Raw genomic sequence first — 72089 nt, 5'->3', positions numbered from 1 at the left:
AAACAGATCTGAGACACCATCGCATTCTACAGGAGCCTAAGGAGACAGGACGAATAAACGTAACAAGGTTTCGTGGACGGGATCCTGGAACAGAAAAAGGACATGAGGTGAAAACTAAGGAAATGTGAATATAGTATAGACTTTAATTAATAATGAGGTATTAATATAGGTTCATTAATTATAACAAATGTGTCACATGAATATAAGATATTAATAACAGGGAAACTTGGTGTGGGAAATATGGGAACTCTGTGCTATCTTTGCAATTCTTCTGTAAAACTGTTCTAAAAAATAAAGTTCAGTTAGAAATTTTCAGTAGATTTCAATATCTTTGATGTTAGTTTGAAAACGAGTATGCATCCCTTTAGGGAACAAAAGCAGAAGATTTTTAAAAAAGACATGTGATTCTGAAATGATTTCAAAGTATTCCTGGGCTTTGGAGGTTGGTTTCATTATTATCACTCGCAGTCCAGACTCAGCTGCTATAATGTAAACCCACAATCCTAGTGCCCTAAACAAGAGAGACACTGATTTCTCTCTCATGTGACAGTTCAGGATTAGCTGCCCAGGATGAGCATGGCATCTCCATGGTGGCAGGCGCACAGGATCCTTCCATATTATTGGTCTGTTGTCTCTAGATGTGACCTCATCCATATAGTTCGAACAGGTCATCACTGCCTTTGCTGCATAGTAGCCAGCAGGAAGGGGGAAAGGAGTCAGAGAAGACCTTCCCCTCTCCTCTTATAATGGGACCTTGAAGTTATACACATCACTTTTGTTCACATCCAGAATTTATTCATGTGACCACAGCTGGCTACAAAGGAGGCTGATAAATAGGGTCTTTATTCTGGGAAATCATGTATCCAGCTAGAACTCAGAGTTTCTCTTGTTACAGAAACTTTGCTTTCCACTGCTAGAGTCTATTGGACTCTTGTTTCCTGTAGTACCATGGTCTTGCCAAACTTCTCTTGTTTCTTTTATTCTCTTTCTTTTGTTTTCATGGTTTCCATATATCTTATGCTACAGGTAATGCTGAATGGCTTGAGTTCTTATGCAGAGACTGAGGGTCCAGCCTGGCAGTGACCTCTCTGCTCCCTAAGGGAGCCCAGATGACAGACCCAAATTCCAGAGTGCCTTTTTCTGGACTAAAAGCTTCAGCACAAGATTGAGACTTGACACAACATAGCCTTCCATCTGGCCAACTTTGGTCTGACCCATGTGATAAGTTCATGAATAATTTTGGCCCAAGCCCAGGGTCCAAATCTCCCAACCCTTCAGTTGTACTCCACTGGAATCCAAGGCAGGGTGGGGGAAATCCAGACTAAAAAATTTATGACCCCAGAGTGGGGCCACTATGAGTAGAGAAAAGGAGTTACCCTCATTCTTCCATGTTCTAACCCTCCTAAAGACCGGAAAGGAAGAGGACTTGGTGAAGGCCATGGATCTGGAGGGGAAGGGCAGCCCCACAGCAAACCAGCTGGTCATCCCATCTTGCTAGCCCAAGCGGTGACAGCCATAGATGACTAGGAAGAAAGAAGTCACTGGAAAAGAAAATCAAAGGAGAGGTGTGTCTATTACCCGCAGAGGTCACTTATGTAAAAAAGGTATGCAAAATACAAACATTATACTCAAAAGATAAATTAGGGCACTGAGTACTCATTTTAAAAAATGACCAACCATTTAATGTCCTTAAATAAAAAAAGACACCAGTGTATTTTCAAATGTTTGGATTTGCCAAAGGCTATTTGCACACTACTTTTCAGAAGCACATCAACTTCCCAACAACCCTAGCGTAGACCATGTATGGTGAAAACACAGGGCTAGGAATGCTGAAGATATAGAGATAAGAACTGCTTGACATCAAGTTGATATTACTTTTATTAATACTTCTAGAACAAAGAACATAAGAAAAAATGTCAGTTTATATCTTTTAGATCAGGACAAGAAGCAAATTTCAGACTCCGATTTTTGCAAAGAGACTGCCATCATTTAAAAAGCAGCCTGAAAACATTAAATCTAATGAAAGATCAAAGCTGCATATTATTGGTCCCTGTTCCTTGTGGGGACGACACTATGTCTCCCTGCCTGGACCTCAGTGATCCACATTCCCACCACAGACTCCTGTAATTCTAGCCACAGGAGAGCCCCTCATTAACATTCGGAGCTGCCTGGAGACTGTGCGAAGGCATTGCTCCAGAAAGGGAGCCTACACGGGGTCCCACTGACAGCCTGCATCCTGCCTGGGGCCCAGCAGGCCCTGCATCTCCACATCCCTGGAGCCTCCCTCATTGACATTCCCCACCGTGGTTACCACCACGGCTCACTGCTGCTGCCAGGGATGAAACACAAGCCATTGGCAATGACCCTGCTGCCCACAGCAGAGAAGCTGCAGTGTGTTTTTTTGCACCCTGAGGACAAACCCCCTACCTGCAGCCACTGCCTCCTGCATACAGCTGCTGCCACTGAAAGCAACCCCACCCTTCCCAGTAGCAGAGCTACAGTGCAGCCACTGCCGCCCCATTCAAGAATTCTACCGGAGGTCTGGGGATCACCCTGACCCTGCCTACCACAGCCAGAGCCTGCAGGTACCACTTGGGGGCCTGAGGACAGGTCCACTTGGCCCAGCTCCACCCACCCCCCCAGTTCCTCAGCATACTGTCATGGACCTGGGGGCCACCCAGCCCAGTCTAGCACCCTTAGCACCTTAGCACACTTCCCAGGGGCCTGAGGTCAGGCCCACCCAACCTGCTGCTACTGCCACAGCTGTCACATACCCACACATGACACCTGCAGACTTGGGGACTGGTTAAAACAGCATATCATAGTCACTGCCAACACCAATGTGGACCACTTGGGAGCTGGAGGATTGTCCAACCACTGCTACTGCCATCCTCCATGCCACCCCTGCTGCCCAGGAGCCCAAGAACTCACCCACCTATCCAGCCCATCATTGCCTACCAGCACCCAAGCAAGCCACCTGGAGGCCCAATTACCACCTGGACCTACTAACACTGGTGCCAGTATATGCTACCCTGGGGCCTAAGGAGAGACAGGGTCAGCCTGCCACTGCCATCACTGGGGCCTGAGGACAGATGTACATGGCATCCCCGTCCCCAGAAAAACTTCACTACAGACTCCACTAATAAACACACCCTTAGGCACTAAGAAAATCACAGACACCACTGACACTGTTTATAGCCAATGAAAATCATATGGAGACTACACTACTGATGCACCCAGAATTAAAACCATAGTGCTTTACCCAACCAACACCATAGATATATCTTCAGAAAAGAGTCCTCCCCTACAAAAGCAAATTCAAAAAATTTGAAGTGACTATTACAACAGAGGTACAGATGCCAATGAAGGGAAACAAGAAACATGAAAGAGCAGGGAAATATGACACCTCCAAATGAACACAACAATTCTCCAGCAACATATTCCAATGAAAAAGAAATCTATGAAATCCTGAGAAAAGAATTCAAAGTAATAATATTAAAGGAGCTCAGTGAGATACAAGAAATCACAGAAAAACAATACAAAGAAATCAGAAAAATAATTCAGGCTATGAATGAGAAATTTACCAAAGAGATGGATATCATAAAAAAGAATCAAACAGAAATTCTGTAACTAAAGAATTCATTAAAAAGAAATACAAAATGCATTCAAAATCTACAACAATAGACTAGATAAGCAGAAGAAAGAATTTCAGAACGTGAAGACAAATGTTTTAAAATAACCCAGTCAGACAAAAATAAAAAAAAAAGAATAAAAAAGAATAATCAAAGCCTATGTGACATATGGAACACCAGAAATCAGCTAAATATTTGCATTTTTAGTGTCCCAGAGGCAAAGTGCAAACAAAAGGGTAGAAAACCTATTTAACTAAATAGTAGCTGAAAAATTCCCCAGTCCAGAAAGAGATTTAGATATCCAGATGCAGGAGGTTCAGAGATTCCCAAACAGATACAATTCAGAAAAGTCTTCTCCATGGCACATTAAACTGTCAAAAGTCAAAGACAGAAAGAGAATTCTAAAAACAGCAAGAGAAAAATGTCTAGTCATTTATAGGAAACCCCCATCAGACTTCTCACCAGAAACCTTACAGGCCAGGAAAGAATGGAATGATATATTCAAAGTGCAAAACTGCAAGCCAAGGATACTATGTCCAGCAAAATTATCATTCATAATGAAGGAGAAATGAAGTCTTTTTCAGACAAGTGAAAACTAAGGGAATTCCTCACCACAAGACTGACCCTATAAGAAATGCATATACAGGAGTCCTGCACCTGGAAGTGAAAAGATGATATCTATAATCATGAAAACACATGAAAGTCTAAAACCCACTGGTAGAGCCAACACACAAATAAGGAAGAGAAAGGACTCAAAATGTTACCACTACAGAAAACAACCAAACCACAATGATAAACAATAAAAGAGAAAGACAGGAACAAAGGATATATAAAATAACCAGAAATCAATTAACAAAATGTCAGGAATAAGCCCTTACATATCAATAATAACCTTGAACATAAACAGATCAAACTTTCCACTTAAAAGATATAGACTGGCTGAAGGGATAAAATAAAAAACATGACCCAACTATAAGCCACCAACAAGAAACTCATCTCATCTAAAAAGACACACATAGACTTAAAGTAAAAGGCTAGGAAAAGATATTCCATGCAAATGGAAACCAGACTTTAGTCAAAAACAGTAAAAAGAGGCAAAGAAAGTCATTATATAATGATAAAGGGGTTAATTCAGCAAGAGGATATAAAAATTCTAAACATATATGCACCTAATACTAGAGCGCCAAGATATATAAAGCAAATATTATCCCATCTAAAGAAAGAGAGAAATTCCAATACAAGACAGCAGGGTACTGGTATAGAAGTAGAGACATAAACCAATAGAACAGAATAGAGAACGCAGAAATAAAACCATATAGCTATGACCAACTGATCTTGCAACCAAGCAGACAAAAACATACACTAGGGAAAGTGTATGTATTTAATAATTTAGTAATTAGTGTTGGAAGACTTGGATAGCCACATTCAGAAGAATGAAACAGGACCCCTATTTCTCACGATATACAAAAATTAATTCGAGATGGATTAAAGACTTAAATGTAAGGCATGAAACTGTAAAATTTCTAGAAGAAAATGTAGGAAAAACTCTTCTGGACATAGGCCTAAGCAAAGAATTTATGACTAAGACTGCAAAGGCAAATATAGCAACAACAAAAATAAATAAATGGGACTTAATTAAATTAAAAAGCTTCTACAGAGCAAAGAAAATAATCAAAAGAGTAAACAGGCAACCTATAGAATGGGAGAAAGTATTCACAAACTATACACCCAACAAAGGACTAATGCTCAGAATATATAAAGAGCTCAAACAAATCAGCAAGAGAAAAAACAAACAACCCCATCAAAAAGTAGACAAAAGACATGAACAGAATATTTCAAAGGAAGATAGAAAAATGGCTACCAAACATATGAGAAAATGTTCAACATCACTAATAATCAGGTAATTGCAAATTAAAATCACCATGAGATACCACCTTACCCCTGTAAGAATGTCCATTATTAAAAAGTCAAAAAACAATAGATGCTGGTATGGATGCAGAGAGAAAGGAACACTTATACACTGTTAGTGGGACTGCAAATTAGTACAACCTTTATGGAAAACAGTACGGAGATTCCCCAAAGAACTAAAAGTAGACCTACCATTTGATCCAGCAATCCCATTCCTGGGTATCTACCCAAAGGAAAACGAGTCATTTTATCAAAAAGACACCTGCACTCAAATGTTTATCACAGCACAATTCACAGTTGCAAAGATATGAAATCACCCTAAGTGCCCATCAACAGATGAATAGATAAAGAAAATGTGGTGTGTGTGTGTACACACACACACACACACACACACACCATGGAGTACTATTCAGCCATAAAAAGGAATGAAATAATGTCTTTTGCAGCAACTTGGATGGAACTGGAGACCATTTTCCTAAGTGAAGTATCTCAGGAATGGAAAAACAAATACCAAATGTACTCATAATAAGTGGGAGCTAAACGATGGGGACACATGGGCACTAAGAGATGTAAAGGATATTGGAAACCAAGAACCCTTCTTGGGGAGGGTAGCAGGGGAGTGAGGGATAAAAACTTACCTGTTGGGAAGTGCTACGGGAAAATGGCAGATTAGTGGTGACCTCCTGGCTCTCAGCTCCCAGAGTAGGAGGTGAAGAATGCGGACAGCTACACACGAGTGGATTGCTCTCCCACAGGCACAGCATCGTGAATCTGCAGAGAAGCAGCGCGGGACAAGCAGCACTGGAAAAAAAAAAAAAGGTGAATTGGAGAATCGCAAAGCCTGAAGAGTGTGAGATATACAATAGGGAAGAGAGCATGGGAGGGCCGCGCCCGTCCGCCGGATGGGGCAGTGTGATCTGACCCACAGGAGGATGACTCTTCCTCCATCGACCTCCACATCCACTCAGGCAGGGAAGCCCCTGAAGTCAGTGCGAAGTTATGGCACGGGATGACAGGTTGAGTGGAGAAGAGACAAAAGCAGGAAACATTTAGAACTCTCCAGTGCTCTGTGCTAGGTTTGCACTGGGCGGAGGAGGGACTGGTCTGACACTTCCCAGGTCCGCAGGAGGGAGTTTGGAGACGGGCACCTCACCTCTGGTGGTTGCCAAGACCAGAACAAGGGAGGTGAACACGGATAGGGAGATTCTGCCCTTGGAAACCGCCCGAGTTTCGGCTGGCGCAGGGTGGGACAGAGAGTACGGGACCCCCTACTGGACTGACGTGAGACAGTGTGTCAGGAATGCGGTGGGGACAACCTGCAGCTCGTTGAGACAGCCTGCCAAACCCAGCATCCACTCCCCACCCCCTCCCCGCCCCCAGCAATCGTTTCGCGTGCTGGCTCTCTGTGGGTGGGCAGCCACCATTTTGGGGGTCCATAGCCAAAAACGCTGTAGTGCGTTGCTGATCTGGGCACAGCCCCCTCTCCAGCCCAGCAGGGCAGGCCCAGGCAAGACTCAGACAGCGCTCCTGCCTCGCAAAGCAGGCCCCGCCCTTAGAGGAGGGGAGTAATGAGAGAAGCCGCTTTCTAAACATTCCTCCCCCAACCCAGCCGCTTGCCTTTTCATGCCGGCAGGACAAACCCTGCCCTCGGAGCAGCAGAGTAAGGAGAGAGGCTGCTTTCTGGGCTGAGTAGCCTGGCAGCCTTGGGTGGCACTTCTCCCCCGGCCGAGCCGCTTGTATTTCCCGCCGGCTAGACAAACCCCGCCCTTGGAGGGGCGGAGTAAGGAGAGAAGCCGCTTTCTGGGCTGAGATGCCCGGCGGCTTCAGGCAGTGCCCTTCCCCCAGCCCAGTGGCTTGGCTTCCCCTCAGCAGGGCAGACCCCGCCCTTGCAGGCAGGGAGAAAGGAGAAAAGTCACTGTCTCTGTGCGACTGGAGTGAATCTGTGGGACCTTGGAACTAAGCAAAAGGGGACAGACTGTTGATTCAGTCCAGTGGATTGGTTTTGATCATCTGATAAGAACATAACGCTAGGGCTCGCCCTTGGACCCCAGACCACTGCCAACTTTGGGGCTTGTGGTCTGGGAAGGAAAATCCTGGGAAGGAAAATTGACACCCCCCACCTGGAGCTGCCTTACAAGTGTGGTAAAAGACCCCTGAATAACATATTAGCAGCTCTCCCCTAGCAGCAGATCAAGCAACCACAGAGTATATGCTCTCAGGCTCGCAGGTACCTGTTGCTCTTCTTACCCCACCTAAAGTGGCAACAGGGCTCAAGTAACCCTTGGGAGTGACAAGACATTTCCCAAAGACCAGGGCACTTGTACACCCCATTTGGGGGTTTAGAGCCCAACACAAAGGCATTGGAATACCTTCATGATTGACTCCTTCATGTAAACTACAAGCCACAAAAGAGAGGGTAACCCGATAGCCCAACACAGTGCCTTCCATCTCAGACTAGTGGAGTCACACACACAAGGGTGATTCACCACCTGGGAGACTGAGCAAGGGGTCTAAACTCACTAATCTCCTTTGGCAAGAGGTGAAGACAACGTGTCAGAGACAACACAACAAGCTAAAACACCTCTAAGGCAATACAGGACCAGAGCACATCTCCCCAGCACTGTCAAGGAACATCCCTTTGGGGACTTCAAGATAAGGCCATAAACCAGCCCCAGCACCCCCATTTCTTGACAAAGTAGCCTAATGAGAAATAATCAGCAAAGGAACACAGGAAACATGAAAGATCAGAGAGAAAAGTCACCCCCAAAAGAAAATATTCGATCTCCATCAATAGACACCAACTTACACGATATGATTATACTGACAGAGGAAGAATTCCCAGTATGGATTGTAAGAAAATTCAATGGAATTGAAGATAAAATAGAAGCCGAACATACAGAAGCCACAAGAACAATACAGGAAATGAATGAAAAATTCTCTAAAGAAATTGAAATACTACAGAAAAACCAAACAGAAATCTTGAAAATGAAGGAGGCATTCGAGAAACTTCAAAACACAGTGGAAAGCCTCAAGAACAGAATGGATCACACAGAGGAAAGAATTTCAGAGCTTGTAGATAACGCCTATGTGCTAAACAAATAGGATGAAGAAAAAGAACACAGAAACAAGAGACAAGACCAAAACATACAAGAAATGTCGGATTATGTAAGAAGCCAAATATAAGAATCATTTGATATCCCACAGAGAGAAGAAGAAAATACACAAGGGCTGGAAAACTTATTTCATGGAATACTGGAGGAAAATATGCCTGGCCTGGCCAGAAATCTAGATAACCAGATACAAGAAGCGCACAGAACTCCTGGGAAACTCAATGTGAAAAGGCAATCACCACATCACGTAGTTATTAGGCTGACCAAAGTAAACATGAAAGAAACAACCCTTCAAGCAGTGAGGCAAAAACAGCAGATAACCTACAATTGAAAACCTATCAGACTAACTGCAGACTTCTCAACTGAAACTTTACAAGCCAGAAGGGACCGGGTGCCTATCCTTAATCTTCTAAAACAGAATAATGGCCAGCCTAGAATTCTCTACCTGGCAAAATTAAGGTTCATCTATGAGGGAGAACTAAAGACCTTCCCAGACAAGCAATCAATGATGGAATTTGCGAAGACCAGACCAGCCCTACAGAAAGTACTCAGACCTGCATTACACACTGAACAGTGCAATACACACTCTCCAAAGTAAAATCACTCAAGAGTTAAAATCTAGAACCTGGACTCCATGATAGCTCAAGAAGTAAAACAAAACAATAGGAATTCGCCCAAAAATATGAATGGAAATCTACGTCAAATATCAATTCTCTCAATAAATGTGAATGGCTTAAATTGTCCTCTAAAGAGACATAGACTGGCAGAGTGGATAAAAATCCACAAGCCTAGTATCTGCTGTCTACAGGAAATGCATCTAATCCACAAAGATGCATTCAGACTAAAGGTCAAGGGATGGAAAAAAAATCCTCCTGGCAAATGGAAGCCAAAAGAAAGCATGGGTAGCTATATTTATTTCAGAGAACATAAGTTTTAAAATAGCAAAAGTAAGAAGAGGCAAAGACAGCCACTATATAATGGTGAAAGGGAAGATTCAACAACAAGACTTAACAATTCTTAATATTTATGCACCCAACTCAGGAGCACCCAGACACATAAAGCAAATCCCATCTGATCTAAATAGCATGATAAACAATAATCCCATAGTAGCCAGGGACTTCAACACCCTACTGAATGAATTGGACAGATCTTCAAACATAAAATAAGCAAAGAAATAACGGACTTAAACTACAGCTCTAGAACAAAAGGGTCTGACAGACCTCTACAGAACATTCCACCCAAATAAAGTCACATATACATTCTTCTCACCAGCTCATGGAACTTTCTCCAAAATTGATCACATACTAGGCCACAAATCAGACCTCAACTTCAAAAAAATAGAAATTATACCATGTATCTTCTCACATCATAGTGGCATAAAATTAGAGTTCATTTCCAACAGAAATACTCACCACTTCACAAAGTCATGGAAATTAATCTATTGTTGAATAACTATTGGATCAAGGAGGAAGCACAGAGGAAAATCAAAAGATTCTTTGAACTAAATGATAATGGGACACAAGTTATCAAAATCTGTGGGATACAGCAAAAGCATTCCTGAGAGGAAAACTAATAGCATTAAATGCTCATATCCAAAAAACAGAAAGCTCAAAAATCAACAAACTAATAAACAGTCTCAAGAAATTGGGAAATGAAGAGCAAATCCATTCCAAACCTAGCAGAAGAAAAGAAATAACTAAGATCAGAGCAGAATTAAATTAAATTGAGAACAAAAGAACCATACAGAAGATCAACAAAACCAAAAGCTGATTTTTCAAAAAGATAAACAAAATTGACAGCCCTCTTGCTAGATTGATAAGAACTCGAAGGGAAAGGACTCTAATAAACTCAATTAGAAATGAAAAAGGAGAGGTCATAACAGACACCCTGGAAATACAAAACATTATCTTTGAATACTATAAAAACCTATATGCCCAAAAACTACATAATGTGGAGGAAATGGACAAATTCCTGGAAACATACAACCTCCCTAAATTCACCCAGGAGGAAATAGAATTCCTGAACAGACCAATATCAAGCACAGAAACTGGAGCAGCAATTAAAAATCCTTCAAAAAGGAAAAGTTCCAGACCAGATGACTACACTTTCGAGTTTTACCAAACATACAAAGAAGAACTCATACCTATGCTACAGAAATTATTCCACAACACTGAGAGAGATAGTATTCTCCCTAACTCATTCTATGAAGCCAATATCACCTTGATACCAAAGCCAGGAAAGGACACAACAAAAAAAGAAAACTACAGACCAATATCCTTCATGAATATAGATGCAAAAATCCTCAACAAAATTTTAGCAAATCGAATTCAACAGCATATCAAAAAAATAATTCACCATGACCAGCTGGGCTTTATACCAGAGATGCAAGGCTGGTTCAGCATACACAAATATATAAATGCAATTTACCTCATAAATAAAAGCAAGAACAAAGACCATATGATTCTCTCAATAGATGCAGAAAAAGCATTTGACAAAGTCTAGCACACCTTTACGATAAAAACTCTTAACAAAATAGGCATAGAAGGGCCATACCTTAAAATTATCAAGGCCAACATGTACTCACCATCAAATTGGTATTAACTGACCACCACATAAGTGCACATATAAGAATAACATCTATTGGATGTTGGGCAGGGGGGAGAGGGGAGGAGGGAGGAGGGGACGAGTATATGCATACACGAAGAGTGCAATGTGCACCACCCAAAGGATGGACATATTTGAAACTCGGACTTGGGAGGGGGGTGCAAGGGCAACACATGTAACCTAAACATCTGTACCCCTATAATATGCTGAAATTAAAAAAAACATTATCAAAGCCATTTATGATAAACCCAAAGACAATATCATACTGAATGGGGAAAAACTGAAACCATTCCCACTTAGAACCAGAACCAGACAAGGTTGCCCACTATCTACACTTCTATTCAACGTAGTGCTAGAAGTCCTTGCTAGAGCAATTAGACAAGAGAGGGGAATTAAAGGCATCCAAATGGAGCAGAAGAGTTCAAACTCTCACTCTTTGCTGATGATATGATATTGTATCTAGAAAACCCCACGAATTCAACCAAGAGACTCCTGGAATTGATAAATGAATTGAGTAAAGTCTCAGGATACAAAATCAATACACACAAATCAGAGGCATTCATATATGCCGATAACGGTCAAGCCGAAATTCAAATCAAAAATGCAGTGCCTTTTACAATAGCCTCAAAGAAAATTAAATATCTAGAAGTATATTTAATGAAAGAGGTGAGAGACATATACAGGGAGAACTATGAAACACTAAGAAAAGAAATTGTAGAAGATGTAAACAGATGGAAAAATCTACCTTGCTCGTGGATTGGCAGAATCGACATTGTTAAAATGTCCACACTCCCTAAAGTGATCTACAGAATTAATGCAATCCCGATAAAAGTACCAGTATCATTCTTTACAGATCTAGAAAAAATAATTCTATGATTTGTATGGAACCAGAGAAGACCTCATACAGCTAAAGCAATCTTAAGCAAAAAGAACAAACTGGGAGGTATCAGTCTACCAGACTTCAAGCTATACTGCAAGTCTATAGTAATGGTACTAGCACAAGAACAGAAATATAGACCTTTGGAACAGGACTGAGAATCCAGAGATGAAACCATTGCATATTGTCATCTAATCTTTGACAAAGCAGACAAAAATATACACTGGGGGAAAAAATCTCTTTTCAATAAATGGTGCTGGGAAAACTGGATAACTACCTGCAGAAGATTGAAACTGGATCCCCACCTCTCACCTCTTACAAAAATCAATTCAAGATGGATAACGGACTTAAACCTAAGACATGAAACCTTAAGAATCCTAGAAGAAAATGTAGGGAAGACTCTTTCAGATATCAACCTAGGCAAAGACTTTATGAAGAATACCTCCAAAGCAATCACGGCAGCAACAAAAATAAATAAATGGGGCCTGATCAAATTAATAAGCTTTTGCACAGCCAAGAAAACTATCATTGGAGTGAATATACAGCCTACAGAATGGGAAAAAATATTTGCTCTCTACACATCTGATAAAGGGCTGATAACCAGAATCTATCTAGAACTCAAAAAAATCCACAAGAAAAAATCAAACAACCCCATCAACAAATGGGCAAGGGAAATGAACAGAAACTTTTCAAAAGAAGACAGAATAATGGCCAGCAAATATAAAAAAATGCTCAACATCTCTAATCATTAGGGAAATGCAAATCAAAACCACAATGAGATATCACCTAACCCCAGTGAGATTGGCCTTTATCAAAAAATCCCAAAACAACAAATGCTGGCGAGGATGTGGAGAGATAGGAACATTCTTACACTGCTGGTGGGACTGCAAATTAGTGCAACCTCTGTGAAAGAGAATTTGGAGATACCTCAAAGAGCTAAAAATAGAAATACCATTTGATCCAACAATGGCACTATTAAGCATCTACCCAAAGGAATAAAAGACATTCTGTAATAAAGACATCTGCACTCGAATGTTTATGGCAGCACAATTCACTATTGCGAGTATGTGGAAACAACCCAAGTACCCGTCAATCCATGAGTGGATTAAAAAAATATGGTATATGTATACAATGAAATACTACTCAATTACAAAAAACAACAGTGATCTAGCACCTCTTATATTTTCCTGGATAGAGCTTGAGCCCATCCTCAGAAGTAAGGTATCACAAGAATGGAAGAATAAGCACCACATGTACTCACCATCAAATTGGCACTAACTGATCAACACTAAGGTACTCACATGGTAGTAATATTCTTTGGGGGTTGGGGGGTGGGTAAACCCACAACTAATGGACACAGTGAGCATTGTAGGGGGGAAAGGGCATGCCTCAAATTATGGTTTGGGTGTGGCAAAGTCATAACATGTAACCAAAATGTTTGTACCTCCATAATATCCTGAAATAAATAAATAGATAGATAGATAAAACTTACCTGTTGGGTACAATGAACACTATTCTAGTGATGGGCACACTAATTCCCTGACTTCAGCATTATACAATGTACCCATGTAACAAAAACATTTGTACCCCCTTAATATTTCGAATTTTTTTTAAAAAGACCAAGTGTATTACCATATAAACAGCTCCATTAAATTCATTGCTATTAAAAGGAAAAGTAGGAATAGATATAAGAAAATTTAGTTGTCTTTGGGTGGTAAAATTATGGTGACTCTTTTCTTTCTACTAAATACTTTTCTGATTTTTTTTATAATAGCAAAACCTAATTAGACTCTATTTTGGGCATTTTATACATTTAAACCCTATGAGATAGGTATATTGTTATCCCTGCTCTGTAAAAGCAAAAACTGAAGAACAGAGACTTAGAGTAAATTTCCCATTATCACACAGCTATTAAGTAGTATAGCCAGAATTTGAATCCAGTCAATCTGGTTGTGGGGCTGTATGTCTCCCTATAATAAGTGTGTACTACTTTCTTCTGTTGGAAACCTTAAAATATTTTCTTTAAAAAAGGGAGGTACACACAATTTGCCATAGGAATTCAAAGGAAGAAAAGTCCTCCATCCTGGAATTGAGAGGTTTCAGGGGAGAGGCTGAATGGGATTTTAACATGCACTAATGGAAGGAACAACATGTCAGAGGATGGAACAGCAGGAGCTAACACAGTCAAACTTGACGTCAATGGTCTGCAAACAAAGAAGGTGCATTTTTTTACGCCTAGTGTTTATATTTTATTCAGTGTCTGACCATTCTCCATCTCCTAGGAGAGGCTTATTCTGCTTCTGCACAGAACCTGCTTTTTTCCCAAGATCCAGTATCCTTTCAGAAAATGTCAGAGCTAGAATGTATCATCTTTAGTCAACCTCCCATTCAAAGCAAGCATCCTTTCTATATTACTCTTAACAGAAATCTCACCTCTGTCCCCAAATAGGCCATGTCATTTTTAGAAAACTATAAATTGTGAGAAGATTCTTTCTTATATCTGGGCTTAAATCTAACTCTCTATAACTTATCCCCCACTGGTCTGCCCACAGACATCTTCAGAGTAACACTAAGCAATCCTCAGTTCCTGGGCCTTCTGCTGTCAGACTCCTCTTAATCTTTTCTTCCCCTGGACAAAAAGCTTCCATTCCTTCAGGAATTTTCCATGTGACTTGGTGCTCAAATCCTTTCTATCATCCCCCATTCTTTTCAGGAAACACTGCAATTGGGAATAATCCTGTTAATATGATTACTCGGATCTGAACAAGACCCTCCAGTGGAGAGAATGGTGAAGTAACTACCTACCATGACCAGGGCTCCATCTAGTAATGTGGCTTGATTTGGGAGCTTCTTTGCACTATTGCCCCATGAGAGATGTCACTAACCCATACCCTTGGAACTTTTTAACATAAATCTGTGTGACACTAGGTATTCCTAAGCCTATACTTGTATAATTAATTTTTTCAACCTAAATATAGATTTTATCATTTATTATGGCCAACAAGGAAGAATCCTTGGTGTTTGGATGAAAAAAAAATCCAGTAATGGAATCTGACAGTTTTCATTTCTCAGAATAAACCATATATTAATCATTTGGTTTTGGACATTGGAGGAAAGACAGGGAGGTTGTGTCATGACATTGCAGATCCAGAGGTTATGGGGTTTTTATTTTCTGGGGCTATGTGGGAAGACACAAATAAATCTGACTTTCCCTTGTAGAATAGAAGAAGGTCCTTAGTTTCTAATAAGGGTCTACAGAGAGCACTATAATATCTCACATTTGGTGAGGGGCAACATTGGCCCCAAGTGTTGTGTGTGGGCCATGGACAGGTGCTCATGCATGAAGACATTGCCACTGACTCGAGGCAAAGTTAGACAAAAGATAAGAGGAATGCAATGACTTTTTCATAAATTTAAATATATTCCATTTAAAGGATTATTTTTTATTCTGAGATTATATCTTTCCAATATGTTTGATATTAAGTGTCCTTTTTTGTGAAACAAATCATTGAGCTTTTTTCTCAAATCCACTTTTTAGCAAATGAAAAAGAATGCAGAGCAGAGAAATGGGTAGAAACTGAAATCTTGCTGACGTCAATGATTCGCTTTTAAGATCAGCCCCTGCCTGAACACCATCTTATAACATACACAACAACTGTATAAGCCAATAAATTTACCTATTGTTTAAACCCATCTGAGTTAGATTATTGCTATAACCCAAAACAACCTATGTCTGTAGAAGACACAGAGAAGGAGAGCTCAAATATTGGTTAAATTAATTTATAACCTCAACCAAGTTCTCCATGTGCCCTTTGAATACTGGGTCACAGTCCTCTAGCTTGTTTGGTTGGTAAAGCCTCACACTAGTCATTTTCTGCTTCCTTTTCTGTGTCTTCCTATGCCCTGGGAGTTTCAGCAGAATTTCCTTGAGATATAACAAACATCCAGTCTCACAGTACTTGGTCAGTTTGGCCCAGACTTAAATGTAAAACGTTGATCCACGTTGTCCAGGATCATTCTGTTTTACCTCACCTGCCATCAACAGGACTGTCCTCTAACTAACCACCTTGACAGGGACTCTCACATGATGTGGCAGAGACCGGCTGAACATAGCAGTTCACCAAACATCCTGTTCTTCTTTGCCTCTTGGCACATAGATAGACTCTATTTCCTAGCTCCCCTTCAGATAGGGGTGGGCATGTAGTTGAGATCTCCTAGTCTACCACTATTAATAGAAGGCTAAGACTTTTAAGAAGTGATGGTGTCCCCTGCATGCTCTTGATCTCCTTCCACTGGCCAGATACAGAAGGCAGTGAGGCCCCAGGGATCACTGAGCCACAAAATAGAAGGAGATTGGGTCCTTGAATCACCTCCTGCGAGAGAGCCACCCACCAACATGAACTAATTGCCTTGGTTTGTTGTCTGGGAGAGAAATAAACTTCTCTAATGAGAATTATATATTTTGGGTTCTAATTGTTATAGCAGCTAGTTAAATGCTAACTAATAAACCTGACTCTCATTATCTGTGTTTCTACCCACAGGCCCAGTTTAAGCTATTCTCTCTGTGTGCCATATATCCTTGGAGAGGAGCCTCTTTTATGGCCTAAGCCTCCAGTCTTTCTTGTCTCAATCTTGTGTTGACACTGTCTCTTCATTAGTCATCTCAACTCAATCTGTACACCTTGGTTAAGAATTCATCTTGGCCAGATGTTAATAACCCAAGTAAAAAATAATAATGGCTTGGCCTAAAGTGGTGACACTGAACACAGAAGAGGATAAGATTTAGGATATAGGCCGGGCGCAGTGGCTCACGCCTGTAATCCTAGCACTCTGGGAGGCCAAGGCGGGAGGATCACTCAAGGTCGGGAGTTTGAGACCAGCCTGAGCAAGAGTGAGACCCCATCTCTACTAAAAATAGAAAGAAATTATCTGGACAACCAAAAATATATATAGAAAAAATTAGCCAGGCATGGTGGCACATGCCTGTAGTCCCAGCTACTCGGGAGGCTTGAGGCAGGAGGATCACTTGAGCCCAGGCATTGAAGGCTGCAGTGAGCTACGATGATGCCACTGCACTCCAGCCTGGGCAACAGAGTGAGACCCTGTATCAAAAAAAAAAAAAAAAAAGGAATTCGTCCAGAGAAGTCCTCAACTAGTTTTTCCTCTCTCTATCCTGTGTGGGAAAGCTGAGCCATCGTGCTCAACCAGTGTACTTCCCAGGCCTGCCTCTTCACTTATGTGTATTGTTTCCTCATAAGCAAATAAAGTTACAGATATGACAAGGCTAGAAAACTTAAAAGCGCCAGAGCAATGGTTTACAGATTCCAATTCACAGACCTGAACTGAGCCATCTGTGTCAGAATTGCCTGGGATGCATTTTTGAAAATAGAGATTCATGGGCCTCATACTCAGAGATTTTGATTTGATATTTCCAAAGTGGGTGACTTCAGATTTTAAAGTATCTTTATGACCCTGATGCATAGCCAATGTACTAGACATCGGCATGTCAGGGTCAGCATCCATGTCAGCAAATGTTAACAACAAAACATCCGTGACAGGCAATAAAGCACAGTGGACAAGAGCTTGGGATTTGAAGTCAGACTTGAGTTTGAATCCAGGCACCACCACTAAAAAGCTGTGACTTTGGTAAACTTCCTTAATGTCTCTGAACCTCAGTTTTCTTAACTATTACATGGGCTTAATAATGCCACAATAATAAACAAGTGAAATAATGACTGTCAAGTCCCTAGCATAAAAAGCTAAAGAAATAGCAGGTATATGGGGGCAGGGGGAGGGATGTCAGAGAAAGATACAAGTCCATTTACAAAGAGATGACAACTGTGACAAATTCCATACTGCGGAAGAACATTGTCTGGAAAAATACTGCATGTTTAACGTCTTCTCCCTCCCATGGATCACATTCTCATAAAACATAATCTTGGGGCTGGTTTTGCTGCTGTTGCTGCCACTATTAGAAATAGCCACCAGAGGGAGCGATTTTGCCCCTGTCTGATACTTTGAATCTAACCACAATGTGGGTATTCCCCTCTTTCCTTATTTAAGTGAAACAAAGTGGAGCCAGGCCCCGTGGTCAGATCCACAAGTCCGGTCCTGGCACAGACCAGGCACAGGGCAGCCTCAGCACCCCCTCAGTGCAAAGCAGGTTCCATTAAGGGCAGTTGGCCTCCTGCTCTCTGTTGGCCCAAGGCTGGGCCCCCTGGCTTCCCAGCTGGTGGAAAAAGCCCTCTTCACATCACCCAGGACCTCCACGGCATCTCCCTCTAGCCCCTCTCCTCCAGCTCTCGGCCCCAGGCCCTTTGCAGGTGTAAGAGCTGGCGTGAGTCCTCGCTCTGCCACTTGAGTGTTGTACAATCCTGGGCTCGTCCCTTAACCTCTCAGAGCCTGTGTCCTGATCTGTAGACTCATCAGTTTCACAGGGTTACATGAGGATGAAATGAGCTAACATACATGGAAGTGCTTTGTAATTGGAAAGCACCGTGCAAGTGTAACGCATTAATGCCAGCAGTAGTTAGCGTTTAGCGGAGGGCGCAAGCCCCGCGGCCGCATGGCACCAACTATCCCGCTGTTATCCTACTGCCTGTTTCCCCAGCGGGCCTTGAGGAAGACTGAAGAATTCTTCTCCTTCAATTTAGTTTACTTTCGCACGTTCGAGTGAGGGATGTTTATAAACACGCCAAAAGCCCCATTTCGTCACATCTGTCCACCTGTCTGGTGATTCTTCACAAATCCATGCTGAGCTGGATTTTACTACAAGAATGTTCACACTCAGGGGAAGTGAGTCCTTGGGTTAGAAACGTGATCCTAGAAGACCCTACTAGGAATTTCCAAAGGATTTTTGAGAATAAAGAAAAAATATCATTTTGGTTCTGGCCAATAAAAAGAGATTAAAACAGAAGTAGAAAACTTTTACCTCCAGAGCTGCCACAAGCTTGGTAGGCGGAGGAAGGAAATCAGACTTCGCCATGCCTCTGTTTCCTTGTCTGGAAAATGGACATAACAACTTGCCTCCCTACTACTCCCTGGGGCTTTTAGGAGGATGATATAAAATAATTACAACGAGAAAAATAATGTTTAGCACTTACTATATGTCAGACACTGTTTGCAGTGTTTTGTGCTTACATCCTCAGAACAAACGCATGTGATAGGTATTATCAGCTCCATTTTATAGATGAGAGAACCAAGCATAAAGAAACAATAGCTTTTCAAAGTGCTTATTGATAATTATTATGATCAAATATAAATGACCAAGCCCCTATTGTTGCACCTTATGAAGACATGGGCTTCTACTAATCAGACAATAGAGATTTTCAAGTGAAATAAGGTTTTCTGGATTCTCCTTCGCGGTAGCACTGCTAAGTGACAAAGGAGACACACTCTTAAGTGGTTCAAATGAGTTGAGCATTTGGAGAATTCTGTTCAAAGAAGACACATATAATTTGCACATCAATAATATCGTTTAAGGTATTGACTTCCTTCCTTTACTTAATCATCCCAATCCTTTTCCTGAATTTTCTTCCGGTTCCTCTCCAATTCACTCCCAACTCCAGACCCCAAAGTCGGTGGCTCTTTGATTCCATGATACCCTCTGTTGTTTGTACAACAGCCACATGCAGTCCTCCGAGGACCACTGTGGCACTGCTGTTGCAACCACTGGGTGCTCCGCTCTAGGGGCCAACCGGCAGAAGGTAGAAACCCTGTGAGTGCTGAAACCTGGGAAGCTTCCCTTCAGCCTCCCCACTGTGTCAGGCCAAGGGTACCACCCCATAGATTTCTAGCCTTGAAAGTTTCAGAAGTGAAGCACTTATTTGTGACATTGGAAATTCTCGTAATTATCATGAGGGCAAACAGGTTTTGATTCCTTACATGTCAGGCACTGTGCTAAGTACTTAACGTGTTGGTTTTTTTTTTACTGTCCTTTAAGGTTGGTGCTATTGACATTGCCATTTTACATTGAAGGCCTAAAAAGCATAAGATTTTAGAACAGGGTCAGCAAACCCATATGCCAGGCACCTGATTCTAAAAATAAAGTTTTATTGGAACACAGCCATGCTCATTCGTCTCAGTATCGTTTATGCTGCTTTTGCACTACAATGGCAGACTTGAGTAGTTGGAACAGAGATGGCGTGTGGTGGTCTGTGATCCTAAAAGATTTGTTGTGTGACCGTTTAAGAGAAAGTTTGCCAATCCCTGCTTTGGAGCCAAACTGCCTACATTTCAGTTCTGGCTCTGCTTCTCCTCAGCTGTGTGACCTTGAACAAGTTATTTCACTTCTGTGGGCTTTGGCCTCCTCATCTGTAAGTTGGGGATAATAATAAATCTATATCAGAGGGTTGCTGTGAGGACAAAGTTGAAGTGTGGCCCCACACACAACAGCAGCATCTACGATACCTGGGAACTTGTTAGAAATGCAAATTGTGCTTTACCCCAGACCTGCTGAATCCGAAACTCTAGGGGCCAGCCCAGAAATCTGTTCTTTAACAAGCCCCCACGTGATTCTGATGCCAGCTGAAGTCTGAGAACCAGTAACACTGTGTTAAAGTAGCTTTCCCTACTAAGTACTTGATAAAGATTCTTGATGATTATTATTACTTCAGATTATATTTAATCAATCTCTGTGTGTTTTGTTGATTTGTCCTGAAAATCAGCCACAAACACTTAACCTCCTTAGTGGGAAGAATAACATTTGACTTTTCTTTGGTATCCACCAAGTACCAAGCACACGTTAGGTGCTTATTCAACACTGTTGGATTGATTGAACAATTTCTAAAGATGGGATTGTTTTCCTGAGCTCTGTTAAGCAGGAGTGGCTTGGAGTACATGAGTGGGCCTCAGAGAATCCTTGAGTCGCCTGATGTCATAAGCAAATTTTTGTTTACATGATTGTGTATTTTTTTCCTCTGTAGGTGCTCTAATGTTTTCATCACATTCTCAAAGATGCCCCAACATTCTAAACACCACTGTCCCAGAACGCAGACTCCGTAGGTTAGGGTGGAGGACGTTAAGTGCAGTGATACTAGACTGGGGTGCGAGGGATGGATCCTCACCCATCCCATGGGGCAGAGCAGGAGCCAGAACACAGGTGGCCTCCTCTGTTCTTTTCTTCATTTCCCCTTCTCTGCCTTTGCCCTGCCATGTCTGCCTTCCTCCTCCCCAATTCTCTTTTTCCCAAGAATACTGTTTCTCTTCTTCCAGATGCTGAAGAAAGAGGGGTAGACAAAACTCTGCATCACGTCATGGAGATGGCTGTTTAATTTGAGATGAGTGTTACATTACTCATTGCTCTGAGCCCCCTTTGATCCACCAACATTTGCTTCTTTTATCCCCATGTAGTGCATACATTAGTGCCCTGAATGCTTCGTGGCCTTGTTGTCTTTTAGATGCTGTCAGAGATTATTTACTCAAGAAAGCAGATGGATATCTTGTTTAATGTCAAAATAATTACTATTTGGTTGGCCTGATAGTTTATTTACGCTTTCAATATTTTATGTTTACATCAAAAGAGCATTGCTAAAATTATATTTTGTCTGTTAAAGTAAACAGGATGTGACAACCTTTTTTAACCTAATTTTTCCATTTGATGAGTTGGTTTGTTAGAATGGTTAGAAGATAACGGAACCAAGTGTATGCTTTTTGTTTGTATAAAAGCTGGAAAGAGGCAGTAAACAATGCTTTCAATGAGGGGCGTTATAATACAGTGCTTAAAAACACAGACTTTAGCCCTAGTTTCAAATCCCAGCTCTGCTGATTACTAGTTTTTCAAACTCTCTGTGCCTCAGCTTCTCCATCAGCAAAATAAATATAGTGATTGTTGTGAAAGTTAAAGGAGTTTCTAAGTTTCTATGAATAAATCTCCTGGTATATACAAATGCTGTTAAGTTTTGGCTATTATTTAAATAAACATAAGTTTTAAAGTAATTCTGAGTTTGAAATGGGGAGAAGGAGCAAGTTCTATAATTTTATGAAGGGAATTAAAGACCTAGAATGAGTCTCCTTGAGCCACGGCCTTCCCACCTGTCTGACCCAGTGGCCACATTGTCTCCATTTTTTGAAGCAGGATGTCTTCTAAATTCCAAAGCCCTGTCCTGACAGTGGACAAAGATTCCTGTTTCTCAGCTGGGCTTACCTGGAAAGGTGTTAAAAGGTGAGGTTTACTGAGACATAATGAGGCCACTGTTTCTCTTTTCAGGGAATCACCAGAAGATAGTTCATCTACCCAGCTGAGTTTCTCTAGCCACAAACCTTTATTCATTTTCATTGAGCAAGTTTCATTTCAACTCTCTGGTTTACCAAAGAAGCTCAAGGAAGGAAAAGCTCTCCTGGTAGGTTACGATCACTGCAGCACTTGAAAAGAGCCACATGAGATGGGGCTTCTACAATTTAACTTCCATGGGAGCTCTCTGGTTATTCCGATTTTGCTCTTGTGTATGTTACTTCTTTATTCTTCGTATGACTGCAGTGTTCTATTAAAATAAACATAGATTACTAGGTGCTAATTTATTAATTCAGCCAAACCAGACTGTTTCTAGTTCCTTTTCAGCTGATTGCTAAAATAAATGTGTTTCTTTAGCCTCAGGTCTGCTTTCTCAAGTTCAAGTTCCTTTCTCAAGTTTACGATGGCTTGTGGAGACTCATCTTTCTTCAAGATGTCGTTTCTTAGAGCACTTCTCTCCACCCTGGGAGGAACGAATCCAGAAATGGTTGTGTTTGTGTGTTCAGTTACCAGGTTTGGAGCTTGTTTCAAGGCTGTGGGCCTTTGGATTTCCTTCGTTGGCATGGAGAGATAGCTAGGGTGATTAGAATCAGCACTGGCAGAGAAGGCTGCAGAGCCCATTCCACTCTCAGAACGTAAGCCAGGGTAGAGCTGGCTCCTTAACTTCCCCAAATCCCCCTCACAGGAGTCCAAGGGCTCCACCAAAGACACATTCTGTCTGACACAGATTAGATGCCATACACTATTTCTCGGCCCACATGCCAGGAATTACACATTCTTGCTGTGATGTAAATTCCTTCCATGTATCTGGCATTAAAGATTTGGAATAATAATTTTTTGTTATTGCATCACCAGAAATTTCAGGATTATCAACATTCAAAAGACTGCGATAGGCCTGATACCAGGCTACAATTTAATTCTAGCACTAATGAAATAGCAATTTCATTAGAGCAAATAGAGGTGTCATAGTGGAATATAACTCTGTGTGTTGGGAATTGATTCTTAGACCTAAAAAAGGACCTGAAAAGGCTATTTAGGCCTCTTCTGATATTAAAAATCTTACAGAACCACATCAATTGACAAAGAAATTTTAAAGTGCAGGATGTGGCAAAGTGGAAATACACTGCTGGTAGAGCTATAAAATAGTCCAGATATTTTGGAGAACGATTTGACAAAAGCTAGAAAACTCAAATATGTGCATGCCTTATGATCCATATATTCCACTTCTAACAGATATACCTTAGGAAAGAATCTCACATACATACCCAAGCAGACACGCAGAAATATGTTCACTGCAGGTTGGTTTTAACAGCCTAATATTGGAAACAACCTAAATGTCCATCAATAGGGGAATGGAGAAATAAATTATGATATATTCCGACAAGATAATACCATACAGCAGTTAAAATAAGCAAACTGAGCTTCATATATCTACATGGATAAATATTGAGAAGAATGCTGAGTGAAAAAAAACAAGTTGCTGAAGGATGTGTCCAATATAATGTCATTTATATGGTGTTAAGACTATATACAAATACATACATACCCAGTAAAAGAATAAAAAACCACAAGGGAAGGATATGCCCTAATTTCACAAGAATGGTATCTCTGGAGAGGGGAACCAAATCAGGGAGGAACAAACAGAAGTTTCAACTGCATCTGTAAGAACTTATGATGTAAAAAAGTAAATCAAAAAAAATGACAAATATTACTGTGGTGAATGGGCATATGGATTTTTATTAATTCCCCAAATGTTTTGTATGTTTCGATTTTTTTTTAATTCTCTGAACTTTTTATACATATGCCCTCTTTTACCACCCTGACAACATAGCTGGCAAGGCAGCTGGACTTTTCCTCTTATAACATTTCTGTATAGACTCGTTTGTGACCATCAACATCTTTAATTCTCTAATCCTGCAGTAGCTTGGGTTCCAGGAACAGCGTTTTATTTTCGAATAAATTCTTTCTGCCCTCAAGTCCACTTGTTCAGAGAACTGAAAGTCATTTCCAAGTTAAATTAACTCATCAGTGTTGACAGAAATTACTCCTCTGCCAATAGATCTTATTCTTCTTAGGTATTTCCTCTGTTCCCCTGGGTGTCATGACACCTCTCCATCTAATTTTATTAGCTAATTTACAAAAATACTGTTTGTTCCTTCATCCAGATCATTAATAACTCTATCATGTGTTTTCATCTGATTCTGTTGCTTCCTGCCTAAGCTTAAGGACAGAATTCTCTCTCGGTAGAATCATTAACGTTGCCAGAATAGTTCCATAGGATTGTCCATTCTCTCACCTGCCTGTGTGCTATCTCAAGGTTAAAATGAAAACCTGCAGAATCTGTTGCAGAATGAAAACCCAATTTATTGCCCTGGCTTACCCCAAGTATGTACTCACATTTTCTCTGTAGTCAGCCCAAACTCTAATTTGAAGCATCAGGTCAAAGTTAGCTAAATAGAAAAACAAGCATTCAAATTTTCTTTAAAAAACTTCAAGACGCTAAATGAGAAATAAAAGAAATAGAAAAATTGCGACAAGTCTGCTAAACAGACAGAAATGAGAAAGTTTAGTGCTTGAGATAGTTACAAGTCTCTGTTCCTCAAAAAGAATTAATGGGAACACTGAAAAATGTGGAAGGAGAAAATCTGGGGTATAATGGATAACCTTAAAGACAAAAGCATAGGATGAGTTCAAAGGGGGTAAGTTCAAAATTTTTTAAATAGGGAAAAGAACCCAATTTCTGTTATATGCCTCCATAATTTTATAAGCATGCTTATTCATGATAAATTATTATTATTGTAGAGCAGATGGATGAATCTCAATCATTATACTATAATGGAAGATTAAACATTTTCTTAACTTCTATTCATCAAATTAAGTCTTTATACTCACAACAAAGGACAATGCATCAATGTTATCATTAGGGCTTTTTTAAATATAACGCTAGCGTGAAGCGTAATAAGACATGATTAATGTACTGACAGAAGTAAATACTAAACAATACACATTAGTCTAGATTAGAATCACTTTTTCAGTTCTATGTTGGGCTTCTCAGTCCACTATGAATTGTCTCAAAGAGAAACGACCATCAAAATGATTTAATCTTTACCTGTAAAATATTACTTATTCCCTAGAGCTGTGGGGTTTTTTTCCAGGGGAAGGAGGAGGAGGTAGTATCTGTTCAACCCCCAGTGAGCAGACAGGTTTCTCATTTGATTGAATTTTGTGTCACATTTAACAGACTGTGAGGTTTGGAAGGGCTATAGCGAGATCTCATGATGCACAGCCCCTCTTGTCCACCTGTCCCCAACGTGCAAGACTGTCCTGAACTACTCCAGATCCACAAAACGAAGTCATTATTTACATCTGAGAAGGCAGCTTCACAGTCTCCCTCAAGAATGCATTGCAACATTTCTCATCATCACCAAGCACTCATTTGTAGAGACAAACTTAAAGAACTGACAGCAGCAACAAGCTACATGGTGGGACAAATAACAACCTGGGACATGGGACCCAAGACAAAGTCCCCGATCTCCCACTTTTTGGACTAAACATGCTGGTTAGTCTCTTTTTTTCCTCTCTTTCTCTTTCACTTATAACATTTACTGCCTTCTCTGACTAGATGCACAGGAAACATTTTGCATATTAACATCTCAGTTTATTCATTAGAAACCCCCTGTCCCATATTATAACAATAGGTGTAAGAGGGGTAGACCCCTATTGTTATTATCCTTGCTAATTTATAAAGAATTGGAATGCAACAAAGTATGAAGGCTTCAAGAAAAAAAGTTGCAAAAAGTTAGGCCTCATGCATCGTCCAATAAAATAGCAATAGTTAAATATTTGAAAACATAGGCAAAGACTATCAAATATCAATTCTTGTGCATCAGCACAGCATTTATCAGGCATGGTGATCCCCAGCTGAAATACGTACTATGGTTTTTAACATGAAAAAGTTTCCATAACGGATTTTCCCATCAATCCAACAAAATTTTGGAGGTAAATTTCTTTCAATCAATAAAGCCTAACAAAGTAGGGTGCTACATGGGAAGAAGAAAAACAATGCTCTGCAATGCTATAGCTCTGCTATTGCATGTTTCAAAACAGTTTTACTATTTCTAGCACAAAGAAAAGACAAATATTTAAGGTGATGGATAGCCCAATTACACTGATTCTATCTTTACAAATTATTACACATGAATATATCAAATTAGCACATGTACCCTGAAAATATGTACATCTTTTATGTATCAATTAAAAATAAAATTAATTTTTAAAATTAATTTTAAAAATTATAAACAGTGCTCAAAGATGCTGTATAAAGTAGAATAATCAGCAAAACCAAGTAATGACTGTTTACTTCACCTTACAAAGAGGAGCTTGACCACACAAGAAACATCTCAAATTTTCAGGAGGTAATGAAAGAAAGTAGCAGGATGTTGTTGTTTAAATACTTGCAATACTGGAATAGTTACTCCTACTTCTTAATCATAAAATAACCCTGATATGCATCAGTCTTTTTTTGGTAATGACCCAGAAGTCATGTCAGATCCTGGGGGGCCTTGAATCATCATTTCCCACCATAATTATCACTGAACAAAACTGTAACTTCAGAACTATAAAAAGACAGAATGAATCCTGGTATCAGACCATTTATTTGCCATTTGTCTATTGCTTGTTAACATACAGTACATGCACATGCGTGCCATGCCTACACAGGCTCAGTTCGGAGTCCAGATAAAGAATTTATGGTATCTAATCTAAATCTCATCCTTGTTTACATCCCATTGCCTTCTGTGTTTAGACTTAGAATAAGAGATGAAAAATTTTGCTCAGGAATAAGACGCTATTGTGAAAAGAATGTAGCCAGACTCTGACATTATGAAGAAGAAAGCAAGTTTGGAGCCAAGGGCAGGCAGAGGCAGGAGTCTCACACACACACAGAGTTGGGTGGGGAAGGCAGCAAGCCAACGTATTGTCAAGGGAACACGAAGATGGCTAGCGTGAAGAGCCGTTACAAAGCAGTGCGTACAGTTTGATTTCATGCTGTAAAAATGTTAATACATACACACATATACATGTGTCTGTCTGGAAGTATATGAAGTGTAAATAGGAGTAATCCCTGGGCAATGGGAACATGATGTTTTCACTTTCTTGTTTTTACCTGTATTTCTAACTTTATTCAATGTATAAACACTATTTTGTTATAATTAAAGTTTTGAAATTACTTTCTCTACAGTCCTCGTAGTCTTGCTTCACTGCTCCAACTTCTGTCTTTCCATCGTAGTCTTAACCACAGGGTAAGGCTAGCACTTTCCCTTGGTTTTGGCTGTTGGAAAGGGACCAGTATTGAAGAATGTGCTGGGGGACTATGATTTCTCCTTCCCTTGCATGCCCTCCCCAACAAAAGTACATGCATACACATGCACGCACACTTGCACACACGGAGCTGTGCTTCTAACTCAGAGAACTAGGATTGATTCTAAGTTTCACTGTTTGTTAGCTCTGTGGCCCAGGCAAATGAATTAACTTCTCTCCACCTCAAATTCTTCAACTGTTAGACGTGGTTGATAACGCACCTAATCTACCGATCACCATAGCTTAGCCTAGCCTACCTTAAGTGTGCTTGAGTCAATTAACTTAATGCACATTAAAGTGTGTTGCGTGAATTAAGTGAGAAAATACATGTAAAAACATCGTAGGCACTCAGAACTGATAGAGTCCCCCAAAATGTATCGCTTATATAATTCCATTTTTCACAGACACTTTTCTGCTATATTAGTTAAGCACTTATGTGGCAATTATTTGGGGAAACAATTGCCCGTGGCTGCTGACAGGTTGAGCCCTGAGTCTCTAGGACTGTTGGAGCTGAAGTCTAATTTCTCACCTACAAGAACTACTGAAGCAGGAAAAGAAAAGGCAACCACTTTTTATGTGGAAAGTTACCCATTTTCTTATTACAGGAAACAAAAAATTACTTCCTGATAATCTGACAAGAATGGAGATAGAAAAGAAAATGAGAATAAAAAGCTGTTATCTCAGTTCACAGCTGGAGAGAAAAACACATGAAGGTCTTGGCATATGTACCATAGCATATTAACTATGTTACAGAAAATAATTGGAGAGCTCGTCCTAATTTGATGCCACTATCTACTGTTATCATAAACTGCTCCAACCCTCTTAAGTCCATCTCTAAAAGTGTTCACTAATAACTATAATAGACTTGTCAAGAATATGGCTTACATGGAGTGAAAGAGAAGACAATTTTATGGCTGGTGGCCAGATGAAGAACTGCAGAGATGAGACAGGTCTAAAGGGAATTTTTTAGTGAAATACAGATGATCTTTAAATTACAATGGGGTTATGTGCCAATAAACCCATCATAAGTTGAAAACACCATAAGTAAAAATGCATTTAATATACCTAGCCTACCGAACACTGTAGCTCAGCCTAGCCTTCCCTAAATGTACTTAGAACACTTATATTAGCCCACAGTTGGGCAAAATCATCTGACAACACAGTACACTGTAAATAATCAGTTATTTACCCTCACGATTGCAAGGCTGACTGAGAGATGTGGCTCACCCAGCATCTTGAGAGAGTATCATACCACATATTACCAGCCAAGGAAAAGATCAAAATCCAAAAAGTACACTTTCTACTGAATTCATGTAACTTTCACACCACCGTAAAGTTGAAAAATCTTAGATCAGGGACCATCTGTACTCTAACATATGCAATGTAAATCATGTCTTCAGTCTCTCCTACGAAACCTTTAGTAAAATCTGCATTGTTCACAAATGCTTTAGTGCAAATAAATACTTTATGATGAAGTTAAGGAGGTGTCACGGGGTGATCAGGGAAGCTGCCCTCGGGGCCAACTAGCATATGGGTCATCTTGCTATGGGTGAGGTTAAAGTCCTGATCAGTGTCTCAGTTAAACCAGCGTTGGAAAATCCCCACTGTCCACAATGTGATACACTTTCATCACATGACTTTAATCATTGATTTAGCCAGGCAAGGTAACATGTTCATTGATGCTACAGGAAAACTCCCAACTCCAACTATTGCCCACCCAATCTGGGGTGTCTTTGAGCCTGAAACCTCCTGGGTTCCATTCTTGCCCTTTTATACCCAAGAATAACTGACACATCATTACCTCCAGAACATACTCTTCCCAAGAGGCCTTGTGAGCATTTTATTAAATGACACTGCTTAATAATTTAGAAACTAATTCTCCCATTACCTTTTTTTAAATTTCAAGATCAAATATCACTTACTGCCCTAAACAATGCTTTTTGGGTTTTGACAAACTTCCATCCCTTTTCAAGTAAATTCTAGGAGTTCATATTACTCTTCCTCTGAACTGAATTAAATCGCTGCTATTATAAGTGGACTGACCTAGACAAGAGTCAGGATTTGATGCAACAAAAAGAACCTGCTCTAAGTTTTTCAATCCATAAGAGATTTAATACAGAGAATTGGGTTCTTTCAAATAATGGAAAGTCTCAAAGGGGGAAAGTCAATGGCCACCACTAGACTGTGTTACGTGGTCCTAAAATCATTAGCACCTTGCGTTACTCAAAATAATTTATAAATTAATTGGTAGCTTAAAATGTTTTTCCAATATAAGATTTCTCAATTTTAAGGAGAGATACATGGTAGAGCTATCAATATTATGATAAATATTTCATGCTAAAGTAGGGAACGTATTTGGGGTAGATAGGCTTATAGAGCCTAGAACCTATAAACAAGAATGTCTATGTGTCTGGAGGTCTGGTCTTAAATGAATGATGGAATTTGAGTCAATGTTAGAAAAACAGAGAGCAAGCTCCTTGAGGACAGAGATTTTGTCTTGCTCTGGGTTCTCACCCAGTAACCTGGTACAGCACCTGACATAGTAGGAATTCTATAAATGTTTAAGCAAAGGAATGAATGAGTAAACACACAGGAGGCTGCTTGGTACTTTCTCTCTCAGCATTCTCACCACATCCGCACTTCCGATTTTGTGGAACATAATGTTTTCTTTATCAGTCAACACAAAACCCATGTTTGGCCCTTGGAATCGTCTCTGTGATCTTGAGTGAGTCTCTTCCCCTCTGGGTCTCAGTGCCTTCGCTAGCAGAGAGGCCAGGATCAGAGACTGTCAACGTCTATGACTAAAACAATATTAAAATTGTTTTTTCCACATTTTTTGATTAGTGGGTTTCTTGCTTTGGTTTTATCTTGCTTATTGCTTTGGTAAACTGTGTGTTGGTTTTTGGCACAAATGTGGCATTTTGAGGCCGCACATGTTCCTAAAATATTTCTGACTTATGTTGACATTAACCACTTTTGGGGAATTCCCTGAGGCACCCTATTGATGCACAAGTTTATCTTTCAGAAAAGTTTACCAAAATGGGCATCAGAGTAGACAGGGAAAGATAGCCTGAATTAAAGACGATGTTTTTAAAAGTGAGGGATAAAGTACCTTCCTGACAAAATACTCTAACTAACTAGCATCATGGACCAGAAATAGCAATTATCAAAAATTGAGAAGCAAAGTATATTCCATGCCAATAAACATACTGCTGATACAGAACAAAAATCTAAAACCTGAGCTTTTCAGAGTAAATTGCAGTCTCTGAAAAAACAGACCAGATTTGGAAAACTATTAAAGCCTAGATTAAAATATCTCTCTTCTATCATCAATTTTGTCAGAAGTAATAAAAATCCTCAAGCATCTTTAGAAGTAAATAATCCATTCTCAAATAGTGGAGATACTCGCATGCAAACCAATGCTATTAAAGATTGGGTTAAAGAAAGCCCTAGCTCAAAATATACAGACACAGTAAAACTAAAAGAATAAAGGCCATATCCTCATAATTACTTTCTTTCTGAGCCAGAAATAATTTGTGACTGAAGGCTTGTCTAATGTATTGCATTTGGATAGTTGTGGCATCATCTAAACTTTCAAATAGTGCCCATTAACTTGGACAACATAAATATAACCACAGCTAAGCAGAGTTCTTACCTTCCTAATTTAAGAATTTATCTCATAAGTTGTTGCTGAATTGTGGCAAAATTAAGTTGAGAATATGAATGTCAGTCAAAGAAGAAAATATTCTTTTGGTATGAGGTATAAGAATTCCTTTTGGGGAGGGAGCCATTATTGTTATGAAAATTCCTACTTTGGCCAAGAGGCAGAAACAGTAATGCTCACCAAATATTCTATTGTTTCCCTGTATTTCCAAGCCTTTTAAAGTTAGTGGAGCCTTGTTGGGCATCTTCTGCCCAATGAGCTATGAGAAGCGACACCACGTGTCATTTTGAGGTAGAAGGATAGAGGAGTGTTGATATATTGAAATGGTGGAGCCCCTATCAGCCTAGGTCCCTGAGTGTCTCTGTGGAGCCACTTGATAACTCATACTGGACATCCACTAAGAGTAGGAAATAAACTTTTGCTGTGATAGCCTCTAGGAGTTTAGAGTTAGTTTGTTATGGAAGAGTCATCTCACCTATCCTGACTAATATGGATTAGAAGACCGGCCCCTGAAAAGCCTGCGTATTCACAGAACTGATATACATGGAGAATGTGGTCCTCGTTCTAAAAAAGGGAAAGAAAGGGAGTAACGTAGGAAGGAAATGAAGAGAGGTTGTGAGTTATACCATGGAATCCCCATCCCGTAACTTCCAGATCTTAAGTAAATGCTACGAAAACTAATAAAATGCTTGTTGTCAGTGAATTATCAGTAAATCAGCTAATTTTGCACCAGAAGGATGCAGGAAAGGACCAGGGTCAGTGTACTTGCCCTCAGAAGCAGGATCAAAACAATACTGGGAAGTAGTAGAAATCTAAGGCAGGCTTATGAGATCTTCAACCCATAAAATAGGGGTTTGAGGCCCTCATATGTCAAATTTAGGGTCAAGAAAGCCTAAGCTTTCTTGTTTTTTTCTGGGCTATTGAGCCACTTCTTTTAACCACAGGAAAAGGGGTTTTTTATTTCAAAAAAAAATTGCTTTCACTTGATTCAATAAAATCCAGCAGCCCATGATCACAGAATCTCAGAATTTCAGGATTAGAAAGAACATTAAAGATCACCTACTCTAACCCTTCCTACTCCTCACTTCTAGGATAATCCCACCAGGTAGCTTCTGATCTCTGCTTGGCCATCTCCAGTGGCAGAGAATTCACTCTTTCCCAAAGGAACACATTCGAACTCTGTGTGGCTTTGACCATCTGTAAATTCTCCATTACACTGAGCTGAAGTCTTTCTCTCTGTGACTTTTACTCAGTGGCCTAAGTTCTTCCTCCTGAGGCCTACAGAACAAGTCTAATCCCTCTTACACAAAATAGGCCTTCAAATATTTGAAAGCAGCAACAATCCTCCTCCCTCTGGAAGTTATTTTCAGAAAAGCATTACCCATATTCTCTTCACCAAGCCTGGGTGAGGTCTGTCCCCTTTTTTTCTAGTAATTACTCTGCCCTTCAGAAATGGGTTAGATGGCAGGGAGGGGGAATAAGAGGGAATACAGATCATGTTAATATCATGCTAATATCAACCAAAGACCTAATTAAGCAAGATTTCTTGTCTGCTCATTACTTCCTCATGAATCTCACCTCAAGGGACCCATTAAGTGGGTGAGAACCAGAGTTGCTTTTTGAGTATATCAAGTAAGGGCTGTCCTCGTGGTATAATTTGAGACTATACCAGACAGGGCCCTGTCCCTTAAAATCCCAAACCCAACACAAAACATTTGGCTAGTATCTCTTTTGGATAACTGGGGTGTCCCTGTTATACCACAACAGTAACAATTATGAAACAGCAGTTCTCTGGCTATAGCCCATTCACCAAGACAAGACCGTCCATTCTTACTTGCTAACATCACTCCAAAGAGTCCAAGTCAAAACAGATGTCACTGACCCTGTATGTTTAGATGGTAGTGAAATGAGGAAACATTTCTCCCACGTAGCTTTCTGACCTCATTTATGACACAAGCCCCCAGTATATTATATTCCCCCCGTCTTGCTGAGATTTCAAACAACTTTCAGATTTTACTCTCAGTCCCTGATTTCTACCACTCGGGCGGGGCTGCAGGAGATCTAAGAAAAAGACTTCTTTTCTGCCCTCCCCTCCAACCTCTAGGCTTGTCTTTGGACCAAATTTGGGCCCCTCTTCCTCCCTCATGCAAATGAACTCTTAGAGGTTAGTCCACCAAGTTCTCTAGAAATATGCACACAATCAGACGAATCCTAGGGTATTTGTGGCTGAGGTTTGAGTTGACAGTCAGAACTGTAGATTTCTGGTTCTTAAAGGTTGTTAGTTTGAAGAAGGTGAAATACATGAATCATACTAGGGCAGAAAGGGTTTGCATCGGTGTGCCTGGGTGACAAACCACTCAGTCTACATAGCCCAAGAGTAAATACCAATACCTATTTAAAATGGGGCAGGGAAATTAAAAATAAATTTGAACAACCTAATGTAAAGCTTCTGGTTCATATCCTTGTTCTCACCAGTTGAGTGACCTTGAGCAAATTAATTAACCTTTCTGAGCCTTCATTTCCTCACCCCTAAAATGGAGATAATATTAGTCCCATCTCCATCACTCCCAATCCCCTCGCTTTTGGTAAGAAAGACATGAGTTAAAACATGTAACTAGTACAGTGCCTGGTATAAAATAAGGAGTCAATTAATGTTAGCTCTTCTTCCCCCGTGAACTTTGCTCCTTTCCTTTTCCAGGAAATGTAGACATACATGGATTAGCTGTAGAATCTGGACCCAACACCTCAGCGACAGCAGATGGACTGGCCCACCCTGGAGCCACCCAGGGTGGGGCAGGTGTTCTCCTGAAGGGACATTGAGACTGTGAGCCTCAGAATGAAATGTAAGGACACCAGGCTCTGTGAGGACTGGCTGCAGCCACAAACCATGGGTCAGTGTTCATGGGTGCATGGAAGTGAGGAAGATTAGTGATTTTTCTTTCACTCAGATGGAAATAAACATTAATGAAACTATTTTTCCCAAAAACTGAAGGAGTCTGTGCCCGTGCATATGGTGCATCTATTTGCCTTTGATATCCAAAGAAAGCCAGTATCTCTTACAAAGGGAAGACAAATAATAAATATTCAAGAGTGGAGAGAAATGCAGTATCCGCTCAGCATGGTGTAACACAAAACAATACATCCTTAAATAAGAAGCACTTTATCTAAATGTATGTAGAAGCTGACAAGTAATTATCCAATATGGATAGGAGAGGGGCAAAAGTGTTTTAATGTCATATCTTCCTTACTTGCCATTTTCCCCGGTGTACCTCAAAAAAGGGAAGATTTTTTTTTTCAAATAAATAAAGTCAGAGTCCTTCCCCCTACCCCGTCCACCCCCAAGCATCTTGCTAGGAAACACCAAGGCATTAACTCAGAGGGGAGGCTGCCACCTACTGGGCCACCAATAACATCCCTCAACACTTCTTGGTCTTTCGAGGTTTCCCCAGAAAATCCTGATTTGACTTGAAGCTGCTTTGTTAGAGACAGTGACAACATCATAACCAAGGTACCCCTGTACAGAAACTTAAAAGCTGCAGCGTAAATTAATCATATGACAATGTTTTGCAAACTTAAGCATCAGAAACCTGAAAATTCAAAGGGAAAAAGAAACCTTTCTCTGAATTTCTCTGTTGTTTTCTGAGGACAAAGTGCTTTAATAGTCGGTAAGTGCTGCTAATTGCTCCCCAGACAGCCCTAATCTAGCCATTTCCTCCCTGCCTTTTACTCCATAAATCCTTCAGAAGACTAATACATTGGTTAGCATTCCTCAAAAGTACCCACTGGATTCGATTGGTTTACATGTTACAAATAGTTTCTCTACCCCCAGCCATTTGAAAGAGCCTATTTTTTGTAAATCTTCTATTATTGATGCTCAGAACAACTTCAGGCTTATCATAATATTGCCAAGATCAGCCACCAAACTCTCTTTCTTTTTCTTTTTTCTTTTTATAATACACTGTCTGTACACAATAGCAACCAGAAGATCTGAGATCTCTGCCTTCAACCAGTTCTGTGCCTTTGGACAAATAATCATGCCTTGGATTTTTTATTTATGACACAGGAATAAGAAACCTGCTCTATAGCAGAACTATAATAATAATAGCAGCTACACTTATTAGCCCATGAAGTTGGAATCAGCGCCCTAAAGAAGAAAGTAGAGATTAACCTAAGGTAAACTACGGGGTCGAATTCACACTCAGAACTTCCAATCTGTGCCAATTTCTGCTACCTCCTGCTGCTGCTCCTGAGCAGGAGATGGGGTGATACACGTGAATGCACTCAACAAGGATAAAGCTATATGCAAATTCACATTCCGTAAAGAGCAAATAGTATCCTTTGAAATGATTACTTGGAAAAACTGGCCCCCAACAAATACTTTCTCTGAGGTATAGAAAGATTTGCCTATGTGACCAAGCAAGGAAGACAGACAGAGACAGATAGGAAAGAGCTCTTCTTTTCTGGTTCTTTTTCATTCCAGGCTTTTTCCTTCTGCATGTTTGCAGATTGCTTAATTACTTCATTGGGCTTTGGAACTCATACATTACAGATACATGATCATCCAAGTCATTACCTGCATATTTTCCCATTAAGAATAATTATAGCTCCTACCACCACTGCCCACGTACTTATGTCCTGCAGGCCTGGGCACACAGAAGTAATCATCTTTTGAAAATGATCTTGATGGGCAAGTGTGTGCACAATCAGCCATAAACAAGATGAGGTGGGAAGATTTCCATCTCCTCCATTATTGAGCGGCTCAAAAATCACATTCCCATTATTTCATCACAGGACCAAACAGGACACTGAGATGGTTTATGGTCTCCTGAAAAGCGAGTTAGTGCTAAGTGCAGAGACGAGACCCACGGGATGCTGGATTGTATCTGCCTCTCCACGGATTACCTTTCTGAGCACGCACACATCACCCATTTCCTGGTTCAATTTTTTTTTTAATTTTTTTTTTATTTCAGCATATTATGGGGGTACAGATGTTTAGGTTACGTATGTTGCCCTTGCCCCCCCTCCCCACCAAGTCCGAATTTCAAATATGTCCATTCTTCGGGTGGTACGCATTACACTCTTTATGTATGCATATACCCATCCCCTCCTCCCTCCTCCTCCTCCCCCTTCCCCCCTCCCCCCTGCCCAACATCCAATAGATGTTATTCTTATATGTGCACTTATGTGTTGATTAGTTAATACCAATTTGATGGTGAGTACATTGTCTACAAAATGGGATTTATAAGATGCTTTAAAAATCTCCGATCATCAAATCTGAGACGGGGCAGCCTTATAGATGGCAGCATAGTATTTTAGACTGATTAAAAGCCCATGTTCTGGAATCCTGGCTCCTTCACTTTATCAAGTCTATCACCTTGGACATGTTACTTAATCTCGTGGAACCTCAGTTTCCATATCTGTAATGAGGAGATAGTTAATAGTCCATGCCTATTAGGGATTCAGTGAGATCCCACTCGTAAGGCACTTTGCCCGGTGCCCAGTACAAGGGAGCGTCCAAGCAGGCGCGAGTTATTATTATTGTCATCAAGTCTAAACTGTGAGAGTCTGGGGGCTGTTCAACAGCACTCAGGCAGCACATCTAAATTAAAAACATTAATTGCCTGCCAGATAATAATCTAAAGACATTGTGAAGGGGTTACATGTTATTTTAATCAGCAAATCATGAACGGGTTCAATTTCAAAGGTAGGAGGGAGACATGCTAGCAGATGTTTGAAAAAGTATTAGATTGTACCCAAGAAAAAACTATTTAAATAACTGCTTAGTGAATAATCTGCAACTGGTTGCTTGGAGAGTTAATCAAGTATTCTTAAGTTTAAAGAGAAATCTTTTCATTTTCAATACAGATAAAAAGTATTCACTGTTAAATTTTTTGGATTTTAAGTAAATAACTAAAAGCTTCCAAAAGTCATTAAAATTGCCTGTTTTCACCTAGAAACAAGAGTTAATATTTGTTGTAAATTATTTCACTAGCTCTCACCTAGGATCTCTTCTTATACTTTCCAAATATCATAAATAATGTTTTCTGTACACATTTTTCTCTAAATACCTCTTTTTCACTTAGTCATATATAGCAAACACCTTTCCATATCATTTAATATTCTTTGTCATCTTCTTAATGATTACATGATTTTTTATTGATAAAATGTAATTTATTTAACCAAGACTTTATTGTTGGTTATTTAGATTTGGTCCCAAATGGTTGTCATGAATATCCATGTCACTAATTCTTTGGATAAATTTCTTGAAGTGGGTTTGCTAGATCAATGAGAATACACTTTTTTTCCACAAACAGTTGATTCTTAAATTTCAGATTTTTAAATTGGTTTGTACATGTAGACACGCCGTCATATTAACTGGAATTTGGTGTCCCCACTGGTCTAATGTGTGTGTTTCTTCTGGGACAGACTGTCTTTGAAGCAGATTCTGCTGGCTCTATTTGGCAATGCTGCAAGTAGCAAACGACCAGAGGCTCCGAGCGCAGTGTCCACCTGGGCCCCAGCAGACTAAACATGTCACATTTATAACCTTCTGGCTGTACTTCCCATAGCTGGGGAAGCATAAGCTTAAGGTATCCTAGCCACTATGCCCAACTGAATATAATTATCTAAGTGTCCGGGGATCTTGGTTTTCCAGGACACATTTAGTGTCACTGATTTGAGTAGACTGGTGTTCAACTGTTTAGAAAATTTGACAATTTTTTAAAAAAGTGACTTAAAATAAAAGCTTGTATGTGCTCTATAGAGTATCTCTAGGAGCATACACAGGCAACTGGGGACAAAATTTGCCTCTGGCTAGGGGAAGTGGAAGTAATAGAAGTGGGTGAGAGACTTACTTTTCACAGTATTCTTTTGCACAGTTTTAATTTCTTACATGTGCAATTTTACTTTCTTACTTTATTCAAAAGGGAAATTTTTAAACAAGACAGATTAAACCCAAAAGAAACAATGCGTGCATGTAGATACTTTCTCATTGTCAACTACTGGATTAGTAAAACATAAGCAATAGCAAAGAGATTGAATACTTTTACAAAAAGGGTATAGTCCAATAATTAAGAATGTAAGCTGTAGGCTGGCACAGTGGCTCACGCCTGTAGTCCTAGCACTTTGGGAGGCCGAGGCGGGAGGATCACTTGAGGCCAGGAGTTTGAGACCAGCCTGAGCAAAAGCGAGACCCTGTCTCTACAAAAAATAGAAAATTCAGCCAGGCATAGTGGTGCACGCCTGTAGTTCCAGCCACTCCGGAGGCTGAGGCAAGAGGATCGCTTGAGCCCAGAAGTTTGAGGTTGCAATGAGCTATGATGATGCCGCTGCACTCTAGCCTGGACAGCAGAGTGAGTCCCAGTCTGGGTCCAGCTCTGTTACTTACCAAGTAAGTGATCTCAGACAATTACTAAACCTCTCTGTACAATAGTTTCCTCATCTATAAGATGGCACTAATAATGATAACTACTTCGCAGCTAATTGTATTAAATGAGTGAATATATAAATGCCCTCAGAACAGTAGTTACCACACAGCACATATCATTGTATATCAGCTATTATTGTTGTTGCTATTATTATCACTCGAATTTGTGCAATGCTATAATTATAATAGCAAGGAGCTATTATAGATTTATAGCATTGATTTATAGATTTTGGAAATTGAAAGAGCATATTTACTGTGTGTCTAACTGATCTTGTGATGTTATTTACAACTATGCAAATAGTTAATGGGAGGCAGGAGGAGTTGGGAAACTTCCCCTCAGTCACTAGCGATTACGAATTTGAGAATTGTTACAAGTCTTTGTGAGAGTAGGTAACTCAAACCATGTAACATTAATGTGGTCTATGAGTAGATTTTTAAAGGTATTTTATTCATGGAGTTTGGTTCTACATTTTTTGTTTTGTGTGTATTTGATGTGATTTTGTTTTTGTTTTTTTTAGTATGGCAGGGCAGTGGTTAAACAAATGGCAAAACAAAAGTTGGAGTACCCATTTAATTTGATCGCCCCTTAAACAGTTATATTTTTAAGAGGAATGTGTTTTGAAATCAGTATTTGCCTAAGGAAACCATTCACCAGATAAAAGGGCATTAAAGATTCCTGAAAACATTCTAATCCTATCTTCTGTGAATAATGTGCTCAGTCATTGGAAATGTATTGCTGGCAAAGCAGGTGATATGGTGACAGGGACAAGTAGACTCTGCTGTCACACAAGCCCAGATACATTCTTTTGCCCAACACTTTACTGTACATGATAAACAGAGTGCTGTTATGCCTGTTGTTTTGGGTGACCCCGGCTTCCCTATTTCAATGTGGCTCTTCCCAAGCTGCCAAATCATCAGAATGGGATCTCACCTCCAGGACTTTGGGTTCAAGCCATCCCAAACTCAGGTCAACATATTTAATCAGTGAGAGCACAGAAGACTTTCAACATTCATGAGGACTCTATTTGGAGGTCTTAGCAGATTCAGCCCTGTGTCTCTCACACAGTAGATGTTCAATAAGGATTTTTTGAGTGAGTCCCTAAATTCATGATGTGGATATTACATAGCATTTCCCCCATAAGCACAGGACAATCCCAAATGCCCAGGATATGCAACACCTTCAGGCATCACAAGGCTGTGCTGTTTGGACCAGAGCCTCTCCCCCACTGCCTCTCTGCTACAGAGGATTCACACAGAGCAAAAGGTAAGACTTGTGTCCAAACAATAAAGTCTATTTAGAAAACATTTTCATTATATAAACACAGATTATGTTAAGTCTAGAATTCTGATTCTCCACACTGCCTGTAACAGTTCTAAAAACAAAATGAAAATTTGTTTGTTTTATTTTATTGTATTATTAAAAATCCAAGAAGTTTGAAAGAGTAGCCTCCATGATGAATGATCTGATAAAAAGCTTAAAACCAGAGACAAATGTCTGTCCTGCCCTCCTTGGGTGACACGGGCAGCATCCTGTTTGCCTGGCCATTGTGAACGTAAGCAATGAGCAAACATCGCTCTGTGTATCACATTGTGCAGTGTTCCTCCTGTGGAACACACATTTTCTTTGAACAGTGACATAACTGCACAACATAGTTTTAAAGAAAGAACATTTAGAATGTTTTATACTTTCGAGTAAAAATTGAGAAAACTGTATTTAAACCGCCTAAATTATTATGTAATGGAATTTATCAAGACACCGGATCAAGAGCAACATGGTGCAAAACAGTAAGACACTGATGGGTGCACATTAGCTGATAGAATAATGTGATTTTCTTGTCTGTGGTCACAAACTAGATGGTATGACATTGTTAAATCCTCCCCCTACAAAGGGAATAGCTAGGTTCCTGAATGCAATCTGTCTCTATAATATTAAAGCTGATGGTCATGGCCCTTTGGGGCTTGTAGGCATTTTAATTGTAGTACATTTGCTTTGTAATTTTAATTGAGGTTATTTTATAAACATTTTTAACACATCATCATTAATAGGCTAACGAAAGAAATCTATTTATGCCAACAGATAGGAAATAAATCTTCACTATCTCCTTGGTCTACTAGTTTACATTTAGAACATCATACCTTTTCTGAAAAGTTCTTGGAGACATATACTCCCTTTATTGTCCTGCAGTGATTTATTATTTACTCTGAAAAACACGACATATCCATCTTACCCACTAACTAGTGTTATATTCCAATTATCATTAATTAACTCAAAACATGTTACTTTGATACAAAGCATCATTTTGACAGTCTTATGCTTTAAATTTCCAACAAATATTTACATATTTCTTTAGCCAATATTTATCGAAAATCTATTATGTGTTACTCAATGGTATAATGGTATTTTTTAGTTTCCCAAATACATCTGAAACTTCTAATATGAAAATTTATTCTCAAGGAGAATTTGCGAGAAGAGCCTCAGTGTCGGAGTGTAAAAATACAAGATCATGGACTTTCATACCAATTATGCCAAGAAACCACAGTGTGAGACAAAAGTCATTGTACGACTTGCTGCCTCTGTTTCTTCACCAGCAAGAGAGCAGTAAGTGATTTTCCTGAAACAGCTAATAAAAATTGTAGTGAAGTAGCATGAATATTGAAAAGTGCATGATCATCATGATTAATAATAATGTATAAAGCTCAAATATTGAAATGACTCTCTGGAATCATTCCAAATCAAGAAATAAAAGCTCTGGTCTTGCATAGTAATGAAGAGAAACAGTGTGAGGTACTCTTATTATACCAGTTTAAATGAACATAATGATGAATATCTTTAATTATGGACTGTATCCTGTAACATCATGTGAATGTGTGTGCATGCATGTGTGTGGGTGGGGGTATGTTTTAAACTGTATGTATTCCAGTCCTTTCAACAATATATTGAAGGTTCAAATAGAACCATTCCCAAACCAGGCAGACGTTTATATGCCTGTACCTAACCTTGAAATGAATGTTCATTTTGATAGAGAATGTAAGCAGCTAGGAGTCCTCAGTTAAAGAAAGCTGGCTCTGATTTCATAGATCTCAAAATCTGTCATCTTCACGTTAGCCGTCTGTCCGGCACCTAATGAGAAAAACAAATTGCTTTTACTTTCTATGTAAGACATTTGCATTTAGAATTTTTTTCAGCTCGTAAAAGGTTTTATAAAGCATCCACTCAAATCATTCTACCTGCATTTTTCACCTAAAAGGGTCTTTATGAAACCTTATAGTAAATTTAATAACCCTCTTCAATAAACATGAGCTTTTATGAGCGTGACATACCTAAATAGACTCAATGGTCTGGGAATAAAATGTGCATCAGTAATATTTTCAGTGCTGTAATATTCCACATATTAAAAAAAAAAAAAAGCCACGTACAGAGCAGACCACTGCATAAGGGGAAAAAAATCAGTCTCCAAGTTTAAGAGAGCAACTGGTCAATGAACACCTGGGTGACTCATTAAGTTAAATGCGAAATGTCCTGATGTGTACAACATCGAGCTTCATAATATGCAAACATTAGCATCTGTCATTTTCTTCCATTTTCAGCAAATGCACATTATAGAAATAACTTTAGAAATGGCCTTCAGTAATCATTCACACTGGGTTTTTCAGCAAAGGGCCTTTCTCATGAAACAGTTTCCCACTTCAATCACCTTCACAGGGACTTCTGCTTGGGCGAACCTGCTGACGTGAGCCCTATTGCTCGGGGTATCTCACAGCTTCTTTCACCGGTTAAGCTACCAAATTAGGCATGAGACTGGGACCCTCATTTCTCCTATGGCTGGTATGTTTCAGTAAGGAAGACGGGAAAATGTTAGTGACTTTTTTATGGCTGCTATATAACAAGAGAATGAAATGTCAAAGCCCTGGAAACTCCATCTTTCTTAGTTCCGTGAAAGCTCATCCAGCTACTGCTAGCACTAAGACTTGCACCTCACCTTCAACTTTGCCTTACTGGCAAGTGGCAATTTAAAATTCAGCTATGCAGAGCAGTCTGGGGAGTCAAAACATCCTGATTATGGATTCAGTACGTACCAAACACCTACTTGTGCTAAGGATTTGGGCAAGCATTCAGAGTGGCCGACCCCTACTACCTTGAGTAGCTTACTTCCCGCAATTAGACATACTCCTGAGAAGTCGCTTGCAAACTGCTTCCTTGATAATTAATTCATATTTATAACACACCAAGGGAGTATGTTTTAAAACACAATAAACTCTTTTATATAAGTTTTTGAAATTCTTAAAATTATGTTGTTTTTAAATCAAGCTTTGCATATTTAAATCAAGGCTTGCTTAAAATAGAATAGATAGGGAAATATAGATTAATTAAACCCAAATAAAACCACAAATTCTAATTTCAATCCTTATTTCTACTTTCTTTCATCCTCTCATATTTTTTCACCAGCATTTCTAGCCAGAGCCAAGTGAAGATGTCCAGCAGTCAAAAGAGCTCTATTTCCTCTGTCTTTGAGTTCAACCTTTATTTTTCAAATCATTAGATTATATTGGGCTGGGCGCGGTGGCTCACGCCTGTATTCCTAGTACTCTGGGAGGCTGAGGTGGGCTGATGGTTTGAGCTCAGGAGTTCGAGACCAGCCTGAGCAAAAGCGAGACCCCCCGTCTCTACAAAAAATAAATAAATAAATAAAAAGAAAATACTAATCATTAGATTATAAAGACTAAGAAGCAGAAAGATTATGAGAAGGATAAACAAACATGAGACCTCAGGAGGAAATGGTTCCACTGTGTTCTGGGCCTTCTACTACCCTTACCCAGATCTTCTCCTTGTCTTTAACTCTCCACAATCTGGGGCACATGAAGAGCACACAGGAACCAAAGAGGAGACTTCTGTTGCCACCATCATTTCTTCTCTAGACCCCCTCAGCCTAGACCCAGGGGAACCACCTGGCCAACCTGTGCCTCCAGCCCAGGCTCCCCATCCTCACCCCAACCTCCTCCTCTGCTCTTGTCTGCCACCTTGGTGACCTAAGGGGCTCTGGGGCAGGGAGACCTTCTGCACTCTGTAAAACCCTATGAACTGATGCTCAGACAAAGCAGAGGTACGCACTCCCAGAATGCCCAGGATTCACCTTGAAATCTTCCTTCTGGCCTGCCCTTAGGCAGCATTGCAACATAATAGCAATTGGTCCAAAGGCTGACAAAGAAAACAGAATGGTAGGGAAAGCACTCGTTAACCAACAAAATAGATCATGGTCCCTAAATAGCCAAGAATCGGCAAGTCAGTACATAAGCCTGGTTCTAAAACTTGTTTGTAGGGCCTTCAGACATGCCTGCTGCCCACAGAGAAGTGGGAGGGTATCTGTTGGGATCCTCGCCAACCTGACCAGGGGCCCCCCATCTTAGTGCCAGAGAGCCCCTCTAATCACAAAGCGTTTTCCTAAGGCCTGTATAGCCGTGCCTACTGAATGTCCTATTCCCAAGAATCAATGAAGCCTACTGCTCCAAATTAGCACATTTTGAAACGACCAAATAAAATGAACGAGGTGATGATACAGAGAAAAGAAAACATTTAAGGATAATGAGCACAGAGCACAGAGCTTCATTCTATACGGGGGGGATAAAGGTCAGTAAATTTAGCACACACATAAGAGTCCTCGAAAATCATCTCCTAATTAATCCTCAAGCAGCCAAAACATACCAGTTTAACCTTTTCATTCTGAGTTTCTCACAATATTTACGAACCACTGCCTCTCAACACGAACGGAAAATGAACCCATTCTGGAAGCTTTGGAACTAACTGGGCACTTAGACGTGTTCCTGCAGGACAGGACGAGAGGGTGCCTGGCACTGCCCTTCCTTGTGCTGGGACAATGTAGAGTTAGACTATACAGTCAGAAACCAAAATCTGATCATTTCAGGCTGTTGTCTGCATTTTCAGTGCCAGAGTAACCCACCCTTGGAAACAAAGGGTTTTTTGGTTTTGTTTGGTTTGACTTTGAAATAGCAGTAATGTGATTGTTCTCTTCCAAAACAATGGAGCTGACCTCAATGAGAAAAAAGGTCTGTCCTGGGTCCTCCCCAAGAGAATGTGATTGGTGATTTATTAGAAAACCTTGTTCAAAGGCAATTAAATCCATAAGGTAATGGGGATGCTGAAAATAAAGAATATTCAAGAAGGCGCTAGGACAGAAATTCCAAAAGAATATTTCCAAATACGTAGTGTCTCAGGATCAGTACATTGATAACCAGCATAGGGATTTGATTTGGAAGCACCGCAGGGAAGTGTAACACATGCATCACCTGCTGGATACGGATATTTTGAACCCCTGCGATGCTGAACTAGCTCCTCTGTGAACAAAATGAACAGAAAATGAAGTAGCAGCCTGAGCTTTTCCATCACCTTCTCCATAAGTCCAGGTCCACTTCAGCCAGCACACAGCCCTCTACCACAGGGGCACTCACTTTCATCACTGTCGCATGAAAAGTCAGAGAACAGTGGAAAATCAGAGCGGGGGTTGGGAGCATGGGCGAGAGGTGGGGTGTTAAGACAGCAGATTACAGTTATTCTGGTGACTGCCTGAACAGATACAATAGATAACATTCAGTAAATGTTTTCTGTGTGCCAGACACACTCTTAAGTACTTTATACTTATTAAGTCATTTAGCTTCCATAACAATCCTACAAGGTAGGTACTATTGCTATACCAGTATTACAGATGAGGAAACTGAGGCACAGAGTGATTAAAGGACTTGCCTAAGGTGACACAGCTAGGAATAGAGGAGCCACTAGATTATGAATTCCTCAAAGGCAGAGTTGATATTTTATCCAACAACACCTAATCCAGTTGTTCTCACCTGTGTAGCTTTTCAAGGGTTTGTTGAGAAGAATTCATCTGAATTGGATAGTGTGAGGAAGGTAGAAGAGATTGCCTAAGGCTGCAGAGGGAAAGCAGGACTCATGCACAGTGCTCTCTGGGAGCAAGAAGTGCGGTTTCCTGATCCTGGTCAATATTGAGTGTTTGCATACTCGTTAGACAGCCCTCTGTTGAGATGTACAGCACATGGGGCGCAGGTAAGCCTCCGCCTCACTTTGATACTGCCCTTGGTTAAACAATGGGTGCTGATTACAAATGTTAAGCCCTGCGTCCTACAGCTATGGATTTATTTAAATTTAATTTAACAAATATTTATTCAGCATTTGGCAAAATGCTATTATTCCTGCCCAGCCAGAGTTTTAAATTAAAAGGAGGAATAATGGACAGGCAGTGGACAGTATTGCTCCCACAACAATTTGCTGTGACAGGGTCTAATTCTCCAAACTATGACTGCAGCCTTGTGGACCATTAGTAGAGAAGCTCAGCCTGCTGCAGTAACCTAAGAAGCCACTGAATTCTCACTCTTGGGAAACCTAATGTGGAAGGAGGTAGAGTGGCAAGGTTATCAGCTGTCCTTGGAGAACAAATCAGAGCATCAAAACTGGAATTGCAGAACCAGGATATGGTTTGCAGAATTTTCAGTCTCCTGTGGTCAGATCCTCAAAAATCAGGGCCCCAAGAGAAAGAAATAAGTAGGCTAGGCATCGCTGGTTATGACCGTACTCTACAACACAATAGGGGCAGGTGTAGGAAAAAAACCCACCAATTTGCCTTCAGTACAGGGTCAGGCCACACATAGGATAGATGAGATTCTATGGGACCCGGCAGAATGTAGGCATACAATATAGATCAGAAGCACACAGGACTTCCCAAGACTGTGTGACGTGAAAACCTTAATTTGTTTGGAAGGCAAAGGATGTATGGTCGCAGTTCCAGTCCCTAACACCACTGTGCAGAAACCAATGATACTGGCCCAGCCCTCTGTGAACCACTAAGGACTTCTGCTGATAAAGGAAACCCAATGCCTGCATGTAGGGGTGGCTATGTGGCACCAAGTCAGTGAAAGAAAGATGACACCCTCTCCAAATACCTAAGGTAATGAGGCAGAGCCAAGAAGCAACATCCCAAAAAGGGCCTCAGATTTTAAAAAGTCCTGCCCAGTCCCTGGAATAAAGAAATGTATATGAGATATGGATGCCACAAATAAATCTCAGGTTCTATGGTACAATGGGTAATAGATTCTTGGTCTTTGTCCATGATTCCTGGCACGTAGCTCCTAAAACCTTTGGAATTTACAAAGTGCTAAGAGTGTCTTTGGTATGCTAATGAGATGACTGGTGGCTGGGGCTTTGGGATGAGGGCTGGTCACCAGAAAGACCAAGGCATGATCAGAGGGTTGGGAGTTTCAGCTCACCGCCTAACCTCCAGGGAGGGGAGAGGAGATGGAGATTGAGTTAATCACCAATGGCCAATGATTTGATCAGTCATGGTCATATAATGAAACCTCCAAAAAAACCCCTAAAACTAAGGGATTCAGAGAGCTTCTAGGTTGGCAAACACATGAAGGTGCTGGGAGGGTGGCATGCCTGGAGCAGGCACGAAGATCTGAGTACCCCACCCCCATACCTTGCCCCATGCTTCTCTTCCATTTGGCAGTTCCTCAGTTGTATCCTTTATAATAAACCAGTAATAGTATAAAGTGCTTTCCTGACTTCTGTGAGCCATTCTAGCAAATTATCAAACCTGAGGAGGGAGTCACAGGAACTCTCCCAATTTATGGCCAGTTGGTGAGAAATACAGGAAGCCCTGGACTGGCACCTGGTATTTAAATGAGGGGCAGTCTTGTGGGACTGAGTCCTTAAACTTATGGAGTCTGTTCTAAGTCCAGGTAGTTGGTTCAGAATTGAATTAAATTATAAGACACCTAGTTGGTGTCAGCAGAGAATTAGAGAATTGCTTGGTATAGAAAACCCCACACATTTGGTGTCAGAAGTGTTGTGAGTAAGAATATCTCATATTCCGTTTTCTTATGTATGCCTTAGAAAATCTGCATAGTAAATCAGCAAGGGTAGAGATATTTTTCTCATGGGAGAATGTAAAAGATGGTGAAAATGTTCTCTTAGCAATCGCTCTAAGAACTCCCGTTCTGGGAGAGAGGCGCTTATGTTGCAAACTCCCTAATAAGATTGCTTGAGGGGAAGCTGCTGGGCTCCCCTGCCCCTGTCCCTCTCCCCCTTCTGGAAACCGAGGCAGTATGTGTGTTGCTTGAGAGAGGGAGAAGGATGAGAGAGGAAGAAGAAAGAGTAGCAACAGTAGCAAGATGGACCGCAGGAGGTAAATTTGCTGAAGTCACAAAAAGCCTTGTGCAGGTGGATTCACTGTCCACACAGTGGGCTTCATGTCTACACTGACATGTGTGCGGACCTGGAGCAGTAGACGCACTCAAATGCAAGAGCCAGAGATAGAAGGACAGAGCTGGAAAGGGATGTTGGGGAAGTGCATTTTCAGAAACTCATAGAAATCGAGGGAGAGGGAAAAGGGAAGGTGGCTAAGTCAAGGATACAGGAAGGTCCCACAGCCAGAGGGGCCACAGGTGTCCCTGGTGACCCAGCTCCAGTGCTTCTCTCAAGAATGCCACCTTTGCTCATGGACTGTCCTCCCTCAGCCCTCATTCTTCCCTGTCTTCACGTTCCATCCTCCCACTGTCCTGCCCAATCAACGATACTTTGCAGACTTCTCATTCCCAAACATCCCCACCTTTTATGTGAGCCATTCATAGGCCCATCCAAACTTCCGACTCTTGTTTAGAGAACTTCTTCACAGGCATTCAAATGGTGCATGAATAAAATCGCTTTTTCCTATTCTGGCCAACTGACAAGATCACACACCACAAAATAGCCCAATCTGCAATTTACAAACCCACACTCATGGGGATGTTTGGGTTTTACAGTTAGTATACATACTGAGCAGAGTAATTTAAAATAAAGAATTGGATGAATACATATTATAATTTGTCATTGTTAAAGAATGAAGGTGATTGAATAAGTAGACAAGATAAACGCATGCGAGATAATATCGACAGTATGTTGACTAATCAAACACCCAATCATCTTACCTGCCACAAGTGAGAATTTGGTTAAACATTTTGATGATGTACAGAATGGCTTTTGGAGGGATTTATTCCCAGGTAATTGGCAGGCACTGCAGCTCATTAAATTAGCTCTCATCTGACATGCCGAATGATACTCACAGTTGATCCGTTAGATCATCAGCAAGCAATTGTTTATCTCTTCCATGAGCCAGGATGACAAATAAGCAATTTTAGCCAAAAGGGTTAAGGCCAGTGCCAATCATTATTCACACGGCAATTTAACTGATTCTCTGGCAATCAATACCATGCGTTCAAAATGCAATACAGCAGTTTCTTCCACATTGTGGGACCCTTTATGTGAATATTCTGCCAGGATATAAACAAACAAAATACTAAATAAAGACAGGTCTCAAATGTAGTATTTATCAACTGATTTTAAGGGAGTGAGGAAATCAGTAAACCTACAGGCATTCGCATCAGGCAGTTGCATAACACAGCAAGTACATTAAGAGAGCTCCTGCCCAGATTATTGGGCTCAACCAGGAAGGAATCAAGAAAGGTGGCAGAAGAGAAATGGCAGGGCTGGTTTAATGCCTACACCAAGCTTATCAGCCTCATCAGGAAATCTGAGATAATGATGGAGAAAGCAGCTCTAAATGCCTGCATTTTACACTTCACTCCCATGCACTTGGAATCAAAATATTCACATGGGATTAGACAAGGGAAGGATTTGGCCCCACCGCAATGTCTTATTCAACTTGCCTATTGACATGGCTAGCTGCCCCTTGTCCAATAATAGACTCTATTTCCTTTTTTGACTGACCTTTTCTCATCTTGCCCAAGGTTCCTGACATTATGACAAAAGGCTAAGCTGTTGGAGCAGAATTTCCCCTCATTGTACAAATGACCAAAATACAAATAGTAACAGAGAAAGCCACTATAGATAAGCGGTTTAAATCTTAGAGCCTTAGCTCAGAAACTCAGTCATCAATACGCCACTTAGCAGGATAAGTGAAATAAAAGCATGGAGACTGCTCAGTCTCAAGCCTTGATTTCTCTCTCACTGGAACACGCAGATTCTTATCTAGTTTGTAAATTATTTGGGTTTCTTACATCCTCATCTTACTTTGATTATGGGAATTGTAGTCTCTTGGATATTTCACTGCTCATTTTCTGTGGGGAATTAAAGAGGCAGAAATCCAAGCCAATAACAACCTCCTCACATGTTGTCTGTGCTGTTAAAATATTCAGAGGAAAAGAGAATTGAAGTTATTGCCTAACATGAGACTCTGGGTCATTTCATTATTCCTGTTCCTTGTGCTTTCCTTGGCCTTCTAACCAAGATCACCAAAATTTGGCCATAAATCTCCTTGGTTAAGGGCCCTTCTTATGATATGTTTCAGTAATCAGTGTGCTAATCAAAAGCCCTATGGAAAAATGAGTAATTTAGATCTTTAGAGCAATATATGTAATTAATGTGGCCATAATATCTACAATCTGTATTCATAATTAAAATAATAAATACTATGCACAAAGCTCTCCCTCTGGAATCTTGTCAGATACACAGCAATGAAGGCCCAAACGAACTACATTGGTAGTAACACGGCTACCCAAAAAAGTGTGGTGACTGGTCAGATTCTGATTGGGGGAGGAGTTAAAGAGGGTGAGAGAGAGGGAAAAATCAAAAATTATTCCCAAGTTTCTGACCTAGATAACTGAGTAGATGCAGCATCATGATGGTTTGAGACAGGTGAGGGAGAGAAGTCTAGAGCCTATTGAGGCCAGAGGGACTCTTAGGTGGAGATGCCAGAGGGACTCTTAGGTGGACAGGTCTGGTAATCTTTGGGCCTAGATTTCAGGAGCAAGATGGGAGCTAGAGATGCAGACTTGGAGGCTGACAGCACCTAAGCTGGTGCCGGAGCCATCAGGAGTGAATGAGAGCTTTCAGAGCTGTGTGAAGAGGGAGCACGGCAAAGGACAGAACACTGGACGCATCTCACGGAAGGAGCCAGCAGGGAAAAGCAGTCATCTAAGGAGGCTGAGATGGGGCGGGAGAGAGTAGTGTTGGGGAAACCTCCCAGGTCATCCAGAGTGGGTTCATAACCTTCCAAAAAGAAATGTTCAGGCCCCTCGCCATTGATAAATATGTATTTATATGCAATTTAATCAGGGTCCTGGCCACAGGTTGGGAGTGGATACTCAGAGCTCGGACCAGGAGACATCCTTTGTCCAAGGACTCTGTGCACGGAAATGGTTTGGGAAAGTGATAAGAAGCTATTTGGGAACATTGCTGATGAAAAATCCAGGAGAACATCCAATGAATAGCCAGTCTATAGATGTTAGGCAGAAAGAGAGAATCAGGTAGAAAGTAAAAGAGGCAGAATACGGGGATCTAGACAGGAAAAGGGGATAAAAGACAAAATCTAGAATATAGCCCCAACCCGATGAGTAGACAGCTTCTGGACCTTTCCTTTCAGTAAGTTACCTAGAGTTTAGGTCATGAGGAGGAAGAGCCCACATAAAGCAAAGATGCAGCCTAGATACCAGATGCCTCACTTTCATACATTATCTCCTAGCTTTACAACAACCTTAAAAGGTAAAAACTCTTACCATTCCCATCACAGAGATGATAAAATTGAGGCTCAGGGAGGCGAAATATTAGTACAGTAAGTGGCAGAGCCAAGAGTCATATTCACATCATCAGTTTACCTTCAATACCGATGTTCTTACCAAGCTGCCTATGGCTTCCTTAGAGTTCATTACACCCCCTCAGCCTGAAGAGTTCTAGATATCCTGACACAATCAAGTGTGCACACCTGCAAAGCTGAGGACCACACCCAGACACACTCTCTATGGGGCAGTCACATGCTCTTCAGGACATCTCTTTGCCATCAAGCAAACCCCAGTAGCCTTCCTACCTAAGTCACCATGTTTTGCTGATTACCATGAAGTACATAAATTCTGAAGACAACATATAAATGACATCAGAGCCAGGAGTTTAATCTCATTTAAACCATTAACTTTAATTTGATCCATAACATAGGCTGCATCCCTAATCCCAAATTCTTACCTGTATATGTGGTCAAGAAAGTATAAATCAATTAATATTATCCATCCCAAACACTAGAAAATAAGGCAAAAGAAATACCAAATTAGCAATGAGTAGATATAATCATCTTTCTGTATAGTTCTAATACCTTAGGGTGAAAAAATAATCAAAGCTCCTTGAAAAATATACCAGAGAAAAGCAAAAACAAAAATTTTGTCTTTCCTTGATATTTACTAACAACTATTTTTAGTGAAGTTAATGGTTCTTAAATGGAACAAAAAGCAGGTCTGTTAAAGTTATTCTAATTTAAAAAGTTATGAAGTTTAAAAATAATTCTGTAATCTTAAACCACCAGTCAATGTTATATGTCATTACAATACACTAGAGCATTGTTATTGACAGCCAGGAGGGAATCATTTGAGGTTTTCAAGAAGTGTAATGTAGAGATCAAAACTGATGCCTTAAGAATTTGAATTCTACAGTAGCATAAAGTATAAGTGAAAATGGAGAAAGAAATGGAGGTCAGGATATCCATTAAGAATTGAAGTGTGGAGACTTCTAGTCAAGGGGGTGGAGCAGTTCACAAAAAATCCCACAACTGCACCTCACACCCATTCTTACTACGACCCTGAAAGATCACAACAGGAGATAAAATAAGAAAGGAAAATATTTAAAAGACGCAGTTACACGCAAAATTAGGACAAATATCTCAGTGGATGAGAACAGAATTAAATTTACGAGGGGGAATGAAGACTGAACATTTCCCACAAGTGCAAGGGGACCAGGGTGTGGCTGGGGCTGCCCATCCTAGGACTGGAGACTGGAGGCTCTGGACCGATGTGCAATGATCCCTCAGGGCAAGAACTCTTAAGTTGCTCCCATAATGTAAGACCAGGCTGTGGCCTGGAGTCTCCAGGAGACAGCTACAAAATCACTAAACATGAAAGGTTGAGCTCAGGAAGAGAACAAACATAAACGAAATCAAATTTCCACTCAAATAAGTTTGCAAATGAAAATTTCAAAGCACATAAGGAAAAATTCACCCCATGAAAGCACAAAAGAAGTTCAAAGCACAAAAGAATTCACTTTTATTTTGGAAATGGAAACAATAGAGCATTCTAAAAAGAACACTTGTGAGATCCTCAGATATGTTTTATTTTAAAATAACAGTAGGTTATAAAATAAAAATAGGCATCTATGAATAAAGTACAGGGGTATTTAGAAAAGATTTAGAAACCCTGGAAATGAATATAATTGTTGCAATTTTATAAAAACCCTAAACAGATGGGTAAATTTTAACAAGTTGTAGTCAAAAAGAAAATTGGCGCATTTGAAGAAAAAACTATCGCAGTAATTGAGGTAGAGGTTACAAATGTCTGAAGTAAGATAATGGCAGTAGAAATGTAAAAACCACAAAGCATTCTAGAAACATAGAAATAACTAGGCTATGTCACTGTTAGGCAGTATTCATTAAGATTTAAATCTATCTAAATCTTGCCAAAGGTTTACTGTGACGATGACCATTTGAAATTCTGTTCATGGAGCTTTGTTATTGCCATCAGAATGCAAAAGAGGAATGAAAAGATGAGAATTAGACCCTCAGTCTGTCCATCACCAGCCAACAAAAACAAAGTGAACTTACAATGAAAATTCTTCACCACGTATGTCTATAGCAATAAGAAATCTTTATTTAAGGATCAAGTAAATTCATTAGAACTCTCTTGATTATCCAATTGTTTTCTAAGTCTACAAATAATTTTAATATAAAACATTTATTATATATTTATACATTTATTATACATTATATATTTATTAGATATTTACATATTACTATATTATTCACCCTTATTCAGTGTTTTAGAATATCCTCCATTGTATCAATAAAGTGATTACAAAATAATGAGGGTTGAGACTATAAGAATTATTTTTAAAAAAACAGAATTCCAGTTTAGTTGAAAGGTTAAAATTTTAAGTAAGGATGTTATAGAAAAATTAATTCAAAGTATTTATATTAAAACAACATTTAGAAAGAAATGAAATACCCCTTAGCATAATATCCTGAAAAAAACAAAACAACATTTAGGAATAAGTTTGAGTTACTGCAGAAAGATCATGTGACTCATGATCTTAAAAAGAAACATTTTTTCCAGGTCTACCACTAAAGATGTCCCAAGAGAAACAGGAGCACTTTTGCCCACTACCAACTGTCAAGCTTATGCACACCCAGGGCACCCAGACTTTAAGCTCCAATATTGCTCTTACTACAAAAAGCTTTAGCTACTTATAAGATAGATGATCCATGCTTCGAAACAGGGAAAAACCGGAACAGGCTTGGAACATCCTGTCATTGCCAGTCAGTAATTAGAGACTTTCTCTCAAGAATATCAGATGTCACACTGAAAAGATGAAGGAAACATCCTTGAAAGGCCCCCTGGCTGGGTCACGCCTGAGGGCCATCCACTGGGGGTACAGTCTGGGATGAGGGATGAGGGAGAAAGGAAGAGGCTAAACCTTAGGGGGTTCTCAGAGGACTTTCCAGGTGATGGCACCTGTCAGCCCTCAGAAGAACGCATCAAAGCACCCCTTAGCATCTGCGCAAGAGAACATAATTTGGACGGTTGATCCATCACCAAGAAGGAGCAAAAATGAACAGAAAAGTGTTAGACATAGGATGTGCATGGATGGGAACAGCAAGTACAATTGAAAAAGACACTTTGAGCACTGGAGTTACAAGGAAATTATTCTCTTGTTCCTTCTTGCCCCTACACCAGAGAAGAACAGGAAAGAGAAAGAGATGTGTGACAGAGCAAACTGCAACACACACACACACAACACACACACACACACAATCACTCCAAAGTGCTCGAGTCCCAAGGCTGGTTTATATGGAGGGAAGAGGAATATTTCAGATCAAGTAGGATATTAGAGTTTTAAATGTAAAGGACTAAGTTTTAATAACAAAAATGAGAGCACTTAAATAATTAAAAGTGACTGAGAAGATTGAGAATCAGAGGGAGCTATTATCAAGGCAGCTCCCTGTGCAGGTAATAGAAAGATAGAGCCCATGACAGCGACGACTGTAGTACAGAGCTGTGGGACAGCAGTTTATATCTTAATGAGTTGAAATTCTTCAATCACACTGCTTAAATAAGATATGTAATTTGAAAACTAAGAAAGTTAGTAGAGACATTCCCCTCTACACACACACACACACACACACACACACACACACACACACACACACACAACCTTTAAGCAACATATACAATACAACCTTTTTAAATACAATCATTTTTTGGCAAAGTTTTTTCCTTTAATAAGGCTAATTGTGTCCTAAACTACTTGAGGTAGGTTATTTATTGTGGCAATTGCAACTTATTTTAATAACACACACATAGGACCTTCGTCTTTATTAAAGATAATAAGCAGAGAGTAAAGTGTATACATATATGTTTAGCTTATAGAATCTACCCATAAAATCACCAGCCATTTTCTTATATATCATCCTCCCACTCCCAACTCCAAAATTGTTATGTCCAATAAATTATCTTAGGATGTTGTCTTGGACATGTCCAATTCTACCCAATGTTGTGCTGGAGCATTTTTCTTTTATGAACAACATGCTGAACAGTTTGATAACCCTCCTTCATAATGCTCCTTAACAACAGAAGAATATGGATCACAGCACCCTAGCTCTATTTCAAAATAACATAATATATAATCACATGATATTACAAATAATAATACGGTTTTTCACTTGTTCCTTCCATCCAAGGCATTTTGAGCTTCAATAAATCATAATTGATGTAAATTAATGTCATATAATTAATCCAGATTTGCTGTAGAAATTAAATGCATAATTAGAACTTCTCTACTAAATGCAGATTCACTTTGTAAGCTCTTTTGAAATGTGTTTTGAAATGCATATTGGCAGCAGGGTAAGCTTTTGAATCTTAGAAATATGAATGCATCCTCTAATTATAAGACATTACTGTAGATTTTATATATTCAATATATAATTAATAAATGCACTTAAAATACTCTTTTAGGAAAAGTTTAATGCCTTGAGGGAAAAGGGGATAAGTGATTAGGCTGTGAGTTGGTAAGAAAACCTGACGAAGAATGAAGCCTCCTGATTCATGTGCCTCCCTCTACTCTAGCAGAGTTGCTAGCAATAGAATGCTTGAAGAGTCCGGTTCTAAGTCCCCCATGTACAACAGGTAAACCTGAACAAGCCACATATCTACCCCAAACTTCAATTTCCTCATCAGTCAAGTAGCCTACTTCATAGTACTCCTGTAAGGATCAATGGAGTTGAATTTATTAATTCATCATCTGAATTCAGGTCAGAATTATAAGAAATTATCATAATAATTACTATATATTATACACTCCTTCTAATTTTTTAGCTAGCAGTCTCTCAAGGATAGAAAGTTCAGTTCGGGTAATGATAGCTACCATTTATTAAACACCACGCACAAGTATTGTGCTAAATGTTTCACATATGCCATCTCATTTGTTCTTTAGTATTATCCTCATTTTACAGTTGAGGAATCCAAAATTCAGAAAAGGGGTAACTTATCCACAGTCACATAGCTGGTAATCGATGGAGCTGGGATTGAATTGGTATCTATGTGGCTCCAGAGCTGATTAATGGTCCCCAACCTTTTTGGCACTAGGGAGTGGTTTCACGGAAGGCAATTTTTCCACAGGCAGTGCGGAGCTCTGTAGCCAGGTCCCTAACAGGCCACAGACTGATACCGGTCCAGCCCCAGCCCAGGGTTGGGGACCACAGCTCTAAATCACCTGGGTAGACTCCCTCCACATCAACATTGGTAAAGTTGTATCAGCCCTATTCATCACATGCAAACTCCATATTCCTTATTAAGAGTAAAATAACCCATGGATTCTAAACTTAGGAAGAATACAATCTATTCAGAACAAGGTCAAGCCCCTTGCTATGCTACACCCCCTAGCAATGATCATTTGCTGGAAAGAATTACTATCCCACCAGCTAGACTCTAAGCTTGAAGAGGGTGGGATCTCACTGTCTAGTTCACCACAGAATCCTCCTGCAAGAATGCAATGCTTATTTGGTAAGCATTTCATGTTATTGCTGAATTCCTAAGAACCATGTACTATTAAAGAATAACTCTTGTCAGGCTAGTCTTTTGCATCACTAATAGAGAAAGTAAAATTTGGAAGATGCGACATAACAGCATTTACTGCGTCACCTGCTGGCCCAGGAGCCTTAGAATGGAGGTATTCCTGCAAATCCTTAGTCCCAGCTGCCTGCATTTTACAAGTGAAGACACCAGGGGCAAGAAATCAATGAAGGGCTTTTACCTCTGGGAGGTGAAGACATGAGAAAAAGAAGGAGGAATTGGAGAAACCATTTTTCTTTCTCGTCCTAAGTGACCAGCGCAGCAAAAGACCCTGTGCCACAGGGCACACTGGGGAAAAATGTTCATTGTAGAACCCAGATGCCAAAGTGAAGAAGAAATAGAGCGCTTCCGGCAGCTGCATCTGGCCTTTTGGCAGGCTCTCCACGCTGTGGTACTGTTTCTCCCTGCATCTGCTCCTTAATCATTTTACTAGTTACCTGTGAACTATGTTTCACTCACTTTGACCACACACTGCTTGAACTTGGATAAAGGTGCCACTGTTATGTCTATTTTCAAGTTGTTGTAAATCTTTCCAAAGAAATCAATATCAAAAAACTTTCAGCTATAAGGATGGGGAAAAAAAAAGAAATGCTCTGTTCTGGACCACCAGCAGCTAAGCACCCTGATCACGTACACATATAACGATTTTGAAAATCGAGAGAAAACTGCCTTATCCTAAAGTAAGCACTCTCTTCCTATAAATTAGTTTAGGGTTCAAAGGGTTAATCCAGTGACTGTACAGTTAGGTAGACCCTTAGGAAATTTAATCTACAAGAAGGATTTGCTAAAACTCTCACCTTTAGCAGGGCTTTTTTACACATCAGAAAAGTGAGATATATTTCATGGCTTTCCCTCTACACGTTTTTATGCTACACCTTTCAGCAAAAGCTTTTACAATGATATTAAACATTAACTCTGTATGGGTTAATCCCAAGACACAGCAGCAGCCTTAAGGTTAATAGTCCTTTTAATTAAAGGATAAGTCAGTTATTGAACACAGAAGCTAATCACAAAAGGATTACCACTGAAAATGAACATAGTCTGTGCAATTAGTCTGATAATTAAGACTTAAGTACTGGACAGAGATCAAAGCGCTTGTAATATGCAATAAAGTTCCCAGAGTTGTAAGGATATTCAAAATGTTAGCTTGTGCTTTATTGCACCTTCCATTTATCGCGTACCCATGATAGCAGCAAACACATTTCCCCGATGGATGTCAGCATGGATAACTGCAACAGCTGTTACTACATAAGCCTGGTGTTTCTCACAATATGATTACTCTGTCAACGACGGCCGTAAAAGGTGGCATCTGCATTCATCAAACAGAGTTATCAATAAATGTAAAACCATACAACAATTAGAGATCTCAAAGGAAGAACAAATCCAACTAGAAAAAAAAAATGTCAACCATACTCTTTAATTACTAAAATTGTTAATCAATAAAATGCCTTCATAACTTTTAATTAAAATTTTATTTGAACTGGATGTTTAGAGAATCTGATTCTTTGTTTTCATTACATTTAACAGTTGCATTACAAAAATGCTGGTGGCATCTGTGAGCAGCCATCCCCTGGGGAACACTTTATATCTGTAATTGCATATTGTTACCTACAGAGGGTGTTAAGAATCCTTGTTAAAAATAAAGGAAATAGTTAGGAGACATCTCACAGTAGCCATTATTATGGAGCAAATTACTAGGTAGAGCAATCAGAAGCTGTCAAGAAAGGTTAGCAAAAAGGAGTGTGAGGAAATCAACCATTCAGCAATTCATCATGGGCCAAAACTAGCTCTAGAATAAAACCAAGGAAAAAAAGGTATTGGTTTTATGAAGTCAAGACATTGCCTTTGTTTATAGCAATGAATAAAGATTATAAGAGGTTACTGATAAGGGATAAAAAGATGAAATGATAAAGGATAAATCAATTGCTTTAATCACACTGGTGCTCAGACAAGATATAATGAGAACAACTAGTTAAAATTCCAGAGATCTATGCTATATACATTATCTTTATCTTTAATTTGTGTCCATAAAGGTCTGTTTAATTTATGTATCACCAGCCCCAGAAGCTGACTGGTGAATTTCCATATCTTCGTCTCAGTCTCTTCGAGCTAAATACATGTGCACTGTTACATTCTTAAATGGTTTCTTTTTGATTTGTAGAAAAAGAAAATTGATCTTGAATTTCTTTCTCAACTGAGTTTCCACTAGTATTTCATGTGACTCTGAATTCCAGCCTACGTGAATAAACCAGATTGACTATTGCTTAAGTAATTGCTGAAATAATTAGCAAGCTCTCCCCTCACGCTGTTGAGTGCTCCTAGATATAGAATTCAGTACTCAGAGGTTTGCTCTTGGGGATTTCCTTTTCTTAATCTTGTTCATCTCAGCTTGGTTTCCTGGATTCCCATATGAGTAAGAACAACTGTGAACTATAGCCAACCAATCTATCCAGTGTCCTAGCAAAGGCTGTTGACGGCGTGCAAGACACGTAACCCCAAAATATAGCACCTTGGCATTTGGGAAAATAGCAAAAGCAGGAAGGTCACTCTCACCTCCTCTGAAGCAGTCTATTAAAGAAATCTCTAGACTCTTCTGAAATAGGTCATAAGACCCTCATGCCAGAAATAACCTCCCTATACCCGGAAGAGAGGAATGTCCCTACCTATGAAGACCCTGGGACACAGAGAAGAATCTGAACAGACAGGCTTTGCTAAGTTCCCTCCAGTTTATTACCATTAGGTCATACCCCCTTCATCTAATCATACTTCTGCACAACTGTCCACATCTTCATCAAACTTAGCACAAAAATATATAGATTTCCCTGTTTCTTTGGGTCTTCATTTCTGAAGGCTCTCATATTACATGAAACTTACATTAAATAAATTTACATGCTTTTCTTCTGTTAACCTGTCTTTTGACATAGAGGCCTCAGCCATGAACCTTTTGATGAGTAAGGAATAGATATTACTTTTTCTCCCTACACCACCATCTTTCTTATTCATAGCTCATAGCAGATAATGTACCTTCCATGTTTTCCTTCTCTCAAGAAAAGCTAAAGTGCTATCATCAAAACCATGCTTGGAAAACCAGCCGAGGAAGGCTATATTTCACCAACAGGTCTGCAGTTCAACTTTGCTCCAAGACATTGGGAAACAATGATTTACCTTGCTCATGAAATCAGGGTCAAGTCTTGGAGAAAGGAGAAGAAAATGATAGTACCTCATACTTAAATAATGTTTACCAGATGCCGGGCACTATTCTAAGTGCCTTACAGATATTAACTCATTTAATCTTCACAAAAACCCTAGGAAGCAAATTATTATTGTGCCAAGAGGTTAGATAACTTGCCCACATCACACAGCTGGTGGAGCCAGAACTATGAACCCTGCTGTCTGGCTTCAGAGTCTATGCCCCTAACCTCTATTCTATGCTGCTTTTAAGAAAATAGCACTTATCGGGCATACTATTCTGTCAGGCATGTGCTAAGTGTTTTATTTCTGTTTGCATAACTCTGCAAGGTAGGTTTTACAGAGGGGGAAATTGAGACTCTATGAGGTCAAATGAACCTGCCCAATGTTCCACAGTAAGTTGTAGTACCTAGAGTCAAATCTAGCTCTATCAGACCATAAAAAAACCATATTGCTTTCCACATTGTCAGGGTAAGAAATGATCATTGGCTTTTAATTCCACTAATGTTCAATGATAAATGAAAAAAGAGGAAAAAAAGATGAAAAACACAAGAGAGGAAGAGATCACATGTATGTGCTACATTATTTCTCTCTCAGCAGGTTAAAATTGCTAGGCTAAATTGGCTCCAAGACCAGGAGAAGACCAGGCAAAGTTTGAAAGTTTTTCCAAAGGGTAAGAGTGGTGTCTATGGCCATACCACCCTGTACATACCTGGCCTTGTCTGATCTCAGAAGCTAAGCAGGGTCAGGCCTGTTTAGACTCAGATGGGAGACCAAAGAGTAAGAGTGGTTATTAAATGGGGTTCAAATATTAAAGGGTAGATTTAAGAAGTGAGAGGACATTCTAAGAATGAGAACTTTCATGTGTAGGGAAATCTGAGATCTAGGAGGGCAGAGGCAGGTAAATGATGTAAAATTTACATGGAGATGCTCCCCAAAACAAGAAGGATTGGTTATAACTCTGACAGAGGGTTGTGTTTTTACCATTCTTCAGGACGAATATTAGGGTTGTGATGTTCGCGGTGAAACATACTTCTCTCTACTATAATATGTTGGAACTCCAAGGAGGAAATGAGTGTGCAAACAAGTGATTAAGCAGTCAAGGATAGGGGACAATGTTGCGGGGGTGCACGGGAGCTGCCGCTAAAGTGGGAAAATCGGGGTCTGATTCATCTTTGTAAAACCACAATACCGTGCATAATATCCATCAGCTCTAGCAAATGTGCCCAGACTGAATGACGGACCCGTTCCCACTCTACTTAGCTACTGTACTAGGAGACAGTAACCCAACCTTTCCAAAAACAACAGGCTCGCTAGCTATTGTCAACCTACCGATGAGTACACTTTCCCATATTTTTTACCTTTAGCATTTGGTTTTTCCCTGTTTTTCAGTCCTGTTATTCTTAGAAGTTATTAGCTTTTTCCTTTCAGAGGGTCGACAGTTCAGGATGGGCAGCAACTCCATAGTTCATCAAAATGTAAGCTTCAAATATTATAGTAGGACCCTAGTTTTCTTCCCCATTCCTTTCTACGGCCTAGCGCGTCACAGACCACAGTCAAAAACATCAATGGAGATGGTGCACATTTGTGAAAAATGCTTAGTATTTTGTCCATACCCATAAACAGAGCAGGGGCATGCCCAGGACAAGTAATTTTAACCACTTAATCTCATGCATTGAATATAAATGTAGTCATATTTGAACATCAAAGAGATGTTTCAAACCTTAAATGACACATAAAAAGCATTGTGGACTCCCGAGTGTTATTCAAGTTCTACATTTTGAGATGATTGAAAATGAACATGATTGAAATATGAAAGTCGTATTTTTTAAAACTTTCATTTTGCAAAGGTTAATTGACAAGCAGTTTGAGCAGAGGGAATGAGCTACAAGTAAGTTTCCAATTACCAGAACTGGGACACATACTTGGGAGAATGTATGAAATATATAAATCCTGAAATGCTAACAGAACTTCCATTTACCAGGTTGAGGAGTGAGCAGCACAGATTTGAAGGCATTATGACTCACTTCACAAAGTTATAACTATCTATATAAAGTATATATTTTGAGTTTAATTTCAGGAAAAATTCTTTAAAAATTTTTTACAGAGACTACTAATGACTAATAAAATGAGACTGCTTTTTCTATTAATAATATAGAAAAACTGCACATGAGTACAGTTGCACAGTTGTGTGAATCTCCATATATTCATATATAGACACATCTGTAAATTCACTGCCAAACAGATTAGCAAAATGCAAGTAGTACGGCAATCTGGGAGAGAGTCTATCTTGTTGCAATTTTTAAATTTCTCAATCCATCAGCTAAATGCAGATTCAGGGCACAGACTCATATTTCCTTGTCAAATAAATCATGTCTTACATCAAAGACCACACAGATTTCTACTTAACAAAACAGGAGAATGTCTGAATAGACCATAAACGTGAAATATGCAAGAGAGAAAAATGAGACAGCCAATAAAATAAAAGATTTGTTAGTCAGCTAAAAATTATCTACAAAATGGTACTACTGACAATCAGAACTGGTGATTAAAGAAATATTCTTTTAAACTGATGCTAATTTTTTTTCCTTGAGAAATGAGCTCTGGTGATAATGCAAAATGGTAACAAATTGCTATGCATAAAAAGTTTCAATTAGACAACAAAGACGGAGATGGTACATATATCTTTTTTGCTTGACTATTGAAACATCATGTACACATAATATAGTAGTAGAAGAGAATGAGAAATGTGTCACGTCTTTAAGAAATAAACCAGGTACCGAATTATTATATAGTTGTAAATCCATGGGTCAATATATTTGTTATATCAACTTGACATTTTCCCCTTTGCAGGTAATTTGTAGCAATTAATTCTCATTTATAGATATGTTTTCTACTCTGGTTTTTTTCCTGAAGATGGTATTGAAAGGTACAGCTGCCCCTGTCTAGCAGCCACTATTAAAGATGTTATTTGGTTTAATGATTTTGGCAAATTAAATTGTCAGTTGTTAGATTAGTGCTATCTTAAAATGTAACAGAATATAACAAATTATAAGATAAAGAAAAATACTTACAATTTTTCTTTAAAACAGCTTCACTATAATATTGAACTTTCAGCTAAGTATGACTTCTAAAGGGTTTTGGATCATTCAGCTAACCTTTTAAAAGAGGTAATTCAGGCAAAGTGTTTGGCACAGTATCTAGCACAAAGGTAAGCACTCAGAAGTAGGAGCTCTATATAATCAGGAAGAACCCAATAAATACAACAGAGAAATGAGAGCCCTTTGTTTTCCAGGGCTTCATCATATATGTATTAGTTTGCTAGGGCTACCCCAACAAAATGCCACAGACTAGGTGGCTTAAACAACAGAAATTTATTTCCTCACCGTTCTGGAGGCTAGAAATCCAAGATCAAGGTGCTGGCAGAGTTGGTTTCCCCTGGGGCCTCTCTCCTTGGCTTGCAGATGGCCACCTTCTTGCTGTGGTGGTGCTCTCACTAGTCATTCTCTGTGTGCACTGATGTCTAGGACACCGGCCATACTGGATTAGGGCCTACCCTGATAGCCTTGTTTTAACTTAATCACCTCTTTAAAGACTCTATCTCCAAATACAGTCACATTCTGAGGTAGTGGGGTTACAGCTTCAACACATGAATTTATAGAAGACGCACAATTCAGCCCACAACTGTATAAGATCACGTAGACACTCCCAACATTTGAGGAGGACATTGGAATCCAAAGTGCACAGAAAGGTGGGAGTTATGGCAAGCAAGTCCGGACAAGCGCTGATGTGGGTGGAGGCCCAGCACCTCTCTCGTGCTTTCTTTCTGCCCTGGTCCTGCTAGCTTTCTCTTCTGCACCAGCATCTTTGCATCTTTGCATTTTTTCTGCACCAGCATCAAAGCATTTTTGCCCTGAGTCAAGTGTGGATTTGCTTAAATTAATACTAGGTGAAAGTGAGTAAAGGCTTAGCAATCTGGACAGATAGTCAGTGTCCCCACAGAGAACCTAGTTACCCAAAAAGAATCTCTGCTTAATTGACTGGGCAGGGGTGGGAGGTGGGGAGGGACGTTTCCCAGCCATAGCTTGAACTGCCCACTCAGGACTTCCCACGGGTAACAGCTTTCATCCTCAGCACACCCTTCCTTACTTCTGTCAGAGGCTCTGTGTTCCTGTGGATTGAAGGAAAACCAAATCATGGAGTGGAGATGGGGTGGTTATTCCAAATGAGGATGGGGCACAATGGGGTCGGGGGGGTTAGGAAGAGGAAGCGGGGAGGGGGATCTGCAGTGCTCTTATTTAAAGGGACCTGAAGAGACTTGGAAAACTCGTCTCAGCATAAACAAAGTGTTATTTTATTCTTGTTTCATCCTGTATTACAACTGTAGTTTATGAAACTGTATTAATGTGCTCATCAGGAAAGACTCGTCTTTCCTTAACAGAATATTAGAGTTGAGAAAGACCGTCATCACGTGAAATCATCTCGGTAGAACGTGTAACTAGCTATAGTATAAACTTTAAGGAAAGGGAGGAAGCAAACGTCTCTTCCCTGTTTCCCTTCTCCCCACGTTGCAGGGAGGAGGGGTGTGAATCTGAGAGTGTCTGTGTCATTTAAGCCCTGGCGCAATGCCTAGCACAGTGCTCTGCACTGTGTTCAATAAATAGATGTTGTCAACTGACAACACCATTGTAGAGTAACGATTGTTGCTTCAGCAGCCAAATTCACCGTATCTGCATAGTTCCATTGTTCTTTGGGGCTCTCCCCTGCTTAAAATGATGGATTGCCAAGCAATAAAAATGCTTTCACCTTTATCTCCACCTAGCTCACCCCCTTTAGTTCTTCTTTTATTGCCAGGCTCGGTGTCAGGTGACCCATCCACCCAGCTCTCATTGGCTCCCTGGGACCCAGCTGCTCAGAGCCATTCTGGTTTTAACGTATTAGAAGGTCTTTCATTGTAATCATCGAGGTTTGTCAATTAGAGGAGATGTGGATTGTGTTTTAATTGTTCAGAAATAACAGCATCCTGACTGTCATTAGCCAAGAAAGTCTCCCCTGAGCAAAGGTGACCCAGCTGGGGAAAATTAAGAGGCAAATTCAGTAATAAAATCAGGAAGCTAAGAGTAGTGGAACAGCCCAGCAGAGGGATCATCATCTTCTTTGCCTAACCCTGAGATAAATCTCTAAAAGTGGAGACTTAAGATAGAAAGGGGTTATTTATTCTTTAAAAATACATAGAAAATTAGTGGTTTTGGTAAATAACATTTTTATCAAAAAGGAGACAAGTGGTTGCTCTTATCCCTATACGAACAATCTACTATTGTGGAGTCTTCTGTGACACACAGTCCCTCCATCTACAAACCAGAACCCAAAACACATGCAGCCACCCAGAGAAAAAGATACTCAAATAATAACAAGTTAATGTTTTTCATCTCTGTACAATCACAAAGTAGTGTGAATATTCTTCAAAATAGAACCAGAAAGATATTATGCATAAAGTTCATTGAAGGACTTTGCAGCTCAGGATGAAATCTAATCGATGAGATGTGACCTGTGCAAATTCAATTTTCAAAGGGCGCCTGTGAAGTTTAGGATTTCTAAATTAGAAATCTGAGTTCATAATTTTGTATTTTTCTCCTGCATTTTATACCAATTACAATTTATGTGTCATTTACTTTTAAAATCAGTTAACATTGGCTTTGTTCTTTTGGCTTTCTGGCTAAATATACCTGGTGATTGAGTTACTAGCAGACATTTTGAGTAAGTAATAGAACAATTACCTTCACTATCCTTTTTTGAACTGTAAAGATCTAAGTAGAGTTCATTTGGGCCTGTTCCCCACCCAAAAAATCACTAGTCTCTACAAGGTGGTACAGTAAAAAGCGCCCTAGACCAAGACCTAAGAGACCAGGGTTCTGACGCCTGACTGCTCTTTGGATGTCACTTCTCAGAGGATCAGTGGAGATGTCTTGGACTACCAAAGCAGTGCCATCGCTGGGAACTTTGGGTACCCTGTGAACAAAGTCATCCACAAGGAAGCATGAATGAAGCCTATTGCCCTCTCCATGTTTCTCTCCTCCTTCCCCCGACAAATCTACCTCTTTAAACTCAAATCGAATGTGAATACTGTCAATGCCTCAGTCTTTATGACAACCATATTACCACTTAATTCTACCTTAAACAGAATGAATGATAATTTAGTCACATTATTTATCAAAATATTCTGAAGTCTATACTTGGAAAGTCTTGGGATATAAAATGTCTCAAAGTCAATAGGTTATGGATATTTAGCAATATTTAGTAATATAATATGCAAATTTTTATTTCCTGCAGCAATGAGAAGGCTTTACAATTTAACTAAAAAGCAAGGTTATATATGATCTTTTTGTAGAATGAAACAGCACATGAGTAAAATAAATAAATCATCAAGTATGACTATTCTCTTGAGAAATACGCATCTCAATCTACTCTAACAAAGTAAGATTTGAACTTTTTCCCTTTACAAATATCTTACTAAGAAATATGAAATGTGAGGTTTTTATTCCAAACAACTTATCTAAAGTCTTTTCAGTATTACTTACAAAGAAAAACCACAAATATCCATCTTTTGTATGGGGTGAGTTCTATCTTTATATAGTATTTTGCTTTTATTTTTCAATAGAACGAAAAGAAATGATGGACTTTTAAATTCTGCAAAGCCGGAATCATTTCTTAATTTATAACATACTTACTCAAAGCTTTTATCTTAACCCAAAAACGAAGACAAATGGCTAACATTATATTGTCATTGCAATTTTCTCTGATGAAGTGTTTAAGTGAGCTAAGCTACTATTCACGTGGCTCTTTGTTAAAGCCCTCAGCAAACACATATTTTTCACCTTGAAGTGAATTACATTTGAAAGCATGGAGAAGAGATCTGTCTGCAAAGGCTGGTCATCTTCAGAGTCATAAGCTGCAGAGCCAGAATTGCTGGGAGGAGGCGTAGCTCCTTCCTCTGACTCCACCAACAGTGTGCTCACACCTCTGTCCAAGCACACAGCACCCTCAAGCCTGGCAGGCTTTATTCTATTACAAGGGGAGCACCTTAAGGAGAGGGATTATATTTTATTTCTTTTGTTATCCCAGTGTCTAATGTGTCTTTTCAAACATGTTCAATAAATTAAAGGTGAATAAATAACTCATGGCCTGATCTTCTCATGTTACAGACAATAAAAGAGAAACCAGTAAGAGCAAGTTGACTTGTGTGAGGTCATTCAGTCAGTTAGAAGGACAGAATGAAAACCCAGATCTCTTGATTTTCATGTTGTGGAAATCTCAGCTGGAAAGTTGAACCTAGGTGCCAAAGTACTGAAAATGGGTTGAATACAGTTTGTGATTCGTGATGACTGATTTATGTACCTTTTTATGAAGACATTGCTCTAAATATTACAAATGTAATGAATTGTTATCCTAGTCCATGGAGATATCTGGCATAAAAACCCAGTGATTCAGAACACACTGGATTTGAATTCCAGCTCAGACTCCAGCTGTGGCCTTGATAAGTTCTTTAGTGTAATCCTCAGATTCTCCTCTGTAAAGAAGACATAATAGTCGTACCTCACAGGAGTTGTAAGGACCAGACAAAATAATAAATGTAGAACACAGAGCTCAGGGCCTGCCACATGGTTATCAGCATGGCAATAATTTAAACTGCTTTGTAGGGATTTGTTGAATGAATGAAAAACACAGATCCTACTGAAAAACATATTTAAAATATGCATACATATGTATGTATATCTTTAAAAATATAACTTAATATGTACACACATTTATATTTTTAAATATTTATATATGTAGACAGAGGGAAAAGTTCTGAATAAAAGTACAACAAAATATTAAGACAATTGTCTCTAGTAGTGCAACTTTTTTAAAATCTGTATTTGCATATATTTTCTACAATAAGCATGAATAAGAATTTGTGTAATATAGATTTACATATTTATTTTTAAACATAAACATTGACTGGTTTAACATAAACATTGATCTGGTTTAAATCCCATTTATGTGGGATACATCCTAAAATCACTCTCACATGTGAGCTACTGATAATGACAAAGTTATCAGAATTTCCCCCAAAATGTTCCTGAGTTTTTAATTTTTAATTAATTAATTTATTTTTGCATTTATTTATTTATTCTATTTAACATTTACCATGCAACAGGCACTGTTCCAAGTGCTTTATAAACAGTAACTCAACTCAGAAGGAGTAATCAATCATACTACATTTGGAGAGAAAAATAGCTAAAAGTGGGGATAAGACATACTTAGAATTAAAAAAAAGAGAGAGAAAAGGATAGTCTAACTTTGGTCTTTTAAAACCAAACTGATGAAAAATACAGATAATATACAAATATCTTATTTCTTTTGTTATCCCAGTGTCGAATGTGTCTTTTCAAACATGTTCGATAAATTAAAGGTGAATAAATAACTCATGGCCTGATCTTCTCATGTTACAGACAATAAAAGAGAAACCTAAATTTGTTTTATTTACATATACATACTTGTCACCAAAATGATCTAACTTAAATATATTCTGCTAAGAAATTAATCGTTATTTTCTAAAAATTTAGGCATGGTTTTATAAGGCATAATTTTACATGGAAATCATCAAAACCCACGTAAACTGCATAACAGCCTCCTAACATAATTATATTGTTTTGTCTCTAATCAAAACTACTAATTGCCATTATCTTAGCGAAATTCAAGTACATAACTGCAAATGTAATAAAAGGATTGAGAAACCTTTCTCTTTATCTTCCCATCACACTCTTCTCTGCACACACAAGTTCCCCGAAGCCAGCAGAGGCTCCGTAGCCGTGGAGGTCACAGCGGGGGCACAGCAGTGGATAGGACTCAAGTTGGCAGTCAATATGATATACTTCTAGAATCAGTATAATCACCCTGAATAACACGGGAACATCATGGTAATATATGACGGACCATCATTTTTCCTTGCTGTTCCTTCTGTGGCTGTGATGACCATAACTCAACAACAGATTTGTCATAGAACCTTCGAAGAAGGGGGAAAAATATCAGTGGGCTTGTATATGTCTGTTCTGGGAACATATGATTTTGTTCTAATATAAATCCAAATATATTCACCACCATATTTGCCTCATGTGTATAAACGGCTACTCTTAAATATCAGTGCTCCAAAAGCTAACCACACCCAATTTACCACTTCCGTCACCTGAATGTTGAGCAATAGAAAGAAGGCCTTGGCATATTCGGGCTGAAACATGGTAGAAAAGGGAGGAATCACTACTGGTATTCCAGAGCTGGGTGCGTCAGGACAACCGCTGTGACAAAGGTCAGTGCCCAGAACCTTCCAGGGAGAAAGCAATCGTTTTCCAGGCTGCCCTGCTGTTCACTTAGCATCAGGAGATGAGCTCATGCTTGAAGTCTGAAACTAAATGCATTCTGCTTAATGAAACAGCACAGGCAGCCTCAGCTGCTCTGCTTCTGCCTTCTGACACACCAGGACTGGTTCAGGAGAAGCCGAATGCATGCCATAGCTCATGGCTGCCCTGGTAATCATTTTCACACTGAGAAAGAAGAGAGCAGAGAATTGTTAAACCATCTCCTTCTGGAGATAAATCAAAGAAGCTTTTCCAACTTCATAGAAGAAAAAAGCAGATTTCCTTGGAAAAACGTTTTTAAATTTCTTTAGGAATCTCCTATACACATGCTAGGAGACATCCCAAAGTTTGAAGGCCCCTGAGTCTGAAAATGGAGAGTGCTCTAAACATAGAATGATGGCAATAAATACAAAATAGAAGCTGAAAGGGTGTTTAGAATTCACCACACCCAGTCCTCCAACCCCTACCCCGTTACTGATAAGGAAACAGAGATCAGAAATGTATCCCAAGTCAGACAGTGAGTTTCAGGCAGAGCAGGATTAGAAACCCACTTGGTTCCCATGGCAGCCCGCTGCTCTCCCAGGAGCCAGACTGCAGACTCTTGGTCCAGCATTCCTCCCACAGTAACAGGCTACCTCACAGTCGGAAATGGGGAGCCATTGAAGGTTTTTGAGCAAAGGAAGGACATGATCATCTCTGTGCTTCAGGAAGATCCATCTGGCAGTCCCATCTATAAAGCAGAATTAAAAGGTCATCATGAGTACAACATAGTATCAGTCCAAGGCCAAGGGAACAGGAACTAAGGGAATAGAATAGAAGGGGCAAGATGCAAGAGAGATTTCAGACCTGCTTGTCTGCAGGCTTCCTGAAAGCAGAGCCAGTGTATCCCCAGTCCTAGCATGGCTCATAGTGCATAGGCACCCCGTTACTGCTCACTAAATGAACAAATGAATTAAGTAAGTAGAAAAGACAGAAATCCCTGACTGAGTGGATAAAAGGAAGGGAAGGAGTCAAAAATTACTTCAAAGTTTGTGGGTTACATGGTTGAGAGAATGTTGGAGAAATTGGTGGTTTAAGCATAGGAAAAAATGGAGTATTGGAGGTCATCTAGGAGGGGACCTGGAGAGGGTTTCCTGGAATCACTGACATAGAAGTGGCCAGTGAAGCCCTAGAACAGATGAGAATGCTGTCAGATTATGAAAACAGAAAAAGGGCTGGAGATATCAGTGGGGTTAATCTGTGCACCTGTAGTGTGTACCTGGGTATGATTATTTTAGGCTTGTAGTTCTCCACACCTGGACGACAGACAGAACCATGAAGTTGGCATTTGACAAAAATAAGGGGCAAAGTGTCAGATCCAAGCTCAATGTCAGTGTGAGATTTTCAAACAGGAAGATCCAAATGCATGCTTACAGTAGCAGTGAGAAGATTTCAGCTTCCATGAACTTGTCCAGAATTTTATAACCAGGAAACTTCAAAACAAAACAAAACAAAACTCCCATGATATTCATTTTAATATCTGTATAAATTTTGAGTTTTGTGGCAAAGAAATATTTTAATCTTGAAATACACACCAGATGTGGGGAGCATCATAATTTTTTCAGTGACTGGACCAGGTAGGAGACAAGCTCTGGCATCCTGTCCCCCAGCCCAGGAGTGGCAGCAGCTGCTTGCATCCTATTTGCAGGAGCCCTGCAGAGCAATCACCTACCCACATCTGCTGCTGGCCACAGCAACCTCTTCCAGGTAGCCTACTGCTTTTCGGCTCCTTCCACCCACCTGGACAATCAAGTATGGACCAGCCCTTTGAAGTTGAAATATAAAAGTATATTCTGTGGTTACCACTTAAGGTCATGGAATCCTAGAACCGTAAAAATCAAGATTCACAGACTGTTAGAGCTAAACATAACCTTACAGACGAGCTAATTGAATCCCCTTGAGGGAATTTGGAACCAAGCCTGACCTTCCCTCCAAGGATAGAAGAAGGGCTACGTTTTTAGCCAAAGTTGGGATTCCAAGTTCCGCGCCTGAAAGTGAGGCTGTGTGAGGATCTTGCCCTCCTGCTGTAGAGTGTGCATTTGCGAGGACACCGTAGGACAAAGGGCTTGGGAACCACAGATGCAAGAGCACACGGGGTTGCAAATAGGAAGTGGGACCTGAAAAAGTGATAGAAGGTGACTAGACAATCCACAGGGTGTGAAGGGGTAGAGATGGTGCTTACAGATCTTTGGGGTGAGGACTCCCCACAGTAACCTGGTCCTGCCGTGAGTTAGGGCTATCTACTTCCCCTGAAGAGAGATTTCTCCAACACTGTCATGGTATTAGAGTCGACTTTCACCACTGGGGGAAATGAGAGTCTTGAAATTAAAGGGAAAAATACAATAAGATCACAATTATTAGCTAAATGAAGAGTGTTATTAATTTGCCAAAAAGAAAAGTGAATCCATCAATTAGTGTTGGGTATGCATAAAGGTATCTAGTTGTCTTTCAATTCTTTTTCCTGTTTGCTCAC

Source organism: Propithecus coquereli, unplaced genomic scaffold (assembly GCF_000956105.1).
Source record: "Propithecus coquereli isolate 6110/MARCELLA unplaced genomic scaffold, Pcoq_1.0 Scaffold34, whole genome shotgun sequence".
Classification (NCBI taxonomy): domain Eukaryota; kingdom Metazoa; phylum Chordata; class Mammalia; order Primates; family Indriidae; genus Propithecus; species Propithecus coquereli.
This window is presented reverse-complemented; position numbering follows the sequence as displayed.